Source organism: Rhineura floridana, chromosome 5 (genome assembly GCF_030035675.1).
Source record: "Rhineura floridana isolate rRhiFlo1 chromosome 5, rRhiFlo1.hap2, whole genome shotgun sequence".
Lineage (NCBI taxonomy): Eukaryota > Metazoa > Chordata > Lepidosauria > Squamata > Rhineuridae > Rhineura > Rhineura floridana.
The window spans coordinates 47,886,170-47,958,258 of NC_084484.1; positions in this window are offsets into that span (position 1 = coordinate 47,886,170).

Consider the following 72,089-nt stretch of genomic DNA (forward strand, 5'->3'; position numbering starts at 1 on the left):
AACGTCAGCCACCCCCCTCGACTGTTAAATCTTTCTTTAAACAGTACTGTACTATAGCACTTTGTAGCTTTAACCCCGCCCGTTCAGCATTGCAGCCAATCAGGGATTGTGTTTCAGTTTCATTGACCAGAGGCAGTGTCTAGAAAACAAAATGGTGGTTTCACCCACCCACCCCAGTTTATCTGAAAATCTCATAAATTGGGTAAGTATATACATTTCAGGTTTTTTTCCTCTTGTGTGCAGGAGTCAGAGCTTGGGCAGTGTTTTGAAAACCTTCCCAATACTTGCTTTTTGTAAAGCAATGCTAATCCCATATGCCCAAAGTAAATCCCATTTAATTCAATAGGACTTACTTTGAGTAGACATGGTTATGAATGTGCTGAAAATCAATGGGACTTTGGAGTGAATGTAAAAAAGAATTATGTTTGTGTTCTAACTCTTTCTGTCTCCAGTCCTATTTTAAAGCAAGTAGGCAGGGCTTACTTAGGTATTACAGTTTTTATTCTGTAGGAAAGTAATACTCATTCTTTTTAAACTAATACTGATTTTTCTGCAATGACCAACTGGTTTGACAATAAACTATTATATGAGCTGTATGCAGAGCTTGGAAAAGTTACTTTTTTGAACTACAACTCCCATCAGCCCAATCCAGTGGCCATGCTGGCTGGGAGTGATGGGAGTTGTAGTTCAAAAAAGTAACTTTTCCAAGCTCTGGATTTATACATCTGCAGTGTTGTGCGTGTGCGTGTGCGTGTATGGAGTCTTTCCAACACCCCTGTGAGGTAGGGTTGGAAACCAAGGCAGCTCACAACAAGAAATAAAGCCATTTAAAATCCAATAACCATAAAACAAGTATAAACAGTTGCAAAACAGCGTAAAGTGGCATGATTCGGAATTTTGGGTTGTGTGAATGAAGTTGCTTATCACTTGAGGTTGCAATTCTGTCCCTGTTTGAGTCAGCCCCACTGAATACGCTGGGACTTGCTGCTGAGTAAATAAACTTAGGATTGCACTATAAATATCTTTACAGTTTGTGTAAATAATAAGTATATTTGATAGTCATGCTTATATACATATTTCTTCATTTATCATATTTTTGGTTTTTGGTTAGGAATCCTGACTGGTTGTGAGATGCTTAGTTTTTTGCCTTACTCATAGGAATCTTGTTGTGGTTGGTATGGTATTACATTTAGGAAAGTGTTACTGCCTTCTGTGTTTTTTTTTCCTATTTGCATTTCACTTATCTTTAACCTCACTCCATTACCGCCATAGAAGCAACAGCAGCATATGCAAGATAATTAACTCCCATTAGTGATAAGAACAAGAATTTATAATTATTATTTCAATTAAAACAAGAGGCTTATCAATACTTTGAAGAGGACCAGATATTTATTTTCTTTCTGAGCCCAGGACTGGGTCTTTCATGATGCCCGGTGTGTGTGTGGGGGAGCAGGAGAGTAGTCGATAAGACAGACATCCTGGCATTGGTAATCTAATTAGCAAGGTATGTATGGGGTTGTTGCACACTTCCAGGCCCAGTTTCATTTTGAATATGGAGGTGGAACCTGTGTAGATGTGGTTGAGAAATTTTGAGTTAAGCAAAGCTCTGCTTTTATAAAACCTAAGAAACATACAGATACTTTGAATGTCTGAGTGCCTGCACCAGTGGAATACTGGAGGAACTTGTAAAACTTGCTGCAACAGTATTTAGAACGGAGCATGTGGTGTGAAAGACTCCTTTTCCTAACAGTTTGGCTTGTTTTTCTCCACCCACCACATCTCTGAAATATATCGTATTTGTAATGGTTAACCATACTAAAAAATGTAAATAAGTTTATTTCGGTCAATGACCAGCAAAGGTAACCATACTGCTGCCCTGACTTACTTTATGTTTGTTGCTATTTTGTGTTTTTATTATGTTTTTATATTGATTGTGTATTTTTATTGTTTTTATTATATTTGTAAGCTGTGCTGAGCTCTGTTTTTAACAGCAAAAGGGCAGGATATAAATTCTCTTAATCAATCAATAAATACTCCATAGTGTTGGGAACTAGAGTCTAGGCATTTAGGGCTGAAAATGTTGCTTTAAAAAAAAAAAATTCTCACATCTTTCCCCAGTTTTTGGTGGTAATTCCTAGGCACAAAAACAAAACAACTGGATTTGCATAATAATATTTGCATAATATGCAAATAATATGCAAATAATTTGCATAATATGCAGATTAACCTGCCCGGATTTGTGGAACTGGAATATGGCAACCCTAGCTGAATTGTCTTTAGAACTTGTGCTTGGGTGTTTTATTCTGTTTATGGGTGGTATTCAATACTAGTCCTACTCAGATTAGACTACTCAGATTAGACCCATTGAAGTTAACAGACATGACTAACATAGGTTTCTTAATTTCAATGGACCTACTCTGAGTAGGGCTTAGTTGAATACAATCCTTTCTCTTGTATACCACTTTGACGTGTTTATGCTATGAAGTGGTCTATCAATTTGTTAAACTAGGGGCTCTGCCCCTCTCACGTTGCTTGCCAACCCCACCTACAACCCCACCTTAGCCCCTCACCAATCCCTGTACCTTTAAACCTTGCCAACCCTCCCAGATGAACTCATTAAACCAGAGATGGGAAACTTTTTTCTCCCACCCTGTGGGCCAACTTTAACAGGTGAGGAGGGCAACCCCAATGTCAATCACATGACATAACTGTAAAGTCACATGACTGACATCTGACAAAGTTGGCCCACAGGGTGGGAGCAAAAAAGATTCTCCAGCGCTGGTCTAATGAGTTAGTGGGCTGGGTTTAGACCTGGCTAAGCCCTCAACTGCTTTTCCCCCTCCCCTTTAGAGCTGGCTAAGGGCCCACCACCACTGTCCCCTCCCCTTTAGAGCTGGCTAAACCCCCATACTTTCCCCCTCCCCTTTAGAGCTGGCTACCGCCCTGCTTAGCTCCTCCCCTTTAAACCGACCTGTCAGGAATGTCCCTCCACAACTTGCCTGAGCTGTTCTCAGCTACCTCACCCTCCTCTTCTGCTGTGATATAGTTTGCAGTGCCACCTGTCTGTTGAGCTGCAAATTGCAGCATGATTGATTCAGGGCTTACATTTTTATTTATATAGATAGATAACAACAACAACAATAACAATATCAAAAGTAGTAGTTTGAAACAAATGTCTAGCTAGCATCTCCTGGTAGGGCTGAGAGAGACCCTGTCTAATATTGTGGAGAAACGCTGCTAGTTAGTTCTGAGTTAGATGGACCAATGATCTGACTCAGTATGAGGCAGCATGAGGCAGTTTCTATGACTTCTGTGATTTGCACTCTCTCTCTGTAATTGCTTACTCAGTTCCTGTGGTGAAAATAGGCACATTACCTTGACTTATGAAGCCTGTCTCCCTTTCAAGTCACACCCATGAATTGGGTCTTGAGGTGTCCTTGGGCATCTTCTATCTTCCATTCCTATGATCCTAGATAGCCATTGGCCTTTCCCTCTTGAAATCCAAAAAGATTTTCCCCAAGAACCCTTATCAAAGAACCTCTAACAATGGTCTCATCTCTCCTTTTTAACACTGTCTTGAACACTGTCTTGACTCTCCCTATTCGACTCACAGTACAACTGGGCAATTTTCCATGAGATTCTCAGGTTCTTCCACTGCACTGTGACTGTCATGGCAGCAAAATGTCCTTAAGGCCCAGAACACCTTGGGACTCAAGAACTGAAGGAATGTGTCACCTTGGACAATCTCTTTAAAGCCGTTACCAATTCAGTGGCCAGTGTTTGTGTGGTGGTTACTCAGACTAAGACTGGGAGGCCCAGGTTCAAATCCTCACTCATCCATGAAGCTCAGTGGGTGAACCAGGGCTGTTCATGCTCTCGCTCTCTCCACCTAACATATATGAAAGGGTTGATGTGAGAACAAAATGGGGTGGAGAGAGAATTCTGCATGCCACTGTGAGCTCCTTGAAGGAAAGTTGAGATATAAATGTGATAGTTAATTAACTAATTAATTAAATCTGACAAGACTCTCATCTGAGTCTGTCTGAGGTGAGACTCATGTCAACTAGAGAGAGGGGTTTTTCAGCTGTGGTGCCCCAGGTCTAGAATGCCCTTACCAAGGAGGCCTGACTGCTGCCAACTATGTTGGCTTTTAGGCACCAAGCTAAAATGTTTGCATTTACTCAGGCACTGTACGTGTTGCTGTATTATCTGTTATCTGCTGCTTGTCTATTAATGTTTAATTCATTACATTAAAAAAAAAAGAATGTTGTGCTTTAAAATGGTGCAAAACATCCTGAAATCTATCCAAATGATGAGTGGTCTTTAAATAAATAAACATAACCCTTTCTCAGGCAGAGCAGTTTCATTGGAATAATAAACAAGCTGGAGATATATACATTTCCATAGGCATCTTCTCTGGTCTAGCTGAAATTATGGCTGCAATCTAATGATACTTACCTGGGATTGAGCCCCACTGAAAATTCTGAAATTTACATCTTAGTCGACATGCATAGGATAGGCCTATATATCACCTAAGCAAATCTAACCAGAGGGGCTAGTTTTTAGGATAGCTGTTGAACATGAAAAAATCAAAATGGACTGCCTTCAAGTCGATCCCCACTTACGGCTACCCTATGAATAAGGTTTTCATGGTAAGCGGTATTCAGAGGGGGTTTACCACTGCCTCCCTCTGAGGCTAGTCCTCCCCAGCTGGCTAGGGCCTGCTCAGCTTGTCACAACTGCACAAGCCAGCCCCTTCCTTGTCTGCAGCTCCCAGCTGAGGGGCAACTGGGCTCCTTGGGACTCTGCAGCTTGCCCACGGCTGCACAGGTGGCAGGGCACTAACCCCTGAACCACTCACTGTGGGGTGATCTTTAGCTGGCCCTTTACACCCAGAAGACATGAACAGGGATTTGAACTCACAGACTCTGGACTCCCAGCCAGTCTGTCCTCCCCACTGTGCTATACCAGCTGTCTAGCTGTTGAACATAAACAGTGCAAAATAAAAATGTAACCAATAACAAGAAAATTTTCCAAGATTACCTTTGGGGATATATTTTCCCATAATAACAAAGAATGTATATAAGCAAAAGTTGTTGAACTAAGTAGTAAATAGACTTCCTCCCTCAGCCCTTTAATTTAATTTATTCAATTAATAATTTAATTTAATTCAAATTAAATTTATTCAAAGTGTGCCACGGGAATTGCATTTATGAACCAGAGCTATCACATTCACCAAAGAAACAGCAAATTACAGTTGCACTGTAGATCTTTTTGCCCTTCATTGGGCAGATATAATGTAGCCCGTCTTTGTACCATGCAAGCATCATTCATAGTGATGGGGGAGAATATATGCTAAATCGGACCTAGTACTGGATTTCAACATAATCTGACAATCCGCTGTCTTTTCAGACTGGCATTGATTTCTCACGGCAAGTCATGGTTGTCATCCGCACAGAATCTGCTCCAAATTGTACAGTTATTGTCTTCCTAACTGCCTTTCCTTTAGGATGATGCATGCTTAACTGCTGTCTAGGGGATGATTGCCATTTACATCCATTAACCCCCTCCAATTTTAGGTGATTATTTGCCTAACTGATATGTTAATAGGGGGAAAAAAGTGGAACAGCATAAGCATTTTCATAAACATTTTCGTTAGAAATTACGTTATTTTTTCACTTAAAAAAATCAGCAGATCAGTAATTGCAAATGGAAACAAAAAATAAAGGGCAGATCGGCAACAAAAGCCAGACTCTTGGAATTCAAGCAGATTAGAACTAGGCACTGAACCCAATCCCTAATCATTCTTCACAGGCTAAAGGGAATAAAATTGAACAGTGCTGAGCTGATCTAGGATGTAGTGACCATATGAACAGGCAATCACAATCACCACTTATTACAGTATGGAGAGCACTTGTGAGCTATGTGCAAGATAGGCCCTATACTATACTGAAGAAATCATACCACTCCTATGTCTTTGCTTAATAAAAACAAGAGAAAGGACAATCTGGTTCCAATGCCATGACTCTGCCATGGAACAAGGCCTGCAAGGGTGGCTGCAGTCGCTGCTGCAGCAGGTTGCGTCTCCTCCACGGTGGGATTATCTTCAGGTAAGGAAGCTACCGCTTCTGGCAGGACTGGGAGCGCTGGAGGCGGCATTGTTGGAGGGCTTATGGCAAGAGACTCAGGCGGCAGCGGTAGGGAGCCGCACTCAGACTTGAAGCGGAAGCAGCTGCACAAAGTGCGGAGCGTGGAACTCGACAGGCTGCCGGAGCCTGCCAAGTGCTCAGAGTCGCCCTTCTGCCTCTCGGGAGCTGCCGCCCCCGCTAACACCACCTCCTCTTCCTCGGCAATGCGCTCTGCACCCATGGTGCCACGTTCCTCCCCTGGCAGCCCCGCGTCCTCCCCCAGCCACAGCTTCATCCTCACCGGCTCCCACGCCATGCCACTGGTGGGCCTCAGGACTGAAGCTGTGGGAGTTGGCACCACCGAAAAGACCATGGAGCCGCCACCGCCTTCAGTGTGAACAGGCTTCAGGGAATTGTGACATTGAGATGCAAAACACTGCAGGAAAAAGGATGGATGTCTTTTTAAGACAAGGTCTTCAACTCTGAGTTTCTTTCCTGGACATTTTTTTTCTTAATAATGTTATTTGTTATTTAGTTTTAATTTTTGTAAATTGTACTGCTTTCATTGATGTATGTTATACTTGTGTTCATTTTTCTTTGTAAGCCGCCTTGAGGGTCTTTGGCCAAAAGGTGGGGTATAAATAAATTTAATAAGTAAATAAATAAATAATAATGACTGGCCGGAGGAACCCGTGTTCCTGTTAGATTGTACTCCCAATCCACCAACAAAGAACTTTGCTGCTTGCAACATTCACAGCTGCCTTTTTAATTCCATACCAGCAAGAATATATACAACCAAGGCAAGTTGGTTGCCACAGGGAAAAATTATGCCTGTGGAATATTGAGTGAAAGTACCCATGTCTTTGTTGGAGTTTCCTCTTTTCTAATGTAAAATATAAAATATTTGCATAACCACTCAGAGCCTTGCAAATGTAGAAATAAATAAAATAAATATGTACATTAAAAATGCATAAAAATAATCCTACATCTGCTGAACTGGGCATGTTAATTGGCGTTCTTGTAAAACTGTTCTTCATACTGTTATCTGTCCAGTGTGGCTGGCTATGTATCAGTAAGAAGCACATGAGGGACTATGATTTGCCCATTTCTCCCCAAAATACAGTATTTGGGAGAGGGGAGAGCCAGAGCTAACAAAAACTGGCCTACATTTGCACTTTCTCTCCAGCTCAGCACCACACACATAGACACACGCCTTCCTCCAAGATCTAAAGCAATTTGTATAGTTTAAATCAACTATTTAATGTATAACTAGGAGATAAAAATCACAAACCCAATCTAATTGATGTAGCTTAAATTAAGTTTTACATTTATTGCTTGAAGATAAAATTTGGATAGTATAAGTATTACAACAGAATTAAGTGTGTGCGCACATTAAAAAAAATAAAACTAAGCAATATCATGAGACCTAAGCTAATTTTTATTTAAAACATATGTTAGATGGAGGCAGGAGTCTGCAGAAAACATCTGATACCACTGGACTCTAATCCTTTCTTGCTGAAATGCCACCATAATAAAATAGGAAGGAAAATGCTCCATATTAACCATAGTGTTATTTTAGAAAACATAGAAAGAAATATACATAATATTACAATACAAGCTGGGGGGGGTTCCCCTGACCAAGCTATTTCCCTCTTACCGAATGGGTACCATGAAGATCTCTAACAGCAAGATTTGACTTACATTTATAAGGCAGAGAGTTGTACAGAAGCATGCACAGTCATTACACGGGGGGGGGGGAGATAAACTGGCAAAGACACATATAATTACATTAGAAATAGCTAACATTTTAGGAGCCTTTGGAAGAACAGGGATAATAGGATGAAAGATTCCAGCTCAAAATGGTGCAGCTTGTTATTTCCTGTCTAATGGAAACTGCCTTAGGCTTTTCACGGCCTCCTTGCCAATATATATCCCTCACTATCCCTTATGCTAATTCACAGTTGGAAGTATCGACGCACAGCTGTTTATCCAGTATTCTAACTAAGCAGTTCAACCACTGCAAAGAGAGGTGAACGATTCATGTCACACATCTATTACATTAGGAAATTTTCCAGGTCATCTTCCATGAATATACCATGAATAAAATGGGCTTATGCCAAGCCTATAGATGCCGGGGGGGGGGGACGAAGAAAGAAACAGCATGGCCAACTTGATGGACTGTGACTTTAGCACAGGTGGTATCCAGTGACAAAGCCCACTGAGGGAACTAGGGCAGGTCGCTATGTTGCTCTGGGCAACTGGAAGACAGGTTGGGATACAAATAAAGACAAATCGCTCCAGCAGCCCATGAGAAGCTGCCGGCTGGGAGTATTATTTGCAGCTGGGTCTGGGAGAGAAGGTGGGATGTATGACATTGTGTGCATCCACACACTCTGGGGTGTGGCCCGGTGGGCTATTTAACTCTGTCCCTGCCTCCCCTCCTCCTTTTGATTTCAAGCAGCCCACCCTAGGCTGCAGTGCTGATCTTGGTGTCAGTGACTGTGGGCTGAGTTGGAATTCTCTTCTTGTTCACAGATCGGCTGCTGAGGGTAGGTGTTTCTGTTTGTTTGCATTGCCTGCTGTGCACTGCATGCTGTGTGCATGGTTTTTTTGGTGGGGGAGGGTAAAGTTACAGGCAGTGGGTGTGGCTAAATAGGTTAATTTGGCCACATTTTGGCAGGTAGGTGTGGGAGCTGCAGGTGAAGGCTGTACGCAGCCCTCCTGCAGGGCTGGATATGAAATGCTTTCGGGGCTGCCCAATCTTACCCACCAAGAATTGTGTGGCCATAGGCTGGGGTTGGGGTTGAGAAGTCTCCCTGCTCATCTTAAGCGTGGAGCTTGGGTAAGGGTTTATGGTCAAGGCATGCCTTTGCCCTGAGCAGGGTGGCTTGCCCAAGTTTGTCTGAGTTAGTGTTTCTCCCACATAGTGCTTACCCTCTACTGAGATCTCTATTGAACAAAATGTTCATCCCAATCTACTTGGACCCTAGTTCAACCCCACAAACTTGGGTCTTGATTACTTAGGTCACAAATACATGTTCCGCCTTATATTTCAGGGAGCACTCTTATTACCAGACTCTACCCAGATAGGCAATTTGCTCCTGATCCTTGAAGAGCAGTATGAGGAATCCCTTTCAGCTCCAGGATCATGTTGCCTCATGCGAACCTTCTGGGAGCGATATGCTTATGGATGAATGGGCAAAAGAGGGTTGGGGAATGGAGGTGACCCTTACCTTTGTGCAATAGGGGGCACCGCAGCTGTGCAAAAGTCAGAGGTTCCTACACACTGTCCCACACAAACACACCTCTCCCTACAGACAAACAAGTTCAATATTATCACAGTTCAAGAACACATTCCATTCAAGCAAAAGCACTCAAAAAGACCACAGAGGGCCCAGTGAGACGTGGGGCCTGAGGAGGGGAGGGGCTCAGGAAGAGGCCCAATAGAGGAGTGTGAAGGGCTGCATTTAGCCCCTAAACCTGGGGTTCTCCAGCCCTGCTGTTGAGAGTGCATAATTCCATTTCATGTCAGTTTCATTCACTGGCTGGTCCATTTCATCCTGGTTTTTGCAGGTTTTTTTAATGCAAGAAGACATTGCATCTAAATTGTATGCATTTTATACACATTCTTCCCCTAACATTTTTGTATGGTTTTCAGATAATTTTCTTTTTACACATATTTTAGTACACATTTTTGAGTGACTTTTTAAATTAAAAAAACCCTGAAACTGCACTGTAAATTCAGAGAGGTGTGTAATCCATTTGATAATTGCTTTTCTGACCCACATATAACTCCAGAAACAGCGAACTAAGCTGAAACTACTGTTAGCACAAAACAGAGCTGCACATTTAGGAACTGGAGCTGCAAGTACAGAATATATCTGATCACCTATACAACAACTGTACTGACTTCTGTTCCATTTCTGTACACAGTTCAAACTATTGACCTATAAAGCCCTAAATGACTTGAGCCAGGCATATTTGAAGGAGAAAGTTTTCCCAAAAGAATCTTCCAGACTACTGAGATTGGCTTCAAAGTCTTGCTCCAGGACTCTGCCTTCTGAACTGAAGAAGGTAGTGCCCTCAAACAGGACCGTTAAAATAAAAAAATAAATTCATAAAATATACAAAACACCGTATAAGAGGGATGGTTTACAGTATCTAGCTGGTGGGCTAGAATCTGAACTCTCCGAAGAGCCACTTTGATAAGTGGGCAAGACCACCCACCTGTCAATCCATTGCAGCATTTTTCCTGCATCAGCAGAGATCGGCTATACTCCGGAGCTCCCAACTGGAAAAAGGAAAAGGCCCTCCATTGTGTGTGGTGAGCCTATGCATACAGCCTTTTTCAGAAGTTAAGCTGAATGTGGACTGCTACTGCTTTTCCCTTGCGTAGTGTATAGATGCAAGGAAGTATTGAGTGGTGTTCTCTCAGTTTATGCAGATTGATAACAAGGGCCAACAATTTAGACCCGCACTCTGCAAACACCTAGAACAAGGGCAGCCAGCATGGGCAATTATCAGGGGTGATCCAACAGCTTCACAGTGGCTATCCCTGGCACTGAACACGCCCCAGCATCTTCAGCAATGGCAGAAACACAGGTAGTTCTTCAGCAGAGACAATGTTCCCTGAAAGTAGAACATCTGAAAACCAATGATGTAAGCAATTAAGCAAATGCGGCTGGGAAAAATTCTCTTGAACTTTGTTAATACTTCTTGGGGGCAAAAATAATACTGAAAAGATGGATTATCTTGCAGGGCAAGAAAATTATTTGTATATATATAATAATGTGATAATTCCTCAATTATTAGTTCTGCAAATTCAGAAGTTCATTTCTGAGAGTCAACGTCTTTTCAACGTAATCAAATTAATCTCTCCGTGCTGGCCAGATCAGCAGACCTCATCTGCTAGAGCATCTCCCAGTTGTGCCTCTTCATTGAGCTCCCATAAAATAAAAACAGACTTTGCCTCTTGAGGCTTCCTTAGAGTAATCATGTTTGCAGTATCTTCAGGATTCTTGGTCCATGAGGGGATATTTTATTCCTTTATCCTACTAGTTTAGCCTTTCTTAATAAAAATTATCTTCTTCCCCTGTGCTTTGCTTGGAAAACCACCGTACTTAAAAATTATTCTGACCTTATCTTCCTACATTTTTTTCAGTGCCTCTTTTCTCAGAATGGTTGCTTTGCACGCCTATCCTTTCATGAGCCTTCCAAATGCACAATGAATCAGAAGCCTGCATGCAATTTGGAGCAAAAACAAGGATTTCTTTCTCAGTAGACATTTTATGGACATGGTGCAACACTCTTCAGCAAAGGGTCACTTGAGGTCTAGATTTCTTGGGTACCTGTCAGTACAATATTATGCATGCCTACTTGCAAGTATGTCTCTCTGAATTCCATGAGTCTTAGTACCAGATAAGTGTGCACAGGACTGCAGTCTCTAATACAAGAGAAAAAGTTCTGCCTGAGAACATTTCTGTTTTGAAGTAGGTTCTAGCAGGGCCTCACTTCCTTCAAACTCTATTATTTTAATTTTTATTTGACAAGATTTATATACTGCTTCATCAACAACTGCTTAGTTTATATAAAATACAGAATATTCATTAAAATTCTGATAACATCAGTGTACATTTAGAAAAAAAACCCCAGTAGTTTTAAACAAATACGCATAATAAAATTACATGTTAAAATTGCATGCCTATAAGACATAACATGATATTCAAGGTGGAATTCAAGGACTGGAGATAGTGAGAACAAGACCAAAGAGACTTTTGTTTAACACCGAGTTTGTTCATATCTACAACATATATTTAAAACACATTTAAAGGTCGTGGCTTCCCCCAAAGAATCCTGGTACTGTTGCTTGTTAAGGGTTCTGAGTAAGGGGAAATTAAAGTTCTCAGGGCTCTTTGGGGTAACCAATGTGCTTTAAATGTATGGCGTGGAAGTGGCCATAGTTTATTTTATCATTAAGTACCTCTGTATTCTTTCTTCTGGTGTTCAGTGTAATAAATAACTACTACTATAGGTGTCAACCAACTGATAGTTCTCAAGATTATGTTGGAAGATGTCATTTGAAAGGTGATTTCCTTTTCTCTACACTAGCAATGAAGATAGCATTTGTATCATTCATTTTAGCTGCCACTCTCACAACAGGCTCTGCACATGAATGGATGGCTCTAGTGAATGGGAAAAAGATGGTTCCAACAGGTTCTATCAGAAAGTGTAATCTGGCCCAATGTCACATGCTGAGAAAACAATGACAGTCAGTGTGGCATAGCGGATAGAGGGTTGGCCTTGGACCAGGAGCCCCAAAGGACAAGCCCTGGCTCAACAGTCAACACAAAGATTACTGTGTAACTATGTGCCTCCTGTCATTGTGTCTCTGACTAACATACCTCACTGGGTTGTTGTTGTTGTTTATTTATTTTATTTGTATCCCGCCCTTCCTCCTAGGACGAAGGATAAAAGGGGAGGGCGAATTATGTTTGCTACCCTGAGCTTCTTAAAAGAGGACAACATTACTATAAGGTCCTGTATAAAACTGAATGAAATATTTGTGCTGAAAACAATAACTACACAGAGATTAGCTTCAGATCACTATTCCTCAATATTAATGCGTACAGGATATGATTTCCCTTTTCTCAAAACTAGTCAATGTGTTTTTTGTTATCTGCTGCTGATATGCTCTCTATTAGTTTCCTTTTAAACCTGCTAGCTTAACACACTATTGTTTTAAGACCTCTAATTTTTGTGCATGTGTGTGTTATTTCATACTGCGTGTGCTAATTTTTTTTAAAAAAGAAAATTTATCTCCATCTCTGCTCTAAAGCATTTCTGTTTACTGGAAGGCTTTTAAAAAGCTGTTTCCAGCTGTGCTATAGTTTAGTAAATTATATCGAAGGTTAACTTTTTGGGGTTGTTTTCTGCTGCAAATCTATGGAGATGAGGTTTTTAATATTTATTTTAGGAAAGCTGTTTTATACTTGTTGTTTCCTGCTGTTTCCCTGAGCAGCTCAATAAAACTTTTTTTTAATGAAGTTGGTTGAAGAATGTTCTCTATTTTTACCGCTTTAAAACTCAAAGCTTCCGCTGCCACCAGCAAATGCATCTTTCTGTTATCTAAAAGGGAAGATTGTGAAATATATAGACACCCTAATTCTTAAAATAATGGCTAACTAGGAACTTAAAATCTTGGCCGCAATCCAACACAGAGTTAGGCACACTTAAGCGTCTTTGCAGACATCATAATTTCTTCCTATTTTATTTATTCAGCAGATATTAATCCCACATTTCTGGGATACGGAAGGTGAGTCAGTGATCCACATTCCAAAAAAAGTTATACTCAACAATAAAGATGCACAATATCAACAAATAGCAAAACCAATAAGGGTAAGAGCAGCAGCATAGCTATTCCTCATTATCTCTACCCAGATAACAGAAGATTGATTGTTGATAGTAATTCTCAGTTAGGATCAAAATGCACAAACCCTTGAAGATCAGGAAAGAAGTACAGTGTAGTGGTTAGAGTGCTGGACTGAGACTGGGAAGACCCAGGTTCAAATCCCTTTTAGCCATGAAGTTTATCAGATGACCTTGGGCCAGTCACCATCTCTAAGCCTAATTTACCTCACAGGATTGTTGTAGGGATCAAAAGGGGGGGGGGAGAGAATCAAGAACATTGTTCTGAGCACCTTGAAGAAAGGATATAAATGTAATTAATTCGTACTGGACTTTTTGAGAAAGGCCATCCCATATTGAGGGGGCCGCCACCAAGAAAGACCATGTTCCTCACAACAGATATCCTATACTGATTCAAGGGAATCCAAAACAGTGCACTAGAAGGTCAGTAGGTTACAGATGCTTTCTAAGATATATAGGTCCCAGCTGCAAAGGGCTTTAAAATAAAAGACTGATTACTCTCCAGCTACTATCCTATACATACTTACCCCAAAGCAAGCCCCAATGAACTCAGTAGGATTTACATCTGAGTATACATGTATAAGATTGTGCTATTTGTTTTTATATATGCTAGGGTAACAGGCCAATTTCAATCACTCAGCGTGGCAGTGGTCTCCGCAAGGTGAGTGAGCCATTTATGTGCAGCAGCTTAGCATCCTCACCAGGTGACAGATTTACTGTTTGAGTAAGCACAGGGGGGGAAATCATTCAGCAGTGGCCAGCGGGTAAGTGTGGTGACATGCACCTGGCCTCCCAGTAGTGGAGACACTACCACTTACTGGGAGGGAGGGGGGAAGCTAGGCAGTGGGAAGGTCAGCATTCTGCAGGTAAACCAGCAGAGCCAATCTGGCACTGCCACCAGTGTGCCTGCACAACACTGGCCTCCTCCCTGCTTCATGGAGTGGGGGGGGGAGGAAAGTCCTGTAGTTTTCTCCATTAGGTCATTGGCTGGCCCTGCTCTGCCCCCTTGCCATCCTCTCCCTGCTCCCTAAATGCCTCACTGCAGTGGTATACAACTACTGCTGGAGGGATTCTGCTGGCTGTAGCTGCTGCCCATGTAAAGTTTAGGCAAGTGCGGTTAGGAGCTTCATCGTAGCAGACCCCACCCCACCCCAGGCAGAGCTGTCCAGAACCAGACAGAGCTGCCCAGAGGGACAACTTCACCTCATCCAATGTGGTGCATCAGAGGTTTGGATTGCTCTGTCAAATGCAGAGAAGACCCATACATATGGATCCGGCCTGGATAAACCTATACTGTTTATTCAGACGTGAATATGATTCTGCATGATGTCTTGAGAATCTTCAAGGATCAACAATTCTGACTGCCATCATTTGGGTACAGATGGGCAATATATGGACTAAGGGCCAAAGGTAGGGATGGAAAGATCTCTCAGTTTCGGTTCTCACAGTTTCTAATTTTCCAATCTTAAATCCAGTACTCCACATTTGTGCAGCAATTTGTGATTTTTTTAAAATGTAAAAATCCTCATGAAAATTCTCCAGCATTTTATTGCGAATTTCTCCTAATAAACACATTTTTGTAGGCAGTTTTGACTAATGTACACATTTTTGCAAGCCATTTCTCATCATTTTATGCCTTTTTGCATGTTATTTTCACTCCTACATTCATTTTTATGCAGACTTTCCCCAAACATATGCATTTTTGTAAACATTTGTTTGGTTGGCGACCTGCATCTCAAAATATGAATAGGTGTGAATTTTGAAGGACGGCTGTGTTTCAGTTCTCATATTGTTTTGGAAGTACAAATTTGATCCACGCAGCTTCAATTGTGAACTAAATCAAATTGCTTGCCCATCCCTAGCCAAAGTACACACGACATTAAATGCACATCTCACGCTGAATAATAATACTAATAGTTGTTATTTTCAAAGCTGGAAATAGGAAGCAGAAGAGGGCCTGATCAGGCTCAGGACTATGGTGCATGGACAGGGAGGCTTAACTCTTCCAAATCCCCAAGCTGTTATTTGGCTTTGAAGGGAAGTTCCCTTTGGTATCACTAATTAGTTGATTTTCATCCTTTGAAGTCCAAAATGTAATTGGATTGCCTGATTGCGTTGTTTTTGGATGCAAAAGAGTCAAATGGAAGTTATTGTCATGTTTCCAAGAAGAAATGGAAATGGACTGCCTTCTAGTCAATTCCGACTTATGGGTGACCCTATGAATAGGGTTTTCATGGTAAACGGTATTCAGAGGTGGTTTACCATTGCCTTCCTCTGAGGCTGAGAGGCAGTGACTGGCCCAAGGTTACCCAGCGAGCTTCATGGCTGCATGGGGATTCAAATCCTGGTCTCCCAGGTTGTAGTCCAACACCTTAACCACTAAACCACACTGGCTCAAGAACTAAGAATCAACTATATAGTGGGGCAACCTTGGTCCCCCTCCTTTCCCTGCCACTGGGATAACTGAGAATTCCCAGGCCATGTAGGAGAAGCCCACACTGTGTTTTCTCCCCACACCAACTTTACTCCTGATTCTAGAGGATTGACCCTGGAGTGAGGAGGAGCCAAAGTGGAAGCTCTTCCCCTATGGCCTGGGTTTTTCATGTTATCCCAGTGGCATTACAACTCCCAGACCATGTAGGTGATGCAAGAACCCACCTAAGATAGTCTTGGTCAAAGATCAAGGCACTAAAACAATGGCATGTGAAGTTCCTGGGTTCATTGAACAATGCAATTGCACAAGTTCACTTTAAAAATATTTGTTTGCAACCTTCGCCTTTCATATAATATTTATGTTCACTTCGAATATCAGTATGTTTGATTCCAGTAAATATGCAATTTCCTTGAGTAATGGCTTGTCAGTAATACTTGAAGATATTTAGAAACACAGTTAAATCTATACTTCGGTAAGCACTCTGCTTATGACCAGCACACAGAAAGCACAGTGATTAAATTACACATGGTTAAGGTCAGCAGGAAAACAACAGTGCAATCGACAGTAACTGGAAGGTGATTTAAATACTGCAGGTCTGCAGAACATGTGACCCACAAAACTGAATGCAGCTCAACAAGCATGCATCAAGGCCCACCATAGAGTTGACAAACTTCCTGGGAGTTCAGTGGGCTGCCTAGGGTTGCAAAAACAGAGGCACTGTTCAAGCACTGGCAGGTTCCTGTTCATGGTCGTGCGGCACCTGCAGGTGGCTGATGGTTTGTATTGGGCTTGGTGGGTCCCAAGTTGTCCAAACATACAGCACTGCTTGACAATGAATATAAACTGCACAAGGAACACAGCACAACATGTTGCTCATGACAATACATTATAGTCTATGCCAGGGTCAATCCAATACATTTTACTGCCTGACCAAGTGGTATGATGTGTGCCATCACCCTTCTGTGTATAGAAGCCAATCAGACTGGAAGATGACAGGATAGCATCTTCCATCATCCCCTAGGGCAGCAGGCTAGCTTAGAGGATACAGAGCAAGCAGGCCTTGAGCAAGCAGGCAGCCAGGCTGGGCACTGGCCGAGGGCCCCTGCAGCTGGGGCTTGCGAGGATGGAGCTCCTGCTCCGCAATCCCCACCAGCATTGGGCCACGCAGCATGACTGGACAGTGGTACAGATCACAGCACAGGAATTCCACTCTCCCAGGTGACACCATCCACATACTTAAATATGCCCAGTTGCACCACCTCTTGTGTAGCCGCATCAGTGCGCTGTGCGTGCAAACCTACCATCATCCAAGATAGTGACAGGGGAATCAATGTGTCGCCATGCATGCCTGCCATCTTTGGTGATGGCAGTCATATGCGTTGACGCAGTGACAGAAGAGGTGGCGCAACTGGGTGCATTAAAGCGTGTGCACATGGGGGTGGGGGCCCGCAGTGGTCTGTTGCCCAAGGGCATGTGGAGGTCTGGTGCCAGCCCTGACAGCAACTCGTATAACACACACAGATCTGTCCTCCAGCACCTTGCCACAAGTTCCTAATCCCTATCTGCTGCCTGAGGAAGCTGATCTGTCTCTGACTACTGGCAAAGTCGGGCCTGTATCATGCCACTTCCTGATAAATGTTCTTAACCAGAATAGAAATCAAATCTTCTCAGATGCCATTGCTGTAACCAGACAGTGGATGCATCTGTTATGGGGCTGGCCAGTGGGGAGGGGCAACACCACATACCTGGCCTCCAATCAGCAGCATCACGGGTACTGGGACGGGCAAGACAGCAGGGAGACTGGCACAGTGTGGACTCAGTGGCGGAATCACCAGATTGACTCTGTCACTGTACTTGCATTGTACTGACCCCCTCTCCTTCCTGGTAAGCTCAGTGACACCCCTGATGGGAGGCAGATACATAGCACCCTCAATCTGTTATATCCTTATTCTCTCAGGTTTTGTTCTCTTTTCAAAGTGGAGTACCTTATAATATACATGTTTTAACAGTTAAGACTCCACAAATCCAGTCCATTATTTATTTATTTAATTTAATTTAATTTATATACCGCCCTAAGCCCAAGGGCTCTCTGGGCGGTGTACATAAAGTAAAACAGTCAGGAATATATAAATACAATAATACAATAAAATCAAGCCAACAAAGGTAAACAAAAATAATCAAACAGCAGCAAAATACAACAATACATATAATAAAACGCATTAAAATGCTATGTTGGCTATATTAGGCCAGTGCTTCTTGGGCTTGGTAGATTTTAACCCTTAGTGAAGTCCTCAAACCCAGCCTTGATGGATTCTGTCCTTTTAAAATTTCAGTATAGAGAGATCAAAGGCAACAATGAACGACAAGAGGAAAATGTCCTTAGATTTTAGAATCACATGAAATAGTTTTATTTACATTGGGCCCTGATCCAGACCTACTGTTTTCAAGCACAGCAGCAGTAAATAGATAAATTAATATTGGCCTGGAACAACTACATTTGTACAAGCCGTATGCTTGAACATTCCCTGCCCCCGTCATGTTCTCAGCTCAAATATTACTTCCTGGTTTTATCAAGCCAAAGGTTACTGTTGTGCCTGTATGGGCAAACTATGGCTTGAGTGAGTCCTTTAAACCAGAATTACAAGCTAGGATCAAATTATGGTTTGCAATCATGGGGTGGGTTTTTTTGGGGGGGAGGTCTTGTTCAACCATGGTTTCCCAACGGCAAACTAAGGTTTCATCTAAACAGGGAGAATTGAGTTAAGCAAAGCACACAAGGAGAGGAGCAAACTCACAAGCTAAGGTCTTATTCCGTATCCCTTCATACCATGTTATATCTGATTCAGCTACTGAATAGTATGAAATCCAGTCCCTTGCATCCTGTCCTAAACAGATGATCACTGCAACTCAGAGTCTCTAACTGGCTGGTGAGCCAAGCTATGGTCACGCTGTCGGGATCAAGCTGGGGCATAGGGTAGCCATACCCAAATCCAGACCTGAAATGGGCATTATCTAGACAGTGGACTACTGTCTGGAGAACAGTGGACAGTGTCAACGGACAGTGGACTATCTGGAGTACAGCAAGCAGAGGGTAGAAACACATTCACTGTTCTGCTGGTCCCTGTGTGTCTCCACATCTCTCTTCTGAAAATGGGGGACACATGACTCTAGTCAAACCCCACCCCTTTTTATTGTAAAACCTGGTGGGAGCCATTTGAGTGCATTTTTTAAAAAATCAGCTTCAAAGAGATTTCACAGCTGATGGGCAGATCAACCCATTCCCCTTCCAGGTGTGGCTAATGGAAAGGCTTTGATCTGGCAGTTAGTGTGTTTACAGCCAGAATTCAGTCCTTTATTGACTAGGCAAAATTCCTGGTATTATACCAGACTTCTTCAATCTACAGGATTCACACTGATTTTCAGTAGTCAGGATTATTACTGCACACCTTCCGTGCCTGAAGAAGGGCATGAGGCTTGTCAACTAGAGACACACATGTATACGATATGTGTGCAAAATTAAAGCAATGCTTACTTTTGTGAAATTGTTAGCAAAGGTCTAGATAACTATTTTTGGTAACAACACCAAAATTACAGCAGGGCAACTGTGGTCATATACACACCATACATTTAAAGCAGTTCTGGCTTCCCCCAAAGAATCTTGGGAAGTGTAATCTGTTAAGGGTGCTGACAGTTGTTAGGAGATTCCTCACAGAGCTACAATTCCCAGCACCTCTTTTTGGAGAGAGGGGTCATTACTCATATAAGAGTGCTTTAAATGTATGGTGTGGATGCCACTTGTATCCTATAGAGCCTTATTATTACATATCCCTTGTATATACACCTTTATTTTAGTTGCAATTATTTAATGCGTTAGCATATAATTACACTCATTAATATTTTCCATTTCTAAGCTATGGGGAATATGGAATTTTCCATTTTAATCTCAATTTGCATTGCCTAACCTTTTGTTCATTTATATTTTTGAAAGAGTTTAGTATATAAGTTCTGTAGTAAGCTAATACAATATGCACGGGAAATGAATTTGTTCATTCAAGTAGAATTTTCTGCTGAGATGAGCCCTTTATTTTTCAGTGAGTTAACTTTCCATTAAAATAAAGCATTTGAAAGCCAGCCAATTATTCTATGAGACCAACACCAAACATTAGTTGTGAACTTAATGCTTTTTAAAAAGCAAGAAATGCCCCCGCGCCCAAAACACAACTCACAATACAACATTCCCCTACAGCGATGAGTCTAATTTACTCTACATACCTGACAATAATCCTTAAGATTTGCTCTGGATCTCTAAAACTGATGCCTTATACGTTATTTTCCAAATTGCTAAAAAGTATTATTGTGGCAATACAAGTTTAGTATAAATCTGTGGGGTTTTTTTTTAAAAAGACCTGTGTGCCTGGGATCTCCCAATGTTTCCTGGGTTTCCTCACTGAGATTACTAATAATGGAGGACAAAGGTCCTTGAAAGACGTATCCCCAGGAGTGTCACAGGATGCACTGTCAATTTGTATGAGGCAATATTGAGGACTGGCTAGACTGAGCCTGGATAGAATTAAGAACATAAGAACATAAGAAGAGCCTGCTGGATCAGGCCAGTGGCCCATCTAGTCCAGCATCCTGTTCTCAAAGTGGCCAACCAGGTGCCAGGGGGAAGCCCGCAAGCAGGACCCGAGTGCAAGAACACTCTCCCCTCCTGAGGCTTCCGGCAACTGGTTTTCAGAAGCATGCTGCCTCTGACTAGGGTGGCAGAGCACAGTCATCATGGCTAGTAGCCATTGATAGCCCTGTCCTCCATGAATTTGTCTAATCTTCTTTTAAAGCCGTCCAAGCTGGTGGCCATTACTGCATCTTGTGGGAGCAAATTCCATAGTTTAACTATGCGCTGAGTAAAGAAATACTTCCTTTTGTCTGTCCTGAATCTTCCAACATTCAGCTTCTTTGAATGTCCACGAGTTCTAGAATTATGAGAGAGGGAGAAAAACTTTTCTCTATCCACTTTCTCAATGCCATGCATAATTTTATACACTTCTATCATGTCTCCTCTGACCCGCCTTTTCTCTAAACTAAAAAGCCCCAAATGCTGCAACCTTTCCTCGTAAGGGAGTCGCTCCATCCCCTTGATCATTCTGGTTGCCCTCTTCTGAACCTTTTCCAACTCTATAATATCCTTTTTGAGATGAGGCAACCAGAACTGTACACAGTATTCCAAATGCGGCCGCACCATAGATTTATACAACGGCATTATGATATCGGCTGTTTTATTTTCAATACCTTTCCTAATTATCGCTAGCATGGAATTTGCCTTTTTCACAGCTGCCGCACACTGGGTCGACATTTTCATCGTGCTGTCCACTACAACCCCGAGGTCTCTCTCCTGGTCGGTCACCGCCAGTTCAGACCCCATGAGCGTATATGTGAAATTAAGATTTTTTGCTCCAATATGCATAATTTTACACTTGTTTATATTGAATTGCATTTGCCATTTTTCCGCCAAGTCACTCAGTTTGGAGAGGTCTTTTTGGAGCTCTTCGCAATCCCTTTTTGTTTTAACAACCCTGAACAATTTAGTGTCATCAGCAAACTTGGCCACTTCACTGCTCACTCCTAATTCTAGGTCATTAATGAACAAGTTGAAAAGTACAGGTCCCAATACCGATCCTTGAGGGACTCCACTTTCTACAGCCCTCCATTGGGAGAACTGTCCGTTTATTCCTACTCTCTGCTTTCTGCTTCTTAACCAATTTCTTATCCACAAGAGGACCTCTCCTCTTATTCCATGACTGCTAAGCTTCCTCAGAAGCCTTTGGTGAGGTACCTTGTCAAACACTTTTTGAAAGTCTAAGTACACTATGTCCACTGGATCACCTCTATCTATATGCTTGTTGACACTCTCAAAGAATTCTAATAGGTTACTGAGACAGGACTTTCCCTTGCAGAAGCCATGCTGGCTCTGCTTCAGCAAGGCTTGTTCTTCTATGTGCTTAGTTAATCTAGCTTTAATAATACTTTCTACCAGTTTTCCAGGGACAGAAGTTAAGCTAACTGGCCTGTAATTTCCGGGATCCCCTCTGGATCCCTTTTTGAAGATTGGTGTTACATTTGCCACTTTCCAGTCCTCAGGCACGGAGGAGGACCCAAGGGACAAGTTACATATTTTAGTTAGCAGATCAGCAATTTCACCTTTGAGTTCTTTGAGAACTCTCGGGTGGATGCCATCCGGGCCCGGTGATTTGTCAGTTTTTATATTGTCCATTAAGCTTAGAACTTCCTCTCTCATTACCACTATTTGTCTCAGTTCCTCAGAATCCCTTCCTGCAAATGTTAGTTCAGGTTCAGGGATCTGCCCTATATCTTCCACTGTGAAGACAGATGCAAAGAATTCATTTAGCTTCTCTACAATCTCCTTATTGTTCTTTGGTACACCTTTGACTCCCTTATCATCCAAGGGTCCAATTGTCTCCCTAGATGGTCTCCTGCTTTGAATGTATTTATAGAATTTTTTGTTGTTGGTTTTTATGTTCTTAGCAATGTGCTCCTCAAATTCTTTTTTAGCATCCCTTATTGTCTTCTTGCATTTCTTTTGCCAGTGTTTGTGTTCTTTTTTATTTTCTTCATTCGGACAAGACTTCCATTTTTTGAAGGAAGACTTTTTGCCTCTTAGAGCTTCCTTGACTTTGCTCGTTAACCATGCTGGCATCTTCTTGGCCCTGGCGGTACCTTTTCTGATCTGCGGTATGCACTCCAGTTGAGCTTCTAATATAGTGTTTTTAAACAACTTCCAAGCATTTTCGTGTGATATGACCCTCTGGACTTTGTTTTTCAGCTTTCTTTTTACCAATCCCCTCATTTTTGTGAAGTTTCCTCTTTTGAAGTCAAATGTGACCGTGTTGGATTTTCTTGGCAATTGGCCAGTTACATGTATGTTTAATTTAATAGCACTGTGGTCACTGCTCCCAATCGGTTCAACAACACTTACATCTTGCACCAGGTCCCGGTCCCCACTGAGGATTAAGTCCAGGGTTGCCGTCCCTCTGGTTGGTTCCATGACCAACTGGTCTAGGGATCCAAAGTAGATGTCATGCAGATGAGTCACTATTAGATTCCTGAGCAACATTTAAAGTAGATCTTGGGGCTCTAAATATGATCAGAATCTCTTGGGGAATGCATTTTTCCCAATCCAAGAAAGTGGTCATGTGTCCTACTTTACAGAGGACAGCCTTTCCATTTGAAGGGCTCCCAGACAAAGAATCCTCTATTTGAGTATGTCCTCTGTTTGAAGGGCTATCTGCTCCAAGTCTGGTTTAAAGGCACATAAGAAGGGAGAATAGGGGCATTGAAATTGCCCATCAGCGGTGCTTGGGTCAGCAACAGACTGAGAAGGCATACAAGTGATGTAGTGTATTTCTAAATTAGCATATGCAAATTTTATTCAAATTTGGGTACTCTTTTTTTTGTAATGCATTTTCTTCTTTTTGGCAGTGCATGAGTAGCTACCCAACAAGTCACCCTGTTCTCCCCTCAGCCCACTTTCGAAAGCTGCCAGTAGTCCCACCCTTGGAGGTGGGGGTTCAGGCATTATCTTTTTTGAGCTCAGTAAAAAGGAAGTTTTTTCAGTACCACCTCTGCTGCCCCCCAACTTGTTGAAATGTACAAATCATCACAGCAAGGTATTTCCTCAACGGTATATTCTGATGGGAAGACTGTGTGAATATAGAATTCTGAGAAACTTGGGAAGTATATGGATGGTTAAAGGTTCACAATATCAAGCGGCAAAGCACCCAGACATTCTATTCACAGTCATTCTAATTCTTCTAGAGATCTATTTATAATAAAACAATTAATGCTTCAGGCAACTTCAAACCACAAACTCAACACTGAGATCAGAGACTGATAATACTCCTTCCTCTCTTAAGCTTTCAGCACTAGCAAAAGTCCTTTTCTCTTTTGAGTACAGGAGTCAAACAAGTTTAAATTTTCCTGGGCTGTTGAAAAGGGCAGTGTTTTGAAAACCTTCCCAATATGAAGTTTTAATCCAATACTCGCTTTTCTGGGAATAAAGCTACAATGCTAATTTATCTGGAGTAAACCTCATTGAATTTAACAGGACTTACTTTTGAGTAGACATGGTTAGGATTGTGCTGAAAATTAAAGGTACTTTTGAGTGAACATAGCAGAGGATTGTGTTTGTGTTGTAAATCTTTCTCTCCCCCTCCAATTTAATTTTAAAGCAATTAGGCAGGGCTTACATAGGTATCACTGATTTTATCATGTAGGAAACTAATACTGATTTTATATATTTTTTAAAATGTTCTGCAATGGCCAACTGGTTTTGACAATAAACTATTATATGGGGTTATGTATTTTTATATCTCCAGTGTGGGTGTGTATAGGGCCCCGCTTGTTGGCGCCCCGCTTTTTGGCATTCCACTAATACGGTGGCGCCAGCAGGTGATCAGCTGTAGTGCAGGGAGCTCCAGCCACCGCGCTCCAGCTGCCAGCAATCAGCTGGAGCGCCTGAGCTCCTCGAACTCCAGCTGATCGCGTGCTCCAGCTGACCAGCTGCAGCATGCAATCAGCTGTAGCACGGGGAGCTCATGCGCTCCAGCTGATTGCTGTCGGCTGGAGCACAGCGGCTGGAGCTCCCCACACACTTTCCAGCGGTTTTCACTTTTCGACGGAGGCCTGGAATGGAACCTGCAGTATGAGTGGGGCCCTACTGTATATGGAGTCTTCCCAACCAGAGGTAGGGTTGGTGATTGGAAACCAAGGCAGTTCACAACAAGAAATAAATCCCTTTAAAATCCAAAACCCATAAAAACAAGTATAAACAGTTGCAAAACAGCTGAAAGAGGCATGATTCACACAATACACTGAAAGCACATCCAATTCGCATTAAAGTGCATAACTAAAGAATTGTGGGTAGTTTCCCCCTCACAGTTATAGTTCCCACCACCCTTAACAAATGACAGTTCCCATTATGTTGTGGTGAGATTCGTGTGCTTCAAATGTGTGTTGAATGTGTTTTAAATGAATGGTGTGGATCTGCCCTAGGTATGATATGCATTCATTAGTGAATTGAAAAGAACAAATTTAAAATATACTTTTTTAAACAGTGGAAGGGCTGTAGCTCAGTGGTAGGGCATATGTTTTGCATGCAAAGGTCCAAAATTCAATTTCTGGAAAAGACTATTCCCTGGAATCCTGGAGATCCAATGCTAGTCCATGTCATCAGCACTGAGCTAGATGGCCTGAGTCAGTATAAGGAAGATTCCTTTGTTCCTAAAAGCAGAAAGAAACCAAAGAGCCACAGTGACAGGTTAAACAGAAAATGGTAGAGAATCTTCTTACTTTTACTCATTTCTCAGACCTCTTTCTGAAATGAAGGGTCAAATTTGTAAAGAAATTTGGAGCAGCCATCTTAAAAGATAAGGGCAGGGCATTCCAGGCAGGGGGTTGCCAACCCTGCTTGGATATGGATATCTTTGAAGAGGATCTGTAGTCAGGCTTTAGCAACATCACAATCCAAACCGTATCTACTTAGATGTAAGTCCTATTGAGTTCTATGGGGCTTAGTCCCCTACTGAGTGTGTTGAGACCTGCAGCCTTCAGGGGCATCCATCTTTACTCCTGTGTGCTCCCATCTAACATCTCCACAACACTAGGCTCCTTTCTTCCTACAATGGCCTTCTGGTGACTGGCATGCCCTGAGGGCACTTAAACCCTTCTTGCCAAAAGCAAGTAGGCTAGATTAAATGTTCCCTACCTAGGCTCCATCTTTTAGTTAAGATTTCTATCTTAATTTCGAATCAGAGAAATGTTTTTGTTTGAATGGTGTGCTCCAAACAGCTGTGGTTGATGCTTCATGTATCACACATAATGACACCACAAGGGCCCACCCCTGTGACATCAATCAGTCTCACCCCTGTGACACCACCAGGGCCCACCCCTAAAATCTCAGGGTTTGGGATGCTTCTGACCTGGCAACCCTAGCTAGTGGATAAAGAATGACCTCAAATTGATACCAGCTTGTTGGTTGCAGGAATGCTTTTGAACTGGCATCGGCCAACGGATTCCATCCCTAGTATGTGCAAGTGTGTGTAAGTGAGGGAGAACAGCCTTTCTATTCAGCCAACTACACAGGAAAAAGCACAACATTTAAGAGAGGCCTGTTGCTTAAGCATCCCAGGAGTGTTTGGCCTGTGGGCCCTAGTAGTAGTTCTGGGAATGGGCTCCCAGCTTCATCCATAGCGAACAGACTGCTAGAGACTTGCAGGTCTGTTCCCTTAAGCCCTTTATTAGGCCTTGGCAGACAGATGGGTGGGTGGCAAAGAAGTGTGCTGGGAGGAGGAAGATATGAACACTGATGACTCCCACAGCACGGCAACTTTCCCAGAGAAAGAAGTTAGCTTGAACTTAGTCAATTCGTACAGCGTATTTTCCTCCGTAGACAGTCTGTCTTCCTCATATCTAGGCCTTACGGTAGGATTGGTACGTCAATTTCCCTTGGCCTCCTGTCCTCCACTGAGAGGAAGCCTCTGCCTCTTTCAGATGGGAGCCATTGATTCCATCTCCAGTAAGAAGAAGCCCAGACAATGTGGTTTTCAGGGCAAAGGGCACTTCCCATATGGAGACCAACCTGCCAATTGCACTGCCCAAGACTCTTCCCCACTCCCAAGTTTCCTTCACGTGACACTTGCTTGCTTTTCCCTCCAACTCAGGGGCTTTTGCCTCTACTGTCACTCAAGCCTCAGGAGTTGGGACTGCTTTTGTTTGCAGTCATATGCATCAACCTAAAATGATGGCATGTGAAACAAAGATATGGCATAATTAATTCCCCCTTCATGGAAACCATATTTTTTTAAAAAAGGAAAACACTTCTTAAAAGTTAGGACTGAAAGAGCTTTAAGCCTAATTTTTCAAACTTTCAAAAATTGAGACATCAAAGGGTTTGTTTGTTCGTTTGCTCAAACATAGTCATGCAATTGTTCTTTATAAGTCATTCGCAATGGGTTTGTGCAGAGCAACAGAGCCCTTATTCATGAACGTGCAAATATGCCTGAATTATACAACCCCCAAGGTGAATCAAAGCAAATAGCACCGAGAAAGACAGAGCAGCCCAGATGGTCCATCAACAGTTAATTAAGTGGCAGAGCCAGTGCCAGGCCTCGTGCTGCCAACCCCATTGCCTGCAGAGCCTGCTACAGAGTCTGATTTAGACTGCTGGATGAAATCCGTGTACAGATTGGCATCAGCATCCTGTGACATTCATTTGAAATATGGCCAAGCAAACAAGAGAACAAAAGCAGGAGAGGGGAGGGATTGTTAACAATGCAGTATGGAACTTGTTTCACTTTAGCAGCCCTGGCGTCTATGTGAGCCCAGGCCAGGCCACAGCTGATCCAGTATTTATGATTATCGATCCATTGGCCCACATGCAGAATTATCCAAGAGGCTGGAAGCAAAATCAAATCAAGAGACACTACAGTATAACAGTGTAGACACTAGAGTATGTAAAGGTCAGAGTTCCTTCCACTTCTGTCTGATCTACCCCTGTGAGCAATGATTCAGACCTGGCAGGTACCAATCTCCACAAACGGTGCCTCTTCTGGAAGGAATCTCTTGAGATTCTTTCTTGGCTGGGCTTGTCTTCAGTAGGCTTGTACTTCCAGTGTTATTTTTCTTCCACTTTCAATGTTATATTTCGTTATGATGGCTATATTTGCAGTTTTTTTTTAAAAAAAAGACGGTGAGCTGCCCATCAGGGAGATAAGAACAAAAGAAGCAAAGCCTGCCTGCAAAAATGCTCACTGTCTAAACTAGATCCGGTCACTTCTACAGCAAAACAGAATTGTGGTGAAGAGTTGGATCCTGTGCCTGTGTACTCGGTGTAAGCCCTACTTGTTCAATTGCTGCAGCCAGAAAAAAGAATAAATAAATGGGGAAAGTACTTGGGGGGAAGGAGAGATAGATAACAGTGGAAAGAGACTTCTTCTAAGGTAAAGGGGAACAGGTGAAGATGAAAGAGGAATGGAAAAGCTGAGGATCCCTGCAGCTTGCCACTATCTTACCCAAAATCTAAATCCGCATTCAAGTATATTGCTGATGGATATTTTCTTGAAGTTGTTACATATTTTTTCTTGCCAAGGCTGCGATCTCAGTGGCAGAGCATCTGCTTTACATGCAGAAGGTCCCAGATTCAATCCCTGGCATCTCCATATAGGGCTGTGAATGCCCTGCCTGAAACCCCGAACGGCCGCTGCCAGTCAATGTGGATAATACTGAGCTAGATGCCCCCGTGGTCTGGCTCAGAATAAGGCAGCTTCCTATGTTTCTGTGTCAAGGATTCCTCCCGAGGAAAGGCTGAAGCCAAGTCCAGTCCTCCCAGCTCCTTCCTTTCTCTCGCTCTCTCCAAGTTGGCAATCTCCATTAAGCACCATTCCACTCATCCACACCTCCACCTTAAATCTCTCAGGGTTGTTTCAACGGGAGGCAAGTGTCCATCAACACAGGAAACAGAAAGAGATCTGTAGAAAAGTGTAAGGTGGGGTTCTAGTACAGCTCCTTTGTAACACTCATGTATTCTTTTATCCCAGAGACCACTACAGTACTCCAGTTTAATGTGAGGTATCAAGAAAATAACTTCAACTGTACTAAGGATCAATTCGACTACTTATATAAGTGCTTTCATTTTGGTTTTATAAAATTAAATATGTAGGGAAAGGGGTGAAAGAGAGGGCTTGATCTATCCCCTTCTGGGCATCCTTAAATCAGTGGGCATAAATCCACCTGTCTCTATATTGAGCTATAGCCAGTGAGTAGAATTGTTTTCGATTGTTTGACAAAAACAGTGAGCAGCTTTGCATGTCAACATAGCATGTCAGAAATCCATGATTTGTCTGTATGCATGTCTGCATCGATAGGTAGCCATTGGTAGACTTGTGCTCCATGAATTTGTCTTAAGGCTGCAATCCTATAAATGCTTACTTGGGGGCAAGTCCCATTGAACTCAAGGGGCTTACTTCTGAGTAGATGTGCATAGGATGGGACTGTAGGTAACCTAACCAAGAGGGCTTCTCTACCTCTTACAGAATGCTAAGCATGTGTTCTGTGAGCAAGTACTTTATTTTATCAGTTGTGAACCTATCAATCATTTGTTAAAAAGTAATCAATTGTTACAGTGCATAAGAAAAAATGCAGTATGAGAACTGGCCCATAAAACAAATTAGGAATGCGTCCTTTGACAATTTGTTTCACAAAGAAGAGCCATCATGAATCTTTCAAAGGAAAAAAGAAACTTTTTTAACTTGTTTAAACATTAATGTCATGAACAGAGGCTAAATAACGGTGCCATGTACTGGTTTTTAACTAGCAAGATATCATAATTAAACAAAAAAGGTACAATAATATTTACTTATGTTCCGTATTTCCAAGATTATTTTTGCCCCAAAGTGTATAATAACACTAGGGAAACTGTTTACCCATCTTAGAGATTTATTCAGTTATGGAGCCAGGAAAAAAGTTGTTTAAATAAAATAAAATAAAATAGGTTTGAAGATTTGATCTCAATAGCATTATTAACACCAATGGGCTCAAAGAGACCTTATTTGGTCGAAGACTCTCAAAAGCAAAAAGAGAAAGGAATTGGTATTCTCTCATTCAGAGAAGGGTGAAAAGGTAGATGCAGAGAATTCTAGAGCCTTATTGAGATGCTCTTGTCCTTGTGCACCAGGGATACACTCTCGGTTGCCCCGTCCTACCACCTGCCATGTATTGGAGGGTGACGGTCTGTAGCAGGAAGCCTGCTGTACTCATGTTGACTCCCCACACAATTTTGAATCCTGTGTGGTCAGGGATCTAAATTGCGCAAGGAATCTCAATGAACGCAGCAGGCTCTCTACAGAAGACTTTGCACTCCAGTGCATGAAGGGCTGCAGGGCTTGGCAACAGGGATGCAACAGTGGGATCAGGGGTTGTCAAGTGCACGCATGTTCTCCCAGCTTGTGGTTTTGTGTGATGCTTTGAATGCCTGCATACAGCTTGGGACTTACCAGATCCAAGACCATCCTTCCTTGGTGGCAGCAACCCACAGAGAGAGATCAGAAGAAGAGAAAGAAGGTCCCAAACTAGATTCTCACCAAGGTCGTTACATCCACGTTCCAGATTCCGGGCAACTGGCAAGGGAAAATGTGTTCTAAGGGATTTGAAACTACTTGCTGACTCCCAGTAAGAAAGACCAGAAAGTACGTTGAGGAAAACTAGCAGTCCATGCTGACACCCTTCCACTCGCCCCCTGCAGCCTCTTCTCCCTTCTCCACTATGTAGCTGATTTCCAGGTGCTTCCATCATCTCCTAGAGAGGGAAGCTATCTGCCTGAAATAGAAAAAGCTGTTTGACTTCTGAAAGATTCAGAGGTGAGCAAACTCATTATGTCAGGATTCACAAAGGAAACTATAACAAACAAACCATTCTTCTGCAATATCCACTGGCACTGAGAGACGGTAGCAATGGCACTTTTGTAAAAACCTGGACAGAGCTGATCTTGACTGAGATATGTATTATATTTCCTTGTTCAGTGCTTGTGCATCTACCATAGCTGAGGAAATGCCTTCTAATGCCTTTGTATCCATCATAGCTGGGGAGGCTTTGAAGAAATGCCTTGGATGCTTTTGTTATTACTTCATTTGAAAGATGGACACTAATAGAAATAGCAAATAATGTCCCCTTTTCCCAGAGAAGAACCTCATTCACCTGGAATTTTGAAACTGTTGCCTAAAAACAATACTTTATGCCTGGCATTGGGGTGGGGTATCAACCTGGACTTGTACAATGAAGCTAGAGCTGTTTACTGCGCTTACAAGGGGAAAGCCAGGAGGCAGTATTGGCACCACCTATAGCCAGCTTCCATCTGCAATCACTGCAGCCAATGTAGCATTCTGTTGCCTTCTGCAGCAGAAGGAATCTAGCGAGGGACAGAAACACAAACCAAAGTCCTTTGTATGTTCTTTCTTACTTCTTTGAGTCCTTACTGAATCCAAACAAATGGAAAGCCAGAAACACTAAGAAATGTTGCAGATGGACCTACCATATGTATTTATCTGGAACAAAGCCAATTTCCTTCGTAGAGTCCACAGAAGATGGTAAATTGCAAAATTGTTTTTAAAAGGCTCTTCTCAGATAAGGCCCTGAGTAATTTTGCTTTCTACACAGGTGAGATTCAAGAGTTGTGTACAGCAGTCATCTGCAAGTTTGCCCAGAAGTAAATAACACTGAATTCAATGGGACTTCTGAGAAAACCTGTTTTGACTGATGCACACAGTACAGAAAATGTGCCTTCTTAATGGGTTCCAAACTTTAGGGGTAGGATTACATTGCTAAACCGTCAGTGTTTGGTCCCAACTGTTTTTGTACTAAGAACAGAAGAATAGCCGTGCTGGATCAAGCCAAAGGCCCATGTAGTCCAGCATCCTGTTCTCACAGTAGCCAACCAGATGTTTATGGGAAACCCTCAAGCAGGACTCTCCCCACTTGTGATTCCCAGCAACTGATTTCAGTGGCATTCTCCTTGACAATGGAAGGAAAACATAGTTTTATAAGTACACAGCTGTACTGACAACAATGGAGATGGCAGGACTAGCTGGACTGATCCTGCACATCTATCCTGCTATTAACCCCTCAGATATGTAACCAGTTTTTCTTTGGCATAACCAGTAGTCTTTGGGTGTGTGATAGCTACATTATGAAGAGTCATACTTAACATGTATAGTGCATTTTTAAGCGTTCAGTGAATTTTTACACATGAGTCAGTCAACCTTATAATGTCTATAAAGTGAGCCACTGTCATTATACCCATGTTGTAAGTGTAGATGAAGGGCTGAAGCTGGGAATAACTAATGTCACCTAATGAATTCATGACATGAGATTTGAACAAAAGACTATGTGTGGCCAAATCAACTCTTTTCTGATCCATGTCACTTTCAGATGTGCTCACCCAATGTGTTTTATCCTGTTTCCACATCAGTCTGTAAATTATCTTTTTTTAAAAAAGAAAATCTGATGGGATTTTCTGTTTAAATATGTATTTGAATATACATTTCTAAGTGTATTTGCTCTCAAAATACCAATTTTAAATGTATTTTTATATTTATTGAGTCAAAACATTTGGGAAGTGCAGAAGCCAGTAGGTAACTAAGGTCCAATTTACACATTAGTCTAAGAGGTGCAGAACTGGCCAACTTTTCTCAGAATTTGCAAAGATACAAATTCCTCAAGCATCCCTACCACATCTTAGCTCGCATGATGCTACACCAGCTCCCATGAAGGTACAGTTGTTAAATTTATTACCCACCCTTCACCAATGGGTGCTAGGGCAGGTCACAACAATATAAAACGCACTACTAAAAACACTTTAAAACAGTCAGCTAACTAACAATTGTAGGATCTCAAAACTACCCAGAATTTTCAAACAGAGACAGTGTTTTGTATTGGTTAGTGTTGGACTAGGATCTGAGAGACCAGGATTCAAATCCTGATTCAGCCATAAAACTCATTGGTTGACTCTGGACCAGTCACTTTTTCTCAGCCTAACCTACTTCACAGGGTTGTTGTGAGGATAAAATGGGGAATGGGAGAATCATGTATGACACTGTGAGCTCCTTGGAAGAAAGGTGGGATATGCATGTAATAATAAATAAAATATTCAAGGGTGGAAGTCAGCTTCTGTATTGCTAATATTTCAGTTGCTTCAGAAAACTGCAGACCAGAAGGATATATTTTACTAGTCATGCATTTCTGGGACTGTTTGAATACAGAATAAAGACCATCATTTTTCCAGTGCTATTCATGATAAATGCATTGGGATAGAAACAAAGATGTGAAATATGGGTCTCCTCCAGACTGTCAGTATTTTGTAGGAAGGATTCAACCTTATATTGGCAATTTAGGATTGCACAATTAAAGTGTATTAAAGCTCTCTGTCACCCTGGTGCAAAACATCCATTTTTAAAAAAGAGACTTTTTGCAGTTAGGAAAGTGACCATGGGAAAAGTGTGATGAATGAACAGTTAAAAAGAAGATGTATAACCACCACACAAGCAAATCACGAGGAATGCTCCTTGTTGTATAACCATCCCTTAAACCAGGGGTTGCCAGCCCATCACCCGCAAGTGCCATGGCACCCACAATGGCCTTCAATGGCATCCTCAGCGGGTAGACCAGAATATGAGCTTTCTTTTTTTAAAAAAAGTAAGTCTCTAGCTCTCCTAGAAGGAAAGTTATGGAGCAAACTGTGCAAGTACCCTTCTAAGCGATTTCTGTGAAATGTGGCAGCTGGCTGCTCCTACCCATTGGTGTTACTAGCCAATGAGTGAAGGAAGAGCTGAGATTGATAAGTGAGTTGTCTGGTCACCAGGCAATAGGAATCCCTGGGGCCCTAAATTGCTGCTAGTTCCCCCTCTATTTTCCTGCACTTTTCCTGCTTCTTCTTCTTTTTTTTTTTTAGGCCTTGGAAATCTCCATAGTTTGCCCTTTCCTCCTAGAAGTCAGGATGCATCTTTCCTGTGCTGGGTTCACCTGAGATCAGTAGTACCTAGAAGTTAGGCATGTCCCCTGCAGGAGCTAAAGATCAGGGACTTCACTGTATAGTTAACTTACAGTACAATGGTATACATATCTACTCAGAAGTAAGTCTCTTTGCATTTAAGGGGGATTCATCCAGGTAAGTGTCGCGCTGCGATAGTGCGTGTGTGGTCCAATACAACACCAAAAGCAGGTTCAGGTATAGAAAAGATCCAGTCACAGGCAATGATTTCTTTTAAGAGTCTTTACTGAGACATTTAGAGTTACAACCAGCTTCTTCCACATAAACGCTACACCCCCAACGTACTTTCGGTTTCTCTCCAGCCTTATGTAGATAAGAGTGCCCTTGTGATGGCACAGCTGCCATCGACGGCCTTGGCACTCTTCCCAACCGACTTAACCCCATAAGAGCTTTCCTCTCTGTGAGGAACACACACATAACCTGAGAGCCCAACAGTAAGTGGGTACAAGATGGCAGCCTAGGCTTCGGTTGAGGGTTGGCACTGAGGAAAGACAGGGGTTTTGTGCCTTTAGCAGGAGTATGGCATGCAAAAATTTAACAGGTCAAGCCTTTTCTAATATGGAAATACAGTTACGGGAAAAGCTTCACCATGACAACTCTCTAATTTTGTGTCATGCCATGCCCCCATAGCAGTCGTTTTGCAACTGGTGCCCCCAGCACTCTCTCAAAATTTGAAATGTGCCATCTGGTCCAAAAAGTTTGGTGACCCCTGGCTTACACAAATAAAAATAAATGCTCAGTAAAGGCCAGACATAATCTAACCAAGCAAGTCTGGAGGAATGCTCAATAAAAAGGTCTGAAGGAGCCCATAATCTGTTTAGCGTATCGTTCATAAGTATTTATATTACAGTGGTGGCATGAGAATGGGATGAAAGCAGAAGAAAATTTGTAAGATACAGGGCCTCTCCAGACTGGGTTTTTATTTGGGGGGGGTATATTCTTCAACAACAAAGTGGCACCCCCACAGTGAGTGGCTCAGGGGTTACATGCCCTGCCACCTGTGCAGCCGTGGGCAAGGTGCATAGTCCCAAGGAGCCCAGTTGCCCCCCAGCTGGCAGTTGCAGACAAGGAAGGCTTGTGCATGGTGAGTTGAGCAGGCCCTAGCCAGCTGGGGAGGACTAGCCTCAGAGAGAGGTAATGGTAACCCCCCTCTGAATACCGCTTACCATGAAAACCCTATTCATAGGGTCGCCATAAGTCAGGATTGACTTGAGGACAGTCCATTTCCATTTTCAGTGGTGGATTTATACAGAACGGTGGGATTGCTAAGGAAAAAAGCTTCCCTTTTGCAAGTTTATCAAATGCATGAGAAAATCTGCCCTTTGAAAGGAAGCATAGATAAGAACGTATTTTGAGGGCTCCACTCTTGCCTTCCACAGACCTGCATGATGCAGTAAACTTTTCTGCTGATGAAGCACACAAAAGCCTACGGAAAATTATATCACTTCACACTTTACATCCCACGAGGTAAAATTTGAAACATTATCTCACACCTCCTCTGTATACCTATAAAAAGCCTCCTTGATTTGAAAATCAATATGCTTGGTTTTAAATGCTTGTGTTAGGCAGCCTTTAGTTCAGCAAAACAGAGGGGGAAATGTATTTCAGGCAATGAGTGCACACATAAAGTACCTGTTCATTCTGAAAATCATCACCATATGCTTATATCTTCGGTTTATGCTTTTATCTTCCTGCTTACTGTCAATGTATTATGCAAATACAATTGCTTTTCTTCAATCAAAGGAAATGAACTTCTGTCAGAAGGAATATTTGGCTCAGTAATATCAGTGGTGGCTAGTGCCTCTTGAGACTGGTAGGATGAAAGGCAGGGAGACCAACAGTAGGAGGAGCCAGAGGTGACCAAAGGCAGAGCCAACTAATTGTACTTTTGTCTGACTTTCCTCCCTGGTGAGTTCTACTTGGCAACGCTGAGACTAAGGAGGAGGGAGAAGCTGTCAGACACTGCCACCCCTTGGACTGGTTGCAATGGACCAGCCTCTACTGAGTAACATCTGTTCCCTTCTTTAGGTGTTTAGAAAATTTCCATTTCTATCATGTATATAAGATATGAATGCAATCCTAGAGAGTTCTGTGTGTGGGCAAGAGAAAAGAGATGTATAGCCAGGCATGTTTTGAGAGTGTTCACTGCTGCTAGCAGGGGTGTAGTCATCCAGGGTCTCGGGGTGTGTGTGTCTTAGACCCTTTACTTTTTTGGGAGCAGGGCCTCTCTATGTCTCCAGCATCCTGTGAGCCAATCAGCATGAAAGGGAATCTTCTAACATGCTTCCTTGATCTTTCCTGCTGATTGGAGCCAATCATGAGTGAAAGTAGATGAGTCAGCCACTGAGAAGAGTCTTCTCAGTAGCTAACACTCTCCCCTTTCAAGCTTATTGCCTCCTAGGGATGTCTATTGGGGGACATCCTTGTGGGATGAACAAGGATCTCATTCTCAAGCCTGCACAAAAAAGGGGGAGGGGCATGACTACGACTAACATGAAGGGACCCTGCACTTCTGAATTTGCCACTACACTGCTGGCTGCTAGTCATCTGACAGAACAAGCAAGCCAGTTTTAAAGGGGGGGCAGGTTGATTGTTGAGCCTGGCAATTGGCTATAGTAAAAATTTCCAAAACATCTCTGGTTACTAATACCTACCCTTCCCACTCCTCTTATATACAGTTGTTTGGAATTGTAAGGCTGCTCAGCTCCCCTTTGTTGCAAAAGGATTTAAGCACCTTAAGCAAACAGTAAAAATGGGCGCCCCCTTTCCTTTTTACAGCTTCAAAGTTACAATTCAGGGAAGGGGGAAATATATGTAGCCACATTTAAAGAAATCATAATGTAAGAAGAACCTCTTTGAAATCTGTTCTTATAACGGTCTCAGGAAAAAGTCCAGTCTATGTCATGTGCATACACCCCCACTGCCATATACTGAAAGACAGCTGAAGTGTTATGCTACAAGCCAGCCTTCACCAACTTGGCACCTTGCATATGATTTGGACTACAGGTCCCATCAGCTCCAGCCAGCATGGCCTGACTGAGGATGAATTCAGCTCATATTGGTGCAAGCACATACCTTTGAGTGGAAGTATCAGGGTCTACCAGGATGCAAACTGTGAGCTTCTACATTAGCATGCCGGTACCTACAAGTCTTCACAGGGTAGAAAGAATGAACTAACATTGTTCTTTCGGTCCTACCACAGCTCTACCCACCTCCTTACCTGACTTAGTTATAGAGACTTCCAGATGAGAGCCATGACCTTTCTTGGTCTTGTGCTCAAGTCCTTAATCTGTGTTTTGTTGTTGTTATGTGCCTTCAAGTTGATCACGACTTATGGCGACCCTATGAATCAGCAACCTCCAAGAGCATCTGTCATGAACCACCCTGTTCAGATCTTGTAAGTTCAGGTCTGTGGCTTCCTTTATGGAATTAGTCCTTGCCTGGCTACAACTTCAAGTACTCCTCTCCTTGGCTCAATTTTGCCTGCCAATTGTTGCTGCACTTGGAGCGTTAACCCCACTGCAGAGTTGGGCTCCCTTTGCTTCTGCCTCACCCCTACACTGAACTTTAGTCCCTATTCTTGTGTTGCTGTTGTTGCTGCTGTTGTTGTTACATTTATATCCCACCTTTCTTCCAAGGAGAAAGGTTCTTCCAAGGAGATTTCTTCCAATTGTTTGAGGTAATGAACATGGTTCTCCTCATCCTCCCAATTTTTCCTCACAACAACCCAGTGAGGTAGACAATGCTGAGAGGCAGTGACTGGCCCAAAGTGACCCAAATGAGCCTCATGGCTGAGTGGGAATTGGAACCCTGAAGCCCCAGGTCCTAGTCCAACACTCTAACAGTTCCTTTGATTGTCTTTGGTTCAGAGTTGTCCAGGATTGCAGCCTTACTAGGAAGTGGCTGGAAATCGCCGTGGCCTGCCTGCACCCCCAACCTATGCCAACATGTGCTGAGATAGTTGTGAGAACAGGCACAATTCTGCCACACTCCTGTCAACAGTCTCAATTCCTGATGAAAGCATACTCTGTACCTTTTGCTTGGTGCTGCTGCCCTCGGAATGGATCCATCTACTGCTGATGCCAATAATTTTTGTTTTCATTTTGAAGAGTAAACGATAGAAAAAGAAGGATCAAGTCAGGGCATATAAATCAACCCTCAGTCAGTCACTGAACTGGAATCCAAGGGTTTCTTATTTCAACTATTGCATACCTGCAGGTTGATATAATCCAGAGAGGTCATTCTGAATCAAAGACACTTTCTAGTTAAACAACAATTGGTAACCCTAAAACTTAGATGGGCTGGTTTAATTTCAGAAAGAAAATAAAACTCAGCCTTCACCAGCAGATGAGAGATCTATATAAAACCAAAATACAAGCTATCTTCTTTAAAGGAGAATGCCATCTCTTTGGAATACAGGATTTTCTTTTTACAAAAAAAATGTACTGATGTGAAACTGGGTTTCTTTCCCAATTACTGTGGGGATTATTTGGAAATAGCTACTTTTGTCCATCTTGTGTGTGTGTGTGTGTGTGTGTGTGTGTTAGATAGCATATATCTTACTTGGTTGCAAGAACAGAATAACAGAGTATACTTTGCTCCTCTACAGACACTTTATACAGACTCTGTTCTATTGTGTGCGAGGTATGTGCTTTTCTCAGACAGAATAGACTGAAAAGAGCTGGACAATGGAATCTTCTTTCTGCTACCTCACAGTTCCCTCCATGTAAATTGCTCTGAAATTAGTGATTCAAAGGAGCAGAAGCAGGTTTTATATCTAGGCACAAATGCATATAACAAACCTGGGGTGCTTCCTCAGTCAGGCTCTTTTATTCTGCTGAGACACTGCTGATCCACAATCATCTGGAAGGGGAATTTGAACAGCAGTTTCAGAAAGCATGTAAAATACTTAGGGATGGTGAAGAAATTCAATTCAGTTCACATTTAAAGGTGAATCCATCAACTTTGCACTTTCCCAAACACTATGAGAACCAAAACACATATGTCCTTTAAAATTGGCACTTATCTGGGTTTTGTGATGCAGTTTTCCGACCGAACAACGTTTACAAAACTGCACATATTAGGTTAAAGTGAGCATAAAAATGAATATATGAGTGAAATTAACACACAAAAAGGCATTATGTTAGGAGCAGGTGCTTGCAAATATGTGTACATTAGTCAAAACCATACAAAATTGTGTTCATTAGGAGAAACTTGCACTAAAATGCTGAAGAATTTTCATAAAGATTTTTTTTAAATCCAAATTACTGCAGAAATGTGGAGAACTGAATTTAAGATTGGAAAAATTAGAACCCAAGAGAGCCAAAATTGACAGATCCTTCCATCCCTAAAAATAGTGCTGTTTTTCTCCATTAAGTCCACAATACCCAACCACATGGCAAAGAGGTGGGAGGGTGGAAATTTCTGGTTCTGAAAGGGGCCACTTCCTTAGCTGTTCTTTATTTTAGGTTTTGTTTTGTTTTTGAGAGTGCAATTCCATTTGAGTGCTCCAACAGAAAATTAAAATAAAATGGTTTTGCAACAAGGACGGCCAGGAGAAGAAAGAGCAGGGATCCTCCAGAGTTCACCCTAAGCGGGGAAAACAGTGCTCTGGAGCACTGGGGAAGAAGCAGGGCTTTCTTCTTTTCAGGGCTGGTGTGCTGGTGTTGTGCTAACCTTCACCTCTCCTCTTCCCTCTCGTGGGTGCCTTCCCTCCTCTCATCTCCCCCATAATCTCATGTTAGCTCTTAGGCTCAGCCCTTAGTGAAAATTCCCTCTGCTATTGAGATGATTGGGGGACTTGACAAACCTTTATTGCTTACCAGTTTGGTGAAACTTTTAATCAACATCCTCTCCATGTTTAGAAGGACTTCTTTTAACAGTGTATTTGGGCAGGATGGTGCCTGACATGACCTATATTTCAAGTTCCTTTTCCCCATAGACCACAGATTACAAAAGCACAGATTTACATGTGCTACTGTTTTCTTCCCATGCTATTAAATCCCCTTTCTTTTAATAAAATGTTATTGATAATTAGCAAATGTATGTGTGGGGGGGGTGTCTTCCTGAGCACTAGATAGATCTTGCTTTGCTTTGTATTTGGTGCTGCCTTCCTCTACTCACCCCCCTTCTTCTCCCAGTCATGGGGCTTATCCACACAGGAGCCTAACTTCATACTAAAGAAGCTGCTTTTACAATCGCAATAGCTTTTCAAGGTTCACACTTCTTGCCCAATGGTAGCTTCCAATCTGCTGTTTTCCTTTCACACAAGAAGGTGTTACTCTGGAGAGGTTTAGTATTGCTGTTTCATTGTGGCCCCACCCTCAATTTTACATGTTTACTCCCTCCGGAGTATCAATATTGATAATGGAGAAAGGTAGGGTTTTTTATCAGTTTCATTGTTTCTTGTCAATTGCATGCCTCTCCCAGCTGAAGCCAAGAGGGTTGAGGTGCAATTGACACGAAACTATATGAAACTGATTAGAGGGGGGAGTGAGTGAAAAGCAAAGCAGGCAGCAACTGCAGCAGCTTCTGCGGATGGCAGAGAGGGAGCAGGCGATGGGGCATAAGAGAGCCCACCCACTAAAAAAAATCAAAGCAAAGTGCCTACAAAGAGGAGCGCAGCACCGCTGAGATGATTTTTCCTTTCCTTTTCGCATTATCAGCATATTGGGTGAATACGGATTTAAAGAGGAAAACTGGGTGATAGCTTCTGCTTGCCTCCAACGTCATGTGAACCATGCAAATTACAAAGGGAAGCAAGTAGCATCAGACACACACTAAATCGCCGTATGGATGAGCCCATGGTTGCAGCCTGATACTAAGCATGCTTACTCTAAGTCCTACTACATGCAGTGTGCTTTCTCCCACAGATGTGTGTACAGATTCCTGCTATTTATAATCAGGGTAAGTTCAGGAGCCAGCAGAAAGTCACCCACAGACTTGTTCTGTCTCAGACTTGTTCTGAGACTTGTTCTTATTTTTCCAGTCTTAGTTTTCACATTTCTGCATCGGTTTGCATTAAAGATGTGTATTTTAGTGCACATATCTATTAATATACACATTTTTGAAAGCAATTCCTCCTAATATAATGCAATTTTGTCATTTTTTCCACTAATATATACATTTTATGCACAACATCTCCCCTAATATACAAAGTTTTGGTTGAAGAACTGCCTCAAAAAATCCAGAGACGTGTGAATTTCAGCTGCACTTTACTTTGCATGTTGTTCCCACACGACCCTAGCCTCACTGCTTATCTGCCCCACTCTTGCACTGTTCTGGTGCTCAGAGATATGATCCATAGTGCCGCCCTCCCTACCACTTCTCTTGATATAGAACACATATGCATAGTCAGAGCAGGCAAAGAAAATTGCTCTGGAGACCGCTCTATTAGTTGACCATTGTTACTCTAGCTCCTGAGAAAGGCTACCATCCCTGCAAATTTTGCCCAGTTGTTAAAAATGGAAAAGCTATATGTGCATTGTGACATTTTTAATAAATTGGGAGTGTAAATGAAGCTTCATTTATTAAACAAACTTACAATATCAAATAGGAAGAAAATGACTACGCCCTTAAAGTAACGAAAATGAAGTGACTTCCCAAATGAAGTAAGGGATTTGAATCTGAACCCAATATTTATTCATTTGCTAAGGCCAAGAATCTAGGTTTAAAAATGTGATTTCCCCCCAGTTATATACCTGCATGCAGAAGTCTATTTCTGCATTTGTATAACCCTTTATTTGGGTGCCTGTGTATGTAGTCTGTGATCCTGTAACCATTTGTTAAGGCTCACACACTCTTAATTTCCTAAGCAGATGTACATAGAGTTGACTTTGATCTCCCCTTCCCTCTCACTTTCCCAAAAGCAAAGATTTGGGAACATGATCCAACATTTAAAAGCGTTTCAATCCCAATAATGTCAACTGAAGAGAGTTAAGCACATGACGTTCCCACAAAATTAATGGGAGCTTAAAGGGCTTAATTTTGTTTAGATTTCATTGAACACACATCCACACAGCCCAAAGAAGTAAGGAGGTGGGGAGAGGTGCCTTATGCAATTCCTCCCCTTGTTCTGTTGCTTACATTTTGTTCAGGCATTTGCTCTGTAGAAGTTTTCTAACATCTGCTTGTGCAAACTATAATCTCAGTTTCACATATTTGTCAGGGAACAGTGGTGGTAAATCAATTGTCTAGAAGATGGATTTGATAACCTGTGATCTCTTCCAGTTCTATGATCCCCCATTTCTTGTTTAATCATATTTGATGGCCTTCCACCCTTTCCCTCACCTGAATATGCCATTAACATTTTTCCATTGTGCTCTAACCTTCTATCCTCTTTCACCACATCACCACAATCTTCTCATCCCCAGGTTTTCAGCTGATTTCTATCCTACAATGTTGCAGTCATTAGGGCTGCAATCCCACACCCATTTAACTCAAAGTAACTCCTAATGAACTCAAAGAGACTTGCATCTGAGTAGATATGTGCAGGGGTAGATATAACTTTTTTTTCCCTGCAAGTCTCCAGAGCGATTGATTTCAGTGGCCTTAGGCATTCCGAATTCTGTGTAGGATCACATTATATGCAATCAAAATGGCAATTCAATTTGCATTCTATTAATGGTTTGTGTAAAACAGGAGTGGGTAAACTTTTTCAGTTCAAGAGTCACATTATGGACAGCCTTCCAGGACCACATGCCAGAGGCAAAAGTGGGTGGAGGATCCAGTGTGACTGTTCCCCGTGTACAGTTGCCTACACGCCATCCATGCAAAAGTCAGAGGTTTCCACATGCATATCTCTGTATCTAGGCAAGCAAGAGGCATCGAAACAGTTCCAGGAGACATTCCAGTCAGGCAAAATCACTCGAAGAGAGCACAGACAGGCAGGTAAGGTTTTTGGCCCAGAGAAAAGAGAGGACACCTGGGAGGACACATAGCCTGGGAAGAGTCTCGAGAGCCAGACAGAGAGACTTGAAGAGCTGTTTGTGGGCCCTGGACCTGAACTTCTCCACTATTGGTATAAAATTTTAAAATGTGGTAAGGTGCTGTTGCTGCTCTTCATTCCGTTATGCCACAAAAGTATTTAAGATATATATATATGTATACCAAAAATATGATTTAGAGCAGCATGCAGTCTCAACCCCAGATTTACTAGGAATGTGACATACCCTAATGTGGAAACTTGCAGGAGGTGGTTTGAGTGTTGAAGATGTGCTTACATTGCTCCTAGACCTGCTGTATCTTCCCATCAAGTTCCCACTACCCGAAAGCTGTATTTCTTCCAGACGGGCTCACTGCAATGTTTTGGAATCTGACTTGGAGGCAGCATCTCCATGTTTCCCTCCTAACACCTAGGTTGAGCTTTATGGCTGCAAATGTGAAGGTCTTAAATTTGAGTTTCTTGGTTAGTGTGAAATTGCAGTGCAAATGTGTCAGTAGGAGCTAAGCAATCTCAGTTTTATTAAAAGACCAGTACCGGAGGAGGTGATGGGGCAGTGGCAGTCCCCTGACCTCCCGACAGCTGAGTCACCACTGCTTACCAGGGAGAAGAGGTTGAGAGTCGAAGTGGCTGGGAGGCTACCGCGGTGCTCTTGCTCCTGCTCGCATTTGCACTGCACCAACTTCTTTGCCATCTTGCCCTTCCTCTTTTCCTTCCTGGTAAGCAGTAGTGAGTCAGCTGTCCGGAGATCATGTGAGTGCCACTGCCCTAGCATGGAATCCACAACTGTAAAACACATGGTCCCCTCCCCCAAAAGGAAGCATGTATGAGTGCTTGCTTATACATGTGTGAAAAGGGGGATAAGGGGATTTTAATGCTCGAGGCTGCAATCCTCATCCCACTTACTTGGGAGTAAACTGCATTGAACCGAATAGGACTTACCTCTGAATAGACATGGTTAGGATTGCCCTGTTAGAAGCACATTTACTACATTTCAGAAATAAAATGGGAGCATCTGCCAAATCATCCCCAGCAGACCATGCGTATGTGAGACCTCCAGCTGTCTCAACTGGGCGGTTTAATTGTATGGTTTTATATTATTGTTAAAAGTATTGAAAAGATCATGTCCACATAAGTCTTTATATGTTGGAGGGACTAGAAGACCCAAGCGATAATCATTGTGTACAAAAAGAATACAACTCAAAAACTGAAACTTGATGTGTATCTACATCATAGATTTTAAGTGGTTAAACTAGTAGCAGAAGGGGGGGCTGCACCTCTTATGTAACCTCCCTGGTAGTTGAGTTGCTGCTGCATATGGAGAGGTCACAGAGCAAGTCCAGTGTGGTGTAAATGAGCTAGCAGGAGCTGCCAAAACTTCTCCCTTTTTAAAAACCAAATTCCACCAACTAATGAAATTGCATTTGAAAATCATGAAAGAGGAAATAAATGAGTGAAATTCTCATTGGTGGGTTGCAGAATTTTTGTCAGGAGGCTGAAGAGTGTTTGTAACTGTCATGAAAGAAATGACATGTCACCAGTGTTCTGCGCTCTGCAGCCTTCCTGCTTTAATTAAAGCCCAGGGAAAGACATCATGAGGAAATTGCTCCCAGGAGGAAAACCCACACCCACCAAAATCCTACTAAAATTCTAAGGCGTCCTGAAAAAGAGATAGAATAATGGAAGCTGCTTTTGCAGAAGAAGAAACCTTTTGAGGAATCAGAGGACAGATTTCGGCATAGCACTAGTGATAAATCTGTATGATGATACTAAATAGATTTCAGTGGGATTTGCTTCCCAGTCAATACAGATGGAATTGTGTCATTATGGTGGCTGAAGATAGCAAACTTTAATGATCACTGGGCTAGATATATAATCAAGTGCTGGAAAAGTAGCCCATGTCTTTCCATTACATGTTGACAATACTGATTTTTCTTATTTGACAATAAAGGATCATACGAACATAAGAAGAGCCTGTTGGATCTTGCCAGTGGCCCATCTAGTCCAGCATCCTGTTCTCACAGTGGCCAACCGGGTGCCTGGGGGAAGCCCGCAAGCAGGACCCGAGTGCAAGAACGCTCTCCCCTCCTGAGGCTTCCAGCAACTGGTTTTCAGAAATATGCTGCCTCTGACTAGGGTGGCAGAGCACAGCCATCATGGCTAGTAGCCATTGATAGCCCTGTCCTCCATGAATTTGTCTAATCTTCTTTTAAAGCCATCCAAGCTGGTGGCCGTTACTGCATCTTGTGGGAGCAAATTCCATAGTTTAACTATGCGCTGAGTAAAGAAGTACTCCCTTTTGTCTGTCCTGAATCTTCCAACATTCAGCTTCTTTGAATGTCCACGAGTTCTAGTATTATGAGAGAGGGAGAAAAACTTTTCTCTATCCACTTTCTCAATGCCATGCATAATTTTATACACTTCTATCATGTCTCCTCTGACCCGCCTTTTCTCTAAACTAAAATGCCCCAAATGTTGCAACCTTTCCTCATAAGGGAGTCGCTCCATCCCCTTGATCATTCTGGTTGCCCTCTTCTGAACCTTTTCAAACTCTATAATATCCTTTTTGAGATGAGGAGACCAGAACTGTACACAATATTCCAAATGTGGCCGCACCATAGATTTATACAATGGCATTATGATATCGGCTATTTTATTTTCAATACCTTTCCTAATTATCCCTAGCATGGAATTTGCCTTTTTTCACAACTGCCGCTCACTGGGTCGACATTTTCATCGTGCTGTCCACTACAACCCCGCGGTCTCTCTCCTGGTTGGTCACCACCAGTTCAGACCCCATGAGCGTATATGTAAAATTAATTAAGATTTTTTGCTCCACTGTGCATAATTTTACACTTGTTTATATTGAATTGCATTTGCCATTTTTCTGCCCATTCACAGTCTTTTTGGAGCTCTTCACAATCTCTTTTTGTTTTAACAACCCTGAACAATTTAGTGTCGTCAGCAAACTTGGCCACTTCACTGCTCACTCCTAATTCTAGGTCATTAGTGAACAAGTTGAAAAGTACAGGTCCCAATACCGATCCTTGAGGGACTCCACTTTCTACAGCCCTCCATTGGGAGAACTGTCCATTTATTCCTACCCCGATTTCTGCTTCTTAACCAATTCCTTATCCACAAGAGGACCTCTCCTCTTATTCCATGACTGCTAAGCTTCCTCAGAAGTCTTTAGTGAGGTACCTTGTCAAACGCTTTTTGAAAGTCTAAGTACACTATGTCCACTGGATCACCTCTATCTATATGCTTGTTGACACTCTCAAAGAATTCTAATAGGTTACTGAGATAGGACTTTCCCTTGCAGAAGCCATGCTGGCTCTGCTTCAGCAAGGCTTGTTCTTCTATGTGCTTAGTTAATCTAGCTTTAATAATACTTTCTACCAGTTTTCCAGGGACAGAAGTTAAGCTAACTGGCCTGTAATTTCCGGGATCCGCCCTGGATCCCTTTTTGAAGATTGGCGTTACATTTGCCACTTTCCAGTCTTCAGGCACGGAGGAGGACCCGAGGGACAAGTTACATATTTTAGTTAGCAGATCAGCAATTTCACATTTGAGTTCTTTGAGAACTCTCGGGTGGATGCCATCTGGGCCCAGTGATTTGTCAGATTTTATATTGTCTATTAAGCCTAGAACTTCCTCTCTCGTTACCACTATTTGTTTCAGTTCCTCAGAATCCCCTCCTGCAAATGTTAGTTCAGGTTCAGGGATCTGCCCTATATCTTCCACTGTGAAGACAGATGCAAAGAATTCATTTAGCTTCTCTGCAGTCTCCTTATTGTTCTTTAGTAGACCTTTGACTCCCTTATCATCCAAGGGTCCAATTGCCTCTCCTGCTTTGAGTGTATCTATAGAATTTTTTGTTGTTGGTTTTTATGTTCTTAGCAATGTGCTCCTCACGTTCTTTTTTAGCATCCCTTATTGTCTTCTTGCATTTCTTTTGCCAGAGTTTGTGTTCTTTTTTATTTTCTTCATTCAGACAAGACTTCCATTTTCTGAAGGAAGACTTTTTGCCTCTAAGAGCTTCCTTGACTTTGCTCGTTAACCATGCTCGTTAACATATATAAATGATATCTTCCTGTTCTTTGTGCTTCGTGACAATTTTGGAGCTACATTGGTAGAATACTTCAATCTAATTTCACTCCTGAAGACAATGTAACAATTGATTTTGGATTACGGCTAAGAGAAACAACTTGAGAAAAATTGTATTGCCATGTACTTATGGCCGTAGAATGATACCATCATTGACATCATTGAATGATAATAATTGTAATGTCTACATTTTATGTATATAAGTATTAGTGATAAGAAAAAATAGTCACATCACTGTGCAAAGCTAGGATGGAAGAACACATCTAAAAGTGTTTTTGGGTTGAAGCTGCTTTTGTTGTTATTGTTGCTGTTGCTTTCCCAGTATTGCTTGTACTGGGAAAAATCAGAACAGAGACACTTTTGAAATATATACTTACTTATTTTATGTGAGCTGTTTACTCTCTATTGGCTAAGAGCCAAACAATAAACGACATGGGAGATTTGTGATCAGATATCCCAATTACTTTTCTGGTGTGTTCTATCTGGGATTGGGGCCATGTTGGTGGGTGGGGGTTTAACCATTTTCTTTGCACTGTTTTCCCAACAGATATTGCCCTTGTGAAGCTGCTATTAGCCATAGGGAATGGAGGAAGAATGATGCAATACCTAGCCTTTGCCTGACCACATGTCTAATATCACATCACATGTAATTTAGCCATTAACAAAGTAAGCATTAAAAAAATTGGCCAGGTGCCAATTATTTTGACATAATGGTACTCATAGTTACGTGAAGAACTATGCACGTAAACAGCTCCCATGCTCAGGGTTCCTCTTGTTTTAGCTGAAGGAGCCTTGCACAGAATCTCCCTACCATGCATTAATCTGTAAAGGGACTCCATGCAATTAAAGGTCCATAGGACCATACCGTTGCCCCTGAGGTCATGTTTGTACTACTGGTTCTGCCTCTGACCTCCACACGCTGAGTCGGCTATAAGCATGGAAATGCCAGTCATGCAGGGCTCCTTTATGCGTAGATGAACCTCCTCAAGTTCAGCCTGCTCTCCTTTTAGACCTTTGCTCAATGTGTGGAAGTCAGGGGTGGCCTTGGGACAGGGACAGCAATGTGATTCCACCCTTTAATTATATGGAGCTCCTTTACATACACAAAAAATGAAGTTGCTAGCACTCTCTTTGTAAAGCAGGAACTGGGTCAATCAGCTGTTTGGGAGAGGGAGACAGTGTGGACTTAATTGCCCCAAATACCCCCCTGCCGGAACAGCTGATAGGTATGATTTATGCTGTTTGAAAAGGCTCTGGGTGGAGTTGGATTGGGACTACAGTCTAAAAGGCAGGCACTAGTTTTGAAATACCAAGTGGCTGGTGAACACATACTTGGAAAACTATGGGGTTGGGTACAGCTGACATTTTTTTAAGAATGAAGGGGAGATGGCAACAGCTGAATACTTTTTTCAGTTAAATGGATGACATATTTTAAAATGTTTAGAAAAATAATTTTAAATATATACAGTTGCATGCTGAAGGGACTGAATGCTAAGTGATAACTCTATAGAATGTTTTCCAATGACTGTGTCAAGCAATACATATGAAATACAAAAAAATGCAATTAAAATATAGGGAAAGGGCCTTTAAAATATTTTTATTCTTATTTAACATAATTTACATACCACTCAATCAACAAAAACCTCTAAGCGGTTTACATAAAACAATAAAAAAATAATTAAAATATTGATAAAAATCAAACTGTAAAAATAAGTGGACATAAAATTTATCAAAATATAAATAAAATCACCAGTTTTAAAACTAATACACATAATTAAATTACATGGTAAACATATATTTGGGTAGACTTGCCTAAACAAAAGCTGTTTTAGCAGGCACTGAAAACAATACAATATAATATGGTGAGCTATTTTGAGCGAAGTTACTGTCATAAAACTAAAATAGCATAATATGAAAATGGATATAAGGGACTAAAATGGCAAAAGAGTGGCAAACACAACATTATGGTGTGGAATTTTGGTTCTGCCATCTGTCCTCAAAGTAAATAAAGCAGAGTTGCTTCACCTATATTGATTTTTACGTTCACCTAACCTCTCAGCTGCGATAAAAATTTAAAGATTCATCGAGAGAAATGACTTGCATGTATGTGACTGAACCATCACAGACCAAACACCACAAGTGGAACCTCTATATCCCTTAAACCACAATGCTTCTCAATATAATCAGCTCACATGCTCAACTTCATGGCATGTTTTCTGATGAGACAGATAGCAAGTGATGAACATGTTTGAAGCAAGGCCACTGAAGCTGGCATATCCATGGATGCCTGCTGAAGTGCACCATGATAAAAAGGCCCACCATGACTCGTCTTGTAGGCAGACCTAAGTTGTAATGGAACTGTCAGCTATTCCACTGCAGGCGGTTTGCAGGCTCTGTCAAGATTCCTAAGTAATTTAACTGTTACCAAGATTGTTGCCTGACAACAGGTAATGAAGAGCCCATGCTCTCAAGTGAAAAGTGAATTGCTAAACCTAATTGGGACCCACCAAGTGCAGCCTTGCTTCCTGTTATACAATTCCACTTCTGAAAAGTTTGAGCATGGCGATAACATTGTATGCAGAGTTAATTTTCTCTTCTCCTCCTCCTAAGGAGCAGGCGCTAAAGCAGCTGGCACTTGCCAACTCTTGCTATTAATACAATATTGCAAGTATGATTAAGTACCTTACTTAAAATGCTAAGATAGTAATATGAGGGTGTGGGTAAAACTCATTTATATGACACACTTTGTTAGCTTCCAACTCTCCAAACTTTCTCCCTGGAGCCTTAATTATTAGAGTGGTTGTTCCATTCTCAAATTTCAATCCCAGCTATGGGGCCATTTTTAGAAGATGTCAGTTTCCAAGCCATTTTGATGCTCGAAATCTATACTGCTGCAAAGAAAACAGCAGCAAGCCCTCTGTAGCACAGTGCAAGAATTCACAGGTGCCATTCAATCCCAATTTACTACTAAAGCAAAACTAAAGGGAGCATGCTGAGTCTGAGATTTAAAAAAGAGATGCTCATGGAAAAACCTTCCTTTTTCTGCAGACAAAAGCGACCGTACAGGGTAGCAAGACAAATTAAACTGGAAGCCACGGATTCAACCGTAAATAATGAGAATTGGAAGTTTGTTAACTCAGGCTTTTTGTGGTTGTCACTTTTAAGCTATGTGTGTGTGTAGTGGGGGGTGTTAAAAGGCAAACACAGGTAACAAAAAGTATTAGATACCAAGGATGGGGTAGGAACCTCAAGAAGGAATTATTTGGCAAGCACACTGTAGATGTCTTCAAGTAACTAACTGTTATTGTTGGCTCTGTCTGCTTTAAGAATTTAATCCCACAAACATTAATGGCTGCCATGTATGTATTTCTTTTATTTGATGGGGGTAACCTCTTTACAACACAGCATTCTTTTCTGTTCAAAGCCTTGAAGTCCCCATATGAATGTTAGAGAAGAAGAGTTCTCAACAATGTATTGTACTGTTCATGGTAGTCCACAATCTGAGTAGTGGAGGGGCATCCCAACACCTGCCGCAAAATGTGTTGGCTGCATAATGGGTCCTTAGTATTTCAAAAGTGATTCCACAGAGTCCAATAGTGCCATAGTTGGATCAAAACATAGTTAAAAGACTTTGGAGTCATCAAAGAATGTGGCTACTCTTTTTGGTAGGGCCTTCTTTTCTTGCCGTGAGTACCTAAAAGTGCACCAGAAGTATACATTTCCTCAGAATCCAATGACTCTAGATATATACCTTAAGGAAGACACATAAGCACTTCTCAGGAACACACCTGAGAAGGGGAAGTGAGGCCATGTGGCAGACTCCATCCCTGATCTATGCATGTTCATTAAAATGTCTGTACAGAGTAGGGATGGAAAGATCTGTCAATTTCAGTTCTCTCAATTTCTCATTTTCCCAATCTTAAATTCAGTTGTCCACATTTCTGCAGGAATTTGCAGATTTATTTTTTTAAATCCTCATGAAGATTCTCCAGCATTATAGTGTGAATTTATCCCAATAAACACATTTTTGTAGGGAGTTTTGACTAATGTACACATTTTTGCAAGCCATTTCACACCATATAATGTATTTTGCATGTTATTTTCACGCATATATTCATTTTTATTCACACTTTCCCCTAATATATGCATTTTTGTAAACATTCTTTGGTTGGCGAACTGCACCACAAAATTTGAATAAGTGCAAATGTTGAAGGGTGGCTGTGTTTCAATTCTCATATTGTTACGGAAAGTGCGAATTTGATACATTCGGCTTGAAATGAAAACTGAATCAATATTCTCACCCATCTCTAGTACAAAGTCCCCAAGTGTACAAATGTATGCATAGAGGGCCGTCACTGTGAGATCAGGAACCCTTGGAAAGCAGGTGTCCCAGTCACACACAGCAAGCCCATCATGCATGCATTTGTACCTGTGAGAGCTCTCTCCATATGTTTACACAGCTGTGCCACTCTTCACCTCCAAGTGCATTCAATAGAAATGGGGTGGGGAAATTTCTCAACCCAAGGGCTGCATGCCCTCACAGTCCCATAGCTAGCCTTCTGAGGGCTGCATGCCAATGGAGGATGGGGTCCAGTGCAAATAGTGGATGGAGCCATCTCTCTCTCTCATACACACACACACTAATACATATCCATAACTAATATGCATCCACTCTTACACATAACATACGCATTCATGCATTCACAGTCCACACACACTCCCATACACATCCATCCATTCATTTATTCTCTCTCACACACACACATATACAGAGAGAGAGAGAGAGAGAGCAATTAGGCTTGAAGAAAATAATTTTCGCTTTCTTCAAACCTAACTGCTGGAGAGGGGCTATCTTCATGGAGATTTCAGCAGAGAAGATTGAGCTCCATAGAATGATCCTTACACCGCATTTAGGCTCAATAATGGGAGGCTTCTTAAAAGCCAAGGTCCCTACCAGATATACTGTTTGTAGAGCTATAGCTGCTGATTTTCCAGATTTTTCTTTGTGCATGCTTCCATATGATGTTATCATTATTTTGTAATATTGCAGTCATCAAACTACTTTTTCTTCTATCAGACACAGAAAAATGAATGCTTGTGAAAGATCCAGAATAGTTTTTGTTATTGTGAAAGATGTTTTGTTCAATTTCCCACATTTTATGTGGTGTTCAGGGTATGTGGTTTGAGCAACTTCCATCTTGCACCTTCCCCCACCCCATCAGCCTTTTTTCACAGGTTGTCCATAGCTCAGACCAAACAGTGAACTCAAGAAGTTTCTCCCATCTAATCTCCTCATCTTTCTCATGAACAGCATTCTGAAATGCCAGATGTTAAAATACCAAAGTGGCGGGGGGGGGGGCTGCAAAAGGACTATCAGTATCCTATAAGCATGCTCATAAGTCTGACATTTATTGGATGGAAGAACAAGAGAGTGGAAGGGGTGTAACTACAGCCACAACCCTTTATCATTATGAACACATCCCATTATTGGTGTGGAAATGAAAAAGTGCAGTCACTCTCCAGAAAACAACAACAAACAACAGGTTGTGTGGACTGTCCACTACAATTTTGCTCAGAGAAACCTGGGAACAAACAGCCGCTATGGTGCTATAAACAGGACATCTGGTAGGATCACTAACTGCAAAGAAGCAGGCAATTTTCAGCAGATGGCTCACAGCTTATGGGGAGGGTAAACCTCTCCCTCCCTATCCCCCTCCCCATCTGCCCATGCAGCAATTAGGCTTTAAAATAGCCTTCCATTGGCTTCAGTGGAAAGCTGGTTTCAAGACTAGTTACTGCATAGGATGAAGGACTAAGGAGAAGAGGTGGTAGGCCGGATGGGGAAGCCTGCAGGCTGCAGCTGGTCAGAGGCTTAGAGCAGTGATTCCCAACCTGGGGGCCTTGGCCCCCAGGGGGGCCATGAAGAAATCCAGAGGGGCCATGAACAGTAAAGAAATGAATTATTTATTAATTTTTTAAAAAAAGTTTTCACTCCCTGGACACTGTCTGCTTCCCACTGCCACTGCAGATGACACCTCCCCCTTGCTCCAAATGTGAGGGGAGGACTTTTGCTGAAACGCCAGAGTGTCTGTCAGTAGCACCAAGGGCAGGCATCTGCCTATAAAATACATGGAAGATGCCAAAGGAGGCTGAGGGTGGAAATACCAGAAAGAAGAGGGTATTGCTATCACCAACTCCTGTCTCCTCACACTACCGTTGCTGACGATGCCCTTACTCAGAACGAGAGGAGAGGGCTTTTTGTGAAGCAAAAAGAAGCAAGGCTGCAAGGAAAGGCTGCTTTCCCCCTTCCTTCCTGGCTGCCAGCCTGGGGGGAGGGGGTCATGAAAATTTTTGAGCTTATAAAGGGGGCCCCGTACTCACACAGGTTGGGAACCACTGGCTCAGAGGTTTCCCACCTCTGCAATAGAATGTCTGAGAGAGACCATAGTCCCTATATTATTATTTTTCTGTCCTTCATAGGCATTAGTGAAACAATTGCACAGATTTGAAAAGCACTGCAATACCCAATAAAACTGATTTGATCACAATTTTATGCCAAATTTTAAAGGGACAGCACAGATTATCAGATTATAACATGATTAGCTGCCCTGAACATTAAAAAAAAATTAAATGGCATTTAAATGTAATAAATATATTATGCAGTGCAATAGTCCTCCTGTAGTCTTCAACAAGCTGCCATCTGAGGACTCTAGATGCGGGGCGGGGGACTAAAAGGAGGAGGAGGAGGTAGTAATAGGAACATATCCCTTTTTTAAAGTGTTCTAAAATTCACTCAAAAGCAATCAAGGGAACTTGAGTGGAAACACCAGCACTATGGAGCAGAATTGGGGAAATGCAGAACATGATGTCACAGGTCACATGTTTCTATAACAATTATTACAAGGAGTAACAGTTACTGGGGCAGTTGTGTTTTGTCACATGGCAATAACCCTGTGTGCATTAGCAAGTTTCATTTCAGCCTGAGGAATTATAATTCTCTTTTATTACATTTTGTCTTATGTATTCACCAGCAGCTCATGCCTACCTCTGCCTGACTATTCTATTTTTGTTCAATAGTAAGCAAACTATATGAAACTATTCAGTTATTTTCCTACGTTAAATGCTGCTCTCTCCCCATAACAAATATCAGGTAGCAAAATGCACTACACAAAAAAACGGTAAACTCTCCTTTCTATGTAACCTAAGCTGAGAGTGTTCAATAAATAAGTAAGCAATCAGATTATTCTGTTACATGAAATCAACCCCTTTGCTAAAAACCCTTGCTCCAAAAGCTTAGGCATTTTTTTTACAGAGTCTCTCTCTTATCTGACTTCTAAAACCACCTAAAATACACAAATACAATTTGAAACATAAAACAGCATTAGCTCTAAGTGTATAGTGCTTGCCTATCAGGAAAACCATAAAAACTGAGTGATCTACAACATCCCTCACTCATATAACGTCTAGATGTTTCCAGCTTAATGTTATTCTCACTTTTTTGTATTTAAAATGCCTTTGTGTTTTTTTTTAATATTGCTGCAGCTTATCTTCTGTAGACAGAACTCTCCATCCTTATCTCATAAGATGCAGAAGTAGCCAGTATATTATTCTGATGGCAGAGTAACTTTCTCCCAACTCTTAGGACCTATAATGCATTATTTAAATTGGTAACTACACAAAAGGCCTTTCAAAATAATTTCTCTCTTCGTACTGCATTAGTTCCAGTATGGCTTTGAAGAGTCAGTCAAACTAACTAGACGTACATATTAAGGGACTAGATTCCTTTTTATATTTCAGTTTAGTAATTTGGTTATTCTGTCAGTTTTTGGAACATGTTAACTAGTGCTCCTACTCATGATGATTTCCTCCCCTCACATGACCACTTCATATTTCACACACTAAACTGAAAGGAAGGTACATGGTGATAACTTTTGCACTTTAAAATCAACTCTTAATTAATATATGAATAGCACTGCAAGTTATTTAGAAGTCAACCAGGGCAGCCTAGGCTTGCAAAAAAAAAAAAAATCCTATAAGGCACAGCTCATCCCCCAGATCTCCAAACCAACTCATACCAAGGGCAAGCTAGACTTGGGTGCCGAAGTCTAGAATGTATGTGTGCACTGGCAACAGACTGGCTGCTGGCACGGGGAGGGGTTGACTATAGAGAGAGGGTGTACACTGCCTGCAATCTGCTCCCCCTCCCTAATCAAAATCCCCCACACTGTCATCACATCCACTAAGGATGCAGTCATATGCAACTTGCCTAGGAGTAAGCCCCATTGAACACAGTAGGACCTACTTCTGTGTAAACATTCATACGTTGCACTTTAAGTCATGTGGTTTCTTCCTATAGCACATAGTTAAATCATGGAATTTGCTCCTACAAGATATGGTGATGGCCCCCACTGTGGATTAGACAAATTCATGAAGGATAAGTGTCCTAGACATGATAGCTATGCTCTACCTCCATTGTTAGAGGCAAGGTGCCTTTGCATACCTGTTGCAGGGAATGGCAACTGGGGAGAGTGCTGTTGCCCTCAAGGCCTGCTTGTAGGCTCCCTATAGGTTGACCTCTGTGAGGACAGAATGGTGAACTTGATGGGCCTTTGGCCAGATCCAGCAGCGATCTTCTTATGTTCTTACATTTTTAAGGCTAAGAACTATGAAGAAAATGGTACCAAGAAGAACAGCACTGAAACAAAACCAATACAGTTGCAGTGAGTGCTTAAAACTGACCTGCTGTCGTTCTATGACACAGGAGACAATTCAGGAAAACAAACATGAGCAAAGTAATTGTCATATTCCTATTCCATCAGCACAGCCATATATTTTAAAACATATTTATGTGATATTACACACTGTGTCTGCATTGTAAAGCCAACATAAGATGATTTGGTCATTGTCGTGCATTCAATTGGCCACCAGCCATAGACCCATTTTTTGTAAAGTTTACAAGTTCTTTCATACCTATGTGATAGAAATATATTATGTTTATTTAGACCTTGACTTCATTCATTTGTATCCATTATTAGTGAGGAATTATGTCCTCTAGGTATGGTGAGTAATTGTGGTTCATCCCTAATTTTTATCTTTTAGAATACGCCCAACAGATTTAGAAAGTGCAGAAGGTGAATTTTCAAGTCAAGGTATATGCATACAGTATATCAAGCTGTTAATAACATTTCGGCTGCAATCCTAGACACAAGTACCTAAAAGTAACCTTCACTGGACTCAGTGGGTCTTATTTCTGAAGAGGTTTACAGTATATAGGATTGCTCCATTAACAATGTGAAACTCACTATTTTCCTAATCAATTAGCAGATACAGTAAGTTACGCTTAGGAAGCATCACTGGTTGGCAAACACTTTACACAGTGAAAAACATTTTGCATTATTGTTTATGTGCACTGACAGCAAAGTACTTTCAAATATTACATGTTTGAGTCATGGATTAGAACTTTGAAGGGCTCTGTGTCTTTTTGAATTGCCTCCAAAGAACAGAGTCCCTGTGAGCCAACCTACTGTGGTTACTGTGGTCATGGGCTTCTGCTAACATGGAAGTTATAAGCACTGAGAACAGCATTTCTTCCAAACATGATATCGCTATTTAGTGTACTCCACTTCATTAAATCCAAGACATTTTGAGAATAATAAGGATGTTGTAGGATTTAAAAAAAACATTTTAAGGGAAGAAAAATTATATGGTTCTTGAAAGCAGGGTTTGTAATCTTTGCAGGAAAAAATGCATATGGGATAACTAGTGTCTAAAAGGATGCCTTCTGGCTTGCAGTATAGAATATCTTTATTTTTAAGTTTAGCATTAGGTTATGTTACTTTTAGCAATAATATTGGTGATTGTACTCCACTGGTTTACAAAGCAATATTACAGGTGGAGTTTATTCTTCAGGGGTGGGGGAACTTTCTCTCCCTAAAACAATGGAGAACCTGTGGCCCTCCAATTGTTGTTGGATGCCTACTCCCACTAGCCCTAAGCCAGCATAGCCAATGGTCAGAAATTGTAGTCCAGCAACATCTTGAGGGCCATAGTTTCCCCATCCCTGCTTTAAAAGGACAGGAGCTTGTGCTAGTTCATGGCTGATGGAAGGAATGGAACTAGGGAAGGTACATTTAAAAAATAGTTGTCTCCAAACAAAAGAAAAAGAAAAGTTACCTGTAGTAGTCTCATCTGACAAAGGGAAGCAGGCCTATGAAGTCTGTGACCAAAACAGCCTATCAGACATGCAGGGTGGTTTGTCAGAGTCTTGACAAAACTCCTATTTGCTGTCTATATGAAATTACAAAAATGCAGGTTGTGAAGTAGTTGCAGGCCACAATACTTGGCTGGTGAGTGGGGGGGGGGGGAGATTATTATCTTGTGGAAGGCCAATGGGTAATTTTGGGACGAAGGGTGTGTGCAAGGGAGTTGGTTAATCTATGTGTGCTGGTGAATCAAATGGGATGGGATCCATCCATGAGGATTGAGATGAGAGGGTGAAGCTTCCATGCAACATCATGGAGTTTTTCTTCTTCATTGCTGTAGCATTCCAAGTCAATTATGCAGGCCCCAATAGTGTCAGTGGTATAACCTTAGAAGAGGTGGCAGTGGGAGGCATGGCATGACTCACAAAGGGACCCTGCACTTCTCAATTTGCCACTACTCTACTGCTCACAACTCAGCCACACCCATGTTACATGGAAGATGGTTTTTGAAACTGAGGGATACTTTCAAAAATCACTTGTTATATGGCATAAGATCAGGCATCCAATGAACTTTGGCTGAGTGACAATTTTAATCCAGCTCTCCTTGATTCAGATTTAAGATTACATCCACACCATACGTTTAAAGCACTCTTATACAACTAACAGTCATGGCTTTCCCCAAAGAATCCTGGGAACTGTACTTTGTTAAGGGTGCTGAGAACTGTAGCTCAGTGAGGGGGTCTCCTAACAAATATCAGCATCCTTAACTACACTTCCCAGATTTCTTTGGGGAAAGCCATGATTGTTAAAGTGATATGAGTACTTTAAATGTATAGCCATCATGGATCTCAGTTTTAGGACTGCGTGCCAGTCCTGGTTTCCTCCCCATCCTTTCCTCTATAATCATGACCAATAAGATCAAAACATTTATTCTAAATCCAACTTCAGGAACATGACTGATCCCCCCCGCTACCAGCAACAGAATCTTCCCACCTGTTAGCATAATGTGTTATATTACTGTATTCTTTAAAATAAAATAAAAATAAAACCTTAGGGAGTATTGTAGTCAAGGGAGTGAGGAAAATCATATAATTTACTATTCAGAAGATTTAAGTGACATAGGCAGATGCATTGGCATGGTAGAAAGGTAGAGATTAACTCTGTCATTTTACATATCAAACTATTTTTAGAACAAGGTACAATGAAACAGAAGCAAAACTATTTGGATAAATACATGAGACACTCTCCCTGACAAGCTTAATCACTTTTAACCTACTGAAAAACCACAGAAATGCCAGAAGAGTTGGCAGAAACTAGTGACTAGAAATCCAAGTCAGTGGTTCATAAAAAAAAAAAATCAAACCCTGTCACCCAAATGTCTTTTGTTAGAAAAAGTCTGAAAATTTGACAGTCAAATAGTATTCACTTTAAACACAACCACTTGCTTGTGGTTGATATGTTGCAACTACAATGGGTTTCTAGAGAGTAAGTCCCAGAATCATAGAATGTTAGAAATGGATGGGGTTTGGGATGTCGTCTGGTTGAACCCCCACTCAATGCAGGGATCCTTCAACCATAGCAGCAGTGGGGAACCTCCAGCCTATGGGCCACATTTGACCCACCAGCCCTCCCCATTTCCCCAAACTACAGTCAACTGTACCTATCATATGTGACATCAGGTGCGGGGCAGCTGATCCTGCAGCTGGATCCTGCAGCTGGAAAGCAAGACTGAACTCCCCACACATCAGATCACTCTCTCTCTCCCTCGCCCCCATCCCTGCCTCAATGGGCCAACTTTGACATGCAGGCAGGACCACCCATCTGGCAACAGGGAGAACTGTTGGACAGCAGAGAGTGCCGGTGCTAGCCAAGCAATTATAAACTAAGCCTGAACTCAAGGAAGATTTGTGCTTAGCTCACAAACCTGAGGAGTGGCCAGAAATGCTACCCCCAATTTGCCACCTAATTTGCAGGTGCAAACTATGTGTGTGTGTGTTTGTATGTTCATTTTGGTGTGGTTTTGGGGACTGTGATTCAAGTCCTGAATTGCAGGATTCCACTCCCATTTCAGGGTTCACCTGAACCCCACCCTCACAAACCTGGGCAAAGTATGACACAGGGAGAAAGAAGAGCCACCCAATTTGCAATTAGGGATGGATGCATCAATTATTTTCCATCCCATATCAATTTCTTGTATATGCAATAAAAGGTCTGTGCCATCCCATTCATGTGCTGATTTTTAAAAGAATAAAAAAATCCTACTGTTTCTACTAAAATAAAAACAAAAACCATGTACTTATGAGGTGATGAAACCATGTACTGTAGTTAAAAAGCACTTTAAGATGTTCCCAGGAAGTGACTGTACATCGTAAAATGCAGTCTTAACTACTTATGGGGACTGCCATCTTTTTCTCTGTACAATTCCCCAGAAAGGGACTATACAATATGGTGTTCAGTTGCTTCCTGGGAGCGTTTTAAAAAACATTTTTACCATGCAGCCACAGTGGAGTTATTAAATGCTCTAAGCAGCTGTCGAATATTAAAAAAAGAAAGAGGGCAGCCTGCATAAGTGTATTTTTACTCAGTTGCATTGTCAGACCTATATATTTATATTGCTTCTTTGGTTGTTAATATTCTTGAAATTAAATATTTTTTACAACTGTAGAACAAGCAAATTATTCACTTCTTGGCCCTTGAGTAGGGGAGGAGAACCTGTGGCCCTCCTGATGTTGCTGGACTCCAACTCCCATCAGCCGCAGCCAACATAGCCAGTGATCAGGGATGATGGGAGTAGTAATGGGTAGGAATTCCACTGAATTCAGGTTTAGCATTGGGTTTTTCAATGCTCCGCATATTCTCCATCTTTGCTCCAAACTTCAGCACCTTTCTCCTGACACCAGATTTTTTCCACTCTAATATTCCCTTGAATTTTTTGTCTTTTATTGATTTTATTCACAATACAGAACAGCACAGCATCACATCTCTCTCTGTCTCTGCTACTCTATCCTCCACTCAAATAATCCAAGCTCCAAGCAGGGACAAAGCAAGCCAAGGTTATAATAGCCTATAATAGCAGAGGAGGAGGAGCACACAAAGACACTTTCCATTCAAAATATTGATGATTCCTTTCAAAATATTTATAATTTCTGTCAACATACCAATAATTCCTTTTAAAATATTGATATTTTTGGGAGGAAAAAATTGATACCAATGGATAGCGGACAAAGAAAATTTGGATCATACTACTGTTAGGTGATGCAATGCTTTCAAAGAGCGCCAGCCAATGGATCCCATCTCTAGATGGGAGTGTTGTTTGTTGCCAAAGGCAGCTGATATGCACTAAGACTTATCTTACACATAAGTAAATCCCATTTGATTCAGTGAAGCTTAGTCCCAGGGAAGTAGAGTTAGAATTTCAGCCTTTATCCTGCTTCCTTACACTTTTCCTTAAACTCAGGAAAAAGAAACCAAATGCACAGTTATAAGATGGGTGATACTTGGCTCAGCAATACAACATGCGAGAAGGATCTTAGAATTGTCATTGATCACAAGCTGAATATGAGCCAACAGTGCAATGTGGCTGCAAAAAAGGCAAATGCTATATTAGGCTGCATTAACAGAAGTATAGTTTCCAAATCATGTGACATATTAGTTCCCCTCTATTCAGCACTGGTTAGGCCTCATCTTGAATACTGTGTCTAGTTCTGGTCTCCACACTTCAAGAAGGATGCAGACAAACTTGAACAGGTTCAGAGGAGAGCAACAAGGATGATCAGGGGACTAGAAACAAAGTCCTGTGAGGAGAGACTGAAAGAACTGGGCATGTTTAGCCTGGAGAAGAGAAGACTGAGAGGAGATATGATAGCACTCTTCAAGTACATGAAAAGTTGTCACAGAGGAGGGTCTGGATTTCTTCTCAATCATCCCAGAGTACAGGACACGGAATAATTGACTGGACATCAGGAAAAACTTCCTGTTAGAGCCATACGACAATGGAACCAATTACCTGGAGAGGTAGTGGGCTCTCAGACACTGGAGGCATTCAAGAGGCAGCTGGGCAGCCATCTGTCAGGAATGCTTTGATTTGGATTCCTGCATTGAGCAGGGGGTTGAACTTGATGGCCTTATAGGCCCCTTCCAACTCTACTATTCTATGATTCCTGTTGTGTATGTTAATAATCAATGAAATACATCATTATTGTTCTTTTCATGTGGAAAGAAGTTCTCTCTTTTGTTACCTGTGGATTTAAGTCTTAGCCTTTTTGTCAAAGTGGGGAGAATGATCTGGATCTAACTGCCCAATTTTGACCCTTAATCCTTATTTTAAAGAATAAAATTAAATTTAAAATTCCTTTCCTTCCCCACCCGCCAAGGTTTTCTTGACTTTTAACTAACCTGAGCTCACGTCCTGATTGTGGGCTTCCTATAGGCATCTGGTATGCCACTCTGAAAGCAGGATGTTGGAGTAGATGGGCTATTGGCAGCAGGCTCTTCTTATATTTTTATGTCCCTCTCCAATGCCCAAGTTCAGTTTTTATATTGAACCATGAAATCAAAGCAGTGTGAGGGGCTGAAATCCTAGCCCCACTTCCCTGGGAGTAAGCTCCACTGAATTTAATGGGACTTATCTCTGAGTAGACATGGTTAGGGGTGCAACTATAAATGGTTATGTGATGGGCCATTAACCATCTTATTAACTTTGAAAGGGAACTTGAAGGGAAGGCAATCAATTTGCAAATATCTGTTGATGGCTGAGAGATTCATGTCTATTGCACGCTAGATAAAAAATACATTTAAATGTGTGCATTTCCACACCAGTGAATGAAGAAACAGAACACAGACCTGTGCAAAATAAACCAATTGTAGCAGAATGGAAAATACCAGAAGAAAGTGAAATGAATATTGGAATGGACTGAGGCATATTCATACATCCCTGATAATTTGATAACATAAATTAATAAGCAGACAATATTATTAAAATAAAAAATGTGGCAGGAAGAAAGTGTTTTGCATTAGTCTTGAAAACGTTGCCGAAGGTGTAACAGGGCAGCCCTTTCTAGGGAAAGCATGTCGATCTGTTATGCTGTGATTGAAGAGGCATTACTCTATGCCTTATGACATAAGTCATTACCTTCCCTGTATGTTCAGTTCCAGCTGTCCTCAAGTTTACATTTCCATAGATATTGGAGATGTGAACAGAGTTGCACATGAATACGGCTTCAGTAGTTCCTATGATACTAGCTAGAAAATCTTGTCTCAGTTGAAGAAATGTCTTCTGGCTATTATACTTGCCACGGGAATTGGCATTCTTCTGACAAGTCCCTCCCACCCCCAGTCAAGTCCTTTATTATAAGTGACTCAAGACCAATGTCTCTTCTTGAGCTTCTTCATACGATATAATTTTCCAGCATACAATACTGATATAAATCAAGGGTAAAAACAAACAAACAAAAAACGCTCATGATGTGATGACTTCAACTCACACAGTGAGAATTCTACTAAATGATATAGTTAAGGGTTGGGAAACTCATCATATAGAATTCTGATCCCTGTCTAAATAAGGATCTAGACTGGGTTTGTAATATACTGCTGATTTCACAACATACCATTCTCCACCAATTAATGGAAAAAAGAAGTTGCATTCAAACATTAACAAAGGGGAGATCACGTTTTGGTGAAATTCTCATAGATGAGATGCAAGGTTTCTGTTGAGCTTACCTTACTTTTGAGGTGGCCAAGCCATGTTTATGAGTATCCTTTTCTTTCTACAAATCTTCTCACCAGTGGTCTGCATCTGCAGCTTTCCAAGGTGCTTGTGGTTCAATCAAAACCCATCATTAGGCAGCTCTCCCACAGAACTTTTTCAGAGCAGGAAGCACAGGCGTTCAGGAGGGCTGTAGAGTGCTGGAAAAATGTTTACACACACTCTTTAGCCACCATGAAATAATGACGTAAGCTCAAAACTTCACAGCTGCTGAAATTCTAAGAATAGGGCAGAAAAATGGAAGCTGCTTTCACAGGGGAAGAAAACACTGGAGAAACTGGAGGACAGATTTTGGCACAGCACTAATATTCATATTTCAACTTATACATCACATAACTCTCAAAGTAGCCTACTAAGCGTGAGTATTGTTTCATTAACTTACAAACTTAAGTAACAGGTTGGTTCAGACAATCAGAACAGACCACCTGAAATTAACAGGATTTATGACTAACTTAAGGTCTGCACCAACTGATTTCACTGAGTCTACCCTTAAACATGCTTCAATCCAATACATGTTTACTCAGAAGTAAGCTCCTTTGGGTTCAATGGGACTTTATTGGATTGCAGCCCTAGGCTGCATTCCTAACCCCATTTACCTGGGAATTTCAATGGGACTCACTTCTAAGGAGACATGGTTAAGATTGGGGTGCATTTTTGGATCCAACCTAATGTGGTTTTCTACCCAGACTGAGACAGTAATCCACGATTTGGGGGGGGAGGGTGGAAGGAAGAAGGAGAGAAAGGAGTGTTGATTTTGTAATGAACAACTATCTCCATTTCCTGAATGTCTATCTGCTTTACATAACTTCTACCCATAGAAGTTTGGAAAATACCATAATTGTGTAGAAAATGGCTAAACACAAATGAGGACCTGAAGAATTCCAGAAGCTACACACATCCCCCGTTCCGCGCCGGGACTTACCGGCGAAGGGACGAGTTTTGCGGCCGCAGCCGAGCCGCCATCTTGATGAGGGAGGCGTGCTCGCAGCGCGCTGGCGCGCTGACGTAGCATGCAGCGAGGGGGCGGGGCGGCAGACGGCCATTTAAGGCCGTACCGCCAGCCGCCCACCCCAGCGGCTGAGGTGTGGCGGCAGTGGCCATCCAGCGGCCATCCAGCTGCAGAGGTGCGGCCTGCAGGAGGCATCGGCGGGCCCGGTGGGGCAGCGGAGGGAGCCCTAGGCCATCCAGCGGCGGAGGTGTGGCGGCAGTGGCCATCCAGCGGCGGAGAGACCCCTAGGCCCCGGGATGCCTTCCAGCGACGGCGACGGCAGCACGGCCTAGCGGCAGCGGCGGAATTCAGGCGAGGCGGCCTTGTGGCCGCGTTCTTTTATCTTTAAATTACTCTTTAAATTACTATCTTTAAATTGCTATCTTTAAATTACTATCTTTAAATTACTATCTTTAAATTACTTTAAATTACTATTCAGGGGACCCCTGTGGGAAGGTTCTCAGCCCATAGCAAGGGAGTGGTTCCCAGACCCATCTTGCACACCACCCCATTGGTCGCTTAGCAGCCCAGGGGCCAGGATTGTGGGGGTGAGATAAAGGGACTGGTTTGAGTAGGGGACACGGTCCAGCTGGACAGTGAGGGTGCGGGGTCCCCCTTAGGTATCCCCAGGCTGACCACCTCTCATTATTGCAGAAGGCATCGTCCCCCTACACAGGGCAGCCCCAGGCTCTGGCAAGGTTTGGTTGCCCTATAGCTGCAAGCAGGCTTCGCCTGGATCAGCTGAATTCCCCCACACTGTATTGTCCCTCTGCAGGTTCATTGGTTATAATTGACTCTGTTGTTAATAAAGTGGCCCATGATTTAACCCAATGAACGGTGTCTGTGTTTATTTCGGCAATAGGCCGCAAACCAAGTAGCAATATTCATCAAAAAGATTTCTCTCTCTCTCTCTCTCTCTCTTTGAAGGAAAGTTTTTGAGACTTGGCTTTCTGCCCACTGCACTCTTCCAAATAACTGTCATTAGCAATAAAGGATTTCCATGCTACATGGAATGTTGGACAAAGAGGTCTGTACTTTTGAAGGAACAGCCTTCCCCCCCCCCGCCCACCAAAAAGTAACACCTGGTTGTGTTTGTGTAGATAACAGGATTATTTACTCAAGGCCAAGAGTATTTGTTCTCAAGTAAATAATAAAACTGCCCATCATATCTTTTAAATCTTTCCCAACTATACATGCTCATTTGCAGTTTAGTTATCTGCGACCAAAGGGATTAAAGGGAGTAGATGTAAATGCCTGAATTCTGATTTTTTGTGGGGAACTTCTTTTTTGTAAACAGTCCCACTCATGTACAGTTTAAAAAACCAAGAAAGCCAGAAGCTTGGAATGCCACCACATCAGTGTGACTGTTTCATGTAAAATAAAATGTCAAAGTCATTCAGGCAACTACCAGCAAAAGAAGACTTGCCCCCATTACAGGCTGAGTGAGTTCCAGCTGCTCAACTTCACACCCTTGCCTCAGAGCACTTTAGCAAGCTCTCCTGCTTGGTCTGCAGAAGTTCAAGGGCAAAACCCAAAGAGGTTCGAGCATGAGGGCAGGAAATGCCACCTTAATCCTGGAACCACAGGGACATCGTGCTATTACTGTTCCTGATACTACATGTTTATTGCACAAATCTTTTTTAAACTGCTCTGAGAATCTCTCAGGGCTATAAAGAAGGTTTTAAGTACTAGAAAGAAAGAATCAAAATCACTTGTGGGCTTTTACCATTTCAAAACGTAACATGTGAGGTAGGAATTGGGGATAAATTTGATTAAGTTCACCTTTAACCCTGAATTTATGAAATTCACACTTTTGAAAACAACATGAGAAATGAAGCCTGGACATCCTCCAAAATTCATATTTATCCAAATTTTGCAATGCAGTTCTCCAACTAACAGAGCAATCCAACTCAGGGGAAGACAGTGTAAGTGGTGCTGACTCAAGAGACTTCGGGCATAAAGTTCCATCGCATCTGTCTTTCTTGTCTTTCTTGATCAGAAAGTAAAAACCTGCTCTCCCAAATACCCCTACCAGGGAGTAAACCCTCGCCATTGACTTTTATTGTATTTATTTCCTTAGACTAACCCTTTTCCTGGTGTAACTTTTGCTTGAATTGGGACCTGCAGGAGCACTCTGAACTCAAGTTGGATGTAGCCTAAGTCTCCTCACCTCAGCCCCTCCCCTGACACACGACCAACATGCCCACAGAAAGTCCTTTTCAGGACTTATGCTATCCTTGGCTGGGCTGGCTGTGGGCCAGCTGACCCAGGCTAAGGAACTTACACTGGTATAGCCAGCTGAGCCAGGACCTAGCTGGCTCAGCTGGAGATTTCACATCCAACATAAATGTGAGTTGGATTGGCCTAATGTCCTATACTACTGCCCATTTATAATTTTCATCTCCACCCTAGTTAAATCTCAGATTGGTTAGAGGACTTCATCTGAAGGATTCACTCTGGTTAGATTCTGTCCCCCATAGTTATCTTACAGGCTTTACTGAGGTCTTTTCAAAAGTCGTCTCTCTGGTCAGGGATTCACTGTTTCTTCAAGTTGGCTGTCCACAATTGACAGCTCTTTCTTCAGCTTTTCCAAAGGACTGTTAGGGAGTCTTCCACTCCCTGTGCAGACCTTCTTAGCTTCTGCCTTCAATGATTTCCACTTAAAGACATTGGCTCCTTACTCTTCACCTGCTGCCACAAGGATTCTTCAGCTTCAATCCTATGTAGCTACTTCTTCTGGCTGCTACTGCTTTCAGCTCCAGAGTTGCTCAAGTTTATCTCTTGCCTCTTTAGAGTCTCTGCATTAGTTCCTCAGTTAAACTCTTCACAGTCTCTCAAAGACTGACTGGCCTGGTCAATCCTAATCAATCCTTAAATGGTGCTTAAATGTCCCTTTAATCTCTCCAGTCAGAATTCTCCAACCAATCACCAAGCTCTCACTGGAATTCCAAAACTTCAGTGAACTGTAACTATTGAACAATTAGTTTAAATGGAATATGAATGGACATATCACATTTTGACCTTTTGGATTCCACTGAATCATATGAAAGCTGAATTATATGACCAACTGTCATAGCCAAAACCTCACAAGTTACATAGTCATCTCTTTGGCGACAGTTTTAACTGCTTCTTGGCAAACTACGAACTGAACCTCAACACAATGTATCCCTCTGGCTTCAACTAGGAGTAAAAGACCTGTCCCCACCTCATTCCCATACTTAACAATGTTTAGAAAGGAACAACATTTTTTCATTTAACATTCTCCTCATAAAGATTTGGCTTCTTACGCAATAAACCTAGACTTATTTTTTATTTAAAATCTTCCAAAGTTGCACTTTGTCTGTAGTCTTCCTAAGACAGCTTGCATTAATAGGAAATACACAATTTCATCAGTAAACAGACATTAAAACACGTGACTCAAACAACAATAAAACAGTTTAAATAATAAAATTCAAATGACACCAACAAAACCCTCAGCAGTAGCGTATGCAATAAAACCTAAAATTAAAAACCAGGGAAAACAGATGAGTTTTTCAAACTTTCTTAAAGACATGAAGTGATGAAGCTAGTCCTATATCTCTCAGAAGGGAATTCCATACGGTAAGAGCCACCACTGAGAAGGCTGTATCTTAAAGACAGGCATGCAACTAGGGAATATCTCAATATGTGATTTCCTTTTGGTGTGTGTGTGGTGGGGGTGTCTAGGGCACCCACAGCAAGAAGCAGGGCTTTCAAAGGGTCAAAACACACATTATGTGGAGTTACACAATTGGAACTCTGCAAGTATTTTTTTGCAAAAGAAAAAAACTTGGAGTACATTTATCCAAGACCACCTCCCAGTATGAGATCTCCTTCTGGGTTTATGGCTTCCCAGAGGTAATTCATCAGAGCACAAACTCTGATGTAGCAACTCTGTGCAATGGGCACTTTGATCTGTCTGGGAGCCTGAAATTCCTGACATTAGCTAAAAATAGCAGCAAGGCAATTTCCATGTATATCTATATCAATCTTATTTACCTATATCATTCCCTATATATTTAGGAACAGGTGCAGTGGAGCTCTGGTTGCCTTATGCATAGGATGTCCCAGCTGCTGGTGTGGTGTGCCTTTGAATGCACCTCTACAGCTATAGCTGAAGATTGGACTGGGCTGCTTGAATCCAGCCAAGAAGAACGTGCACAGTAACATTCCAAGGTCATGACTTATAGATCCTTAATGTAGGTTGAATGGATAGTCGGTGCAGAGCTGTGACATGCCTAGAAAGAAATGTTAAGTGTGATAAGCTCTACACAAATCACTTGCCAACATGTCACAGGTAAAAGGGCAAGTGCAGAAAATGTTTTACTCCAATTATCATTCTAGCTGCTTGTCAGTGTCAGTTGTATTAACACAGCTGGGTCTTGCACTAAAACCTTAGCTGTAATCAGGTGATTGCTCTGTGTTTTTCCTGTAATCACTGATTGACTTACCCACCTAGGAATAATATGGAATTGTGTTCATTTGGTTCTTATGAGAGATTATCTTGTTAAGTACATATAGAGCAACATATGGAGTTTCATAACTGTCCAACACATTCATTCTGACACAGGAGGGGTTCTCTTGCTGTATGAAGGAGACAAGACTGTTAATATCATTTTTGCATTAGATAATAACCCAGAGCGATGGCACTGTTCCTAAAACAACATCATATTTCTCTTTCCCTAATTCATTCCATTTCCATAGCTCCAAGATTACCGCCACAACCTGAGCCTTTGAAACAATATATATGCTTTCTAAAACACTCACTCACAGCTTCATCTTGCTCTACAAACACACTGGATTTCCTGATAATATTTGCTTCATTAGCTTAATGCACTTTTAGAAGGCATAGAGTTAAATTAAATAACAGGAATAAAGCAGCACACTGAAATCCTTCCAGATGTTTAGTCAGAGGTAAAGCATGCAAAACAATATCAGCCATTTGCAAAACATTTCTTTCCAAAATGTCCACTTGAATAAAATAGCCAGATGTAAGAAAAGCATGCTTTACGTATTTCTTCCTGTTTATGCGACTCCCCATATGATTAATGGAAGCATATGTTTACAGACGTAATGTTGAAGTTTAGTATCCACCAACATGCATGCAAAGAAATCCTGATATGATGCAGTCCAGTTGCATGGGCAGTTCCCATTGATGTCACTGTGACTTACTCCAATGTAACTCTGTGCCAGAATATAGCCTCTAAGGGGAAGGAGGCATCATTTGGGGCTTCTTAATTTAAAGTTATAAAATCCATGCATAATTAAAATGCATAATAAAACAATTCCATTGTATAACTCTCATGATAGTAGTGTATAAAATGATGCATGGTATGAAAAAAGTGGACAGGGAAATGTTTTTCCTCTTTCTCTTAATACTAGAACTCATGGAATGAAGCTGAATGTTGGAAGATTCAGGACAGACAAAAGAAAGTACTTCACACAGCACATAGTTAAACTATGGAATTCCCTGCAACAAGGAGTGATGGCCACCAACTTGGATGGCTTTAATAGAGGATTAGACAAACAATGGGGGACAAGGCTATCAGTGGCTACCAGCCACAATGGCTATGTTGACCTTCCACTGTTGAAGGCAGTGTGGTTCTGAATACTAGTTGCTGGGAATCAAAAGCGGAGAGTGCACTGTTGCGCTCACGTCCTTTTTGCAGGCTTCTGATGGGCATCTGATTGGCTATTGTGAAAAAACGATGCTGGACCAGATGGGCCTTTGGACTGATCCAGATGGGCTTTTCTTATGTTCTTATGAATCATACTTCTAGAATATTGCCTCTCCAACCACCTGTTACCAAACAGAGATAAAGCTCTAAAAACATTTATAAAAGAGCAAAAGCAATCTAAGAGAAACCATAGCTGGTACTTGGGGGTATTAATATAGCTTTATCTGGCACACTTAAGAGTTATAGATATGCTATGACAGGTTGTAAACTTTGATGTAAGTGGCTGCTTAGAAATAACAAATACCATGTTTCTCCCCTCAACCATGAGCAAGGGCTTTTCTCGTGCATATTCTAGTATTCAAGCCATCTTACTTTCAGCACACCTGGCTTGTGGATTATTTCCCCAACCTGCACCCACATCAAAAGTATTGTGACTGTGCTTCAGCAAAGTTAACATTTGTACAAGTCATGGATTTTTCCCATTATGACTCAGTTTTGACCCACTAAAGAATCAATGCAGGCTTTGTTCTAGCTGTGGTGTGCAAACTGGACACAAGGTTGGGAACGTACAGTTCCTTTTTCTTCCTTCTTCCCTTGCTCGTAGAACTACGGAATCCATGATGTTTCACCTGTTCACCAAAACATCTGGATGCTTTTTATTAAACAAAGAATGAATTACATGATAATCAACTGGTGTGTAAATAGAAAGAAAGCAGAATTAAGGTAAGCAAGCAACCTATCTGCAGAAATTAGCCCTGTGCAAAAATCTGTTCTTCAATTTCTCAGACATTTCTACACCTGCAAAAGAAGCTCCCATTTTCTGCATATTTCCTAGGGGACTTTAAAAATTCTTGAGAATTTTGATGGGTGTGGGGTAGAGCTGTGGGTGGGGTGTGTGTGTTTCATTAAGCATTCTCCGGTGCTTTGCAGTATCCCCAAGTGCCTGCCCTTCCTGATCTGAAAAAGCACCAGAGGAGAACTCACTTCACAACATCTTCCCTGAGGAAGCTGAGGAAACTGGCTACTATGCACCTATCGATGTGATCATTCGTTGCAAAGGTGGGCCATGATTACAGCCCTCTCCATGAGAGCTCTTGTTATCCTCAGAGCTCTAGAACTTGACTGTGTGGAAAGAACCCTCTCCCTTTGGCATCTAAGGACACAGGAAGTGAGAAAAGGAGGAAGGGGAGCTGCTACCCATGCCTATGCCAAAATACCGGTACAATTTTTGTCTCTCTCTCTCTTTCTCTCATACATACACACACAAAGGCCAAAAAAATTGACACGCAACTAAAGGGCAGGAACGTATTGTATGCCAGGATACCTGTCATGTGAGCGGATGCAGCTAGTGCAAAACTCCCATGGTCTTCCAGGTCCCCAAGCTTGCAAACGGATTATTTCTGGAATCATTTAACACACAAATGAGTGTTAAACTTTCACAATATTCCACTAGATTTCTGGAACTAGTTTTTATGTCATGTGAAAGATCAAATAAAATGCACAAATTACCCGGTAAGAAATCATTGGAATAACAGAGTAAAGTGCAGCGTGCAAGTAGCCATGTTATCAGCCAAACATGCAGAATATCTATTTGCTCACCCTAGAAACACACTCAACCATTTGACCCAATCCCAAAGCCTTAGTAACATTCTGAATGTTTGATCAACATGAACATTCACTGCTAAAATCTGTTGGGGAGCCTGAAAAACACCTGTTTAAACTATGCTTGGCTTCAACTGGCAATATTAATTCTTCATTTTCCTGAGCATTGCATTTGCCTAAATTGCTTTAAATGTTATTTTAACCTTTCCAAATGAAAGCATAAAGTAATAAAGCATTTCTACAACTTGCCAGATTGTAACTACGCCCCACACATAAATAAAATAACAGCTCAGCAGTTTAATCCAAAATATCCACTTCCATTTGGCTCTGCCAACAGGGTTCTTCACACACACACACCCCACACTGTTATGTATAATATTTCCTCTAAAGAGTAAACAATTGATCCTCCTTGTTTGAGGGAAAGGACAATGCCACTTGACAATGTCCTCTGAGTAATATATGGAAATTCTAAATATGAGTTTGGGGAATATTTTCAAATTTGGGACAACAGGTATGGGAAGTATTATGATAATGTGAGATTCAGAAAGCTGTTTTAAACTTGGGCATCCCCCTAGAATTTCCAAACTGTTGAGCCACCTGCAACTTAATCCTATGAATGTAAGCAAATTTACTCAGAAATAAATCTTATAGAGTTCAGTGAGCCTTATTCTGAGGTATGTAAGCATAGGTCTCCAGGCCTAAGTCCCAGTTTCCCAAGCATATTATGCATCTGTTTTGTTTTGAAGATAGCAGGGTATACTTCCTATTCTTCTCCCATGGGCTCTGAAAAGGAGATATTATCCTTTAACATTTTAGATACTTGAAAATCACTATCATGCCATCTCCCCTTTTCCTGTCTTTCATTTGTTTTTTTCTGAGCAAAATTGTCCCAACACATCCTCATACATCATGTGTTCCCTATTGTTTGTTTGTTTACAAAACTATTTATAAACCACCCTCTTGGGAAACATCAGGGTGGTATACAACAACATAAAAAAAACTTTAAAAGCAATACAAAGCAATCATTAACATGACTGGCTACTGAAGAAAATTGTAGACAACTGCATACGCCTGTTGGCATAAAAGAAGTCTTTAAGAGATGCATGAAATTCAAAAGCAAGGATGCCTGCCGAACCTCTGCTGGAAGAGCATTCCACAGCCTGATTTCCGGTTGATGCCAGCTGGGCC